At 32.5% G+C, this 54,934-nt stretch overlaps 2 protein-coding genes across 4 annotated transcripts; both read left to right on the plus strand.

Moving 5' to 3' along the window:
• The first annotated feature begins 670 nt into the window (after positions 1 to 670).
• On the plus strand, positions 671 to 33,801 carry LOC132757855 (uncharacterized). 2 transcript variants are annotated; one of them, XR_009629509.1, is made up of 9 exons: positions 671 to 783; positions 914 to 1,010; positions 6,748 to 8,717; positions 10,054 to 10,255; positions 10,998 to 11,207; positions 11,559 to 11,612; positions 14,967 to 15,034; positions 15,382 to 22,065; positions 33,776 to 33,801. XR_009629509.1 is itself a non-coding variant. In XM_060749298.1 (8 exons), the coding sequence occupies exons 3-8, from the start codon at positions 6,834 to 6,836 to the stop codon at positions 16,297 to 16,299; spliced, it is 3,336 nt and encodes a 1,111-aa protein (XP_060605281.1). In that variant the 5' UTR covers positions 671 to 783; positions 914 to 1,010; positions 6,748 to 6,833; the 3' UTR covers positions 16,300 to 24,737. The 2 variants fall into 2 exon arrangements, 1 of the variants encoding a protein (XP_060605281.1); XM_060749298.1 differs by lacking the exon at positions 33,776 to 33,801 and having other exon boundaries at positions 15,382 to 24,737.
• LOC132757856 (uncharacterized) lies at positions 26,242 to 47,173 on the plus strand. 2 transcript variants are annotated; one of them, XM_060749301.1, is made up of 5 exons: positions 26,242 to 26,358; positions 29,413 to 29,578; positions 29,960 to 30,116; positions 34,180 to 34,977; positions 46,639 to 47,173. In XM_060749301.1, exons 2-5 carry the CDS (start codon positions 29,489 to 29,491, stop codon positions 46,983 to 46,985), a joined length of 1,392 nt encoding a protein of 463 aa, XP_060605284.1. In that variant the 5' UTR covers positions 26,242 to 26,358; positions 29,413 to 29,488; the 3' UTR covers positions 46,986 to 47,173. The 2 variants fall into 2 exon arrangements, with proteins under 2 accessions (XP_060605284.1, XP_060605283.1); XM_060749300.1 differs by lacking the exon at positions 46,639 to 47,173 and adding an exon at positions 45,429 to 45,979.
• Positions 47,174 to 54,934: the final 7,761 nt, after the last annotated feature.

Here is a 54,934-nt window from a genome sequence, read left to right on the forward strand (position 1 = left end):
TTCAAATTTTAAACAGAGATTATTATTGCATGTATTTTCTTGAAACGTTACTTTGATTAATATCTTAAAACTTTAAATGTATGTCTGCAACATGTTTGGCTTTAGCTTTATCTAGTACTGCGTAACCAAAGTAACCATATTTAGTACTGCGTACTATATTCACGAATTCGAAAACCTCGCTAAACGCCGTTTTCCGGTACTTTCTGTACATAGCTCTGGGGAATTCACCTAATGGAGTGTAATAACAAACTCTATATGTTTTTGGCCTTTTTTAATCAAAGTGAAATAAAACAGTTATTTCTTTGTAAGAAAATAATTCAATATTAATGTATGAATAATTCCATACAAAAAATAAAGTAAATACACAAGTTTACGCAGAAAATGTCTCTATTTATTATGGAAGATTCAACTATGACTGTTTTAATTTAATTGATTTTCTTTATAAAAAAATATTTTTTTGATACAATTGTAATACTGCAGTAGATATCAATGGAATGTTCATAATTTTCAAACACATTAACTTTTTTCACCTTAAAAGGAAAAATAATAATACAAAAATAGAAATATCATGTAACTTTGTTATGTACTTCATTTGGCGTAATTCCTCCAGAGCTAAATCCGTAACGTACCGGAAAACGGTGTTTAGCTAATTTTTTCGAAAAGGTCAATAGTCGTGTTCAGCCTAAGGTATTTTGAAACGTGAAGAATGGGAAATAGTATGTCTGGAAAACAACAAAATCAATGACTGCGAAAAAAATACTTTTCTTATTTGCTTTCATGCGGGTATGTAAATTTTATTAAACAACACCACACTTTGATTTATTATTTTGTTACATACCCAACTATCCTCAATTTTCTCAGACGTGACATCATTTTGAAACAGAAAATATACCGATGACATTTCTATTTATAGATTTCAACAAAAGATGAAGAAATGACTGGATTGACGTCAGTACTGTTTATGTACGAGACGGGTACACACGTAACTTCTTTGTATTGACATTCAACAGGTGAGTTTAATTTAATTTTCTACACTAAATTTTTGTCAGTGACAGTACAGTTAGGCTACATGTAGTAATGAATAGAAATTTGGTTAGAAAGACATTTTTCATAGAAAAAATATCTACAAAAAATATTAGAAAGTGTTCAAAAGAGAGCAGTTAGATTTATAAAATCAAATTATAACTATGAACATGGTAGGCTACTATGTCAACACTTTTGAAAGAACTAAATTTACCATCCCTTAAGGATCAAAGACAACAAAATAGACTCATATTAATGAATAAAGGTGTAAACAAACAAGCACATATAAATATAAACATTTTACAACATAGTAAAAGATCTACCAAGAACCAACATAGTCAACATTTCCTACGTATCCAGTCGCGTACTGATGTGTTAAAGTATTGACCTTTTCCAAAACCTAGCTAAACACCGGTTTCCGGTACGTTACGGATTTAGCTCTGGGGAATTACACCAAATGAAGTACATAACACAGTTACATGATATTTCTATTTTTCGTGTATGAAAATCAATAAAATTTAAACAGACGTAGTGGAATCTTCCATAATAAATTAGGATATTTTCTGCGTAAACTTGTGTATTTACTTTATTTTTTGTATGGAATTATTCATACAATGATTTTTAATTATTTTCTTATAAAGAAATAACTGTTTTATTTCAATTTAATTTTAAAAAAAGGCCGAAATCATTGAGTTCGCTATTACACTCCATTCAATGAATTACCCAGAGCTATGTACAGAAAGTACCAGAAAACGGCGTTTAGCTAGGTTTTCGAATTCGTGAATAGTTTTTTCCCAAATACTGTGAAAGAATGGAACTCTTTACCTCCAGACATTTTAAATAATAATGAAAACACCCTTAAGGACACATCCAGTTCATTCCCAAAAATCATTAGAGAGGGTATCATGTTGCCCTAAGCCGCTTGATAATTGCAAAGGCCCGTGTAAACAATGTCTATGACGTCACACCTTATACAGATCAAGATCAAGCTAGAACTTGTTCAAACTATACTGGGAGTGGGATCCTTCATATTTACCGGACAATCAGTTTACCGGACAGAATCTATTCTGTCGTGAATAGTGCTTTATTTTTGTTCCAATACAAAAATCATTGCACACATACTTTCCCTTTCTAACTAAATAACAACAAAACCACTCTCATGTAAATAGATCTATTAATTCTTCATTTACTTACATGCCAGACTTTTGTTTACTATGTTATTGCATGACCTACATGTAGTCATGTTGGGGAATAATCATTTCTGGGCCTGCCCAAATATTGAGGCCCTAATGGGTTATTTTTTTAGATAGTTTCTCCTTTTACATTTCTCTGCATTATCTCAGCAGACAATCATTATATATTTTAATGATAAGACATATATTTAAATTTTGTCCAAATGGTATTTCTTTGTTGTCTTTCACAAAGATATGAAAATAGAAAAAAAACATTTATAAGGAAACTGATTTTTCAAACCAAGGAAGGAAACTCAACATGAAATGTAAATAAAATGAATTTTCTGGCATTTACAGGCTTCATGTTGACCAAAAGGAAAATGTATGACAAAGAACAGAAGTCCAATTGAAAATCAAAATGTTTTGATACATTGGATCAATAGGTTAATTGAGTTATAATGATAGTGTTATTTCCATTACACCCCATATATAGACCCTTTGTAACAAACATGTCTGCCGTGTGTATTTTTAGTGACATCTTGGGTTTTTGTACAATATCTTAACCTTGCCATTCAACAGTCGTAGTTCCCTTGCTGATTATTTAAAGATTAATTCAATTCAAAACTTCAAAATATTTTGAAATACAATGTCTAGTAAATTGAATTGTCTTAACGATTTTTGTCTCTTATAATGCCCTACTTTATTGAAGACACATTTTCAGGGTCAAAATGTTTAATTTTGTGTTTACAAAATTAAAAAATATCATCACAGTCTATCCTGCCATTACTAGGTACAGGTGAGTATGTTCTTATTTGTTGAAGATCAAAGTTAAAGCAATAATATTTATCAATTGTCGGGGGTCTATCTATGTGTCAGAGTTTTCTCTCAACCAGTTCTCTAATTTCTGTCTAACTATTACTTTATATGCATGAATTTTAACTTTTTATATTCATATGTAAGAATCAGAGAGACTGATTAGTTTTGTGTGAATGAACGTGTTTGTCCTGTTTCAGATCTTTTTGGAGGGTAATTATTCCTAAATTTTTTTGGTATGGTGAACATGTTCTAAAATGTGCTCTTGTAGCTTTAAGTTAAAATTTTGATGAGTTCTTTGTCTGTGTGATATTAATTTATTTATCTGGAAGAAAATACATTTGCCAGTTTTTCTCCAACCTACCAGTTGCCTTGAAATCAGCGTGGAGAAGTTCGATGTAATTGTTAGGCTATTTATTTCTCATATACGATGTAAACATGTATTATGCTGTCATCTGGAAAGGTGTAAACTTGTCCTTCTGTATATAATCTGAGAAATCATTTCTATAACATAAATAAGGAATAGTATAATACCCAAGACCTTGCCATGCGGGGCACCTGAGAGGTTGCATTTTTTTGATATCCTCAATATTTAACATCAGTCTGGGTTTTATGTTTAAGGAAGTCTTCTGTCAATTTTAGAACATAACATGTGATACCATAGTAATTTGACTTATATATTTTAAATGTTCATGTGATACCTTATCAAATGCTTTTAAGAAATCCATTTCATGTATAACATTTACATCTGTCTGAGTGTTTTGGTTATGAAACCTACCAATATTTTTGATATATTAAGATAATAGCTGAGTTTGACTTGAACAAGATCATTTAAAGCCATGTTGTAAATTATAATTCAAATAGAAGTAATTATTTTTAAGAAATGTTGCTAGAACTATTGATTTACAAGATTTTATGCCAGTATTAATGAGAGTATACGGACATTTTGAATGCCCCATTTTTAGCAAGGGCAGACAGATGGGTCTATAGTATAATGGTATCGTGATAATCACCCTGTATTAAAAACAGGGCATTTGCTGCCAAGATTCCAATCTGATGGTATTTTGCCTAAAGAAAAGTGAATTGCTTAAAATTATTAGAAGAATAGGAGAGATTAAATCTTTACATACATTTACTTTGAGAACCCTTCAAGACCTGAGGTGATGTGAAGATTTTGTCTGACAGTTGTTTTGTGATACCACTTTAAGTAATATTAAACAATTGTATGTCTTTGTGGATAGGGTCTTGCTCATTGGTCTCATATTTCCTTTGAGGTAATAGATGAAAATGCTTAATTAATTTGTTTTTTGGGGATATTTGCTTTAGCAGCAGAATCAGATTTTATCATTTATGGCAGACATATTGATAGTAAAGTCCCAACCAAATGCCCCACCTATCATCTCCTCCACCTCCATTCTTTTATTACCTATTGTTGATAGAAAAACATAGCATTGCACTTGTATATTACACACAATACAGACAACCTGTCTTTCTATAAAATGCAGTCTATGGATGTACTTATGAATGTTCTCTGGTCACTGAAAAGATGTGAACAACATTAATATTTTTTTAAATTTCTAATGGTTACAACAAGGAATGGCTTGTTTGATGAATATGATAATGACACTGATAGTTTGATAATTATAAGGAATGTCTTATTGTTTTGATAATTATGAGGAATGGCTCATGTTTTGATAATACTGTCAATAGTGTTTTTTTAGCTCACCGTGAGCTTTTGTGATCGCTTTTCGTCCGGCGTCCGTCCGTCGTCTGTCCGTAAACTTTTACTTTAAATGACATCTCCTCATAAACCACTAAGCCAATTTCATCCAAACTTCACAGGAATGTTCCTTTGGTGGTCGCCTTTAAAAATTGTTCAAAGAATTTAATTCCATGCAGAACTCTGGTTGCCATGGCAACCGAAAGAAAAAACTTTAAATATCCTCTTTTAAAAAACCATAAGAGCTAGAGCTTAGATATTTGGCATGAAACATCTTCTAGTGAGTGTCTACCAAGTTTGTTCAAGTAAAAGCCCTGGGGTCAAAATTGGCCCCGCCCCGGGGGGTCATTGATTTTCCCTATATGCATATAGTAAAAACTTAAAAAATCTTCTTTTAAAGAACCCAAAGAGCTAGAGCTAAGATATTTAGCATGAAACATGTTCTAATGGGTGTCTATCAAGTTTGTTCAAATAAAAGCCCTGGGGTCAAAATTGGCCCCGCCCCGGGGGTCATTGATTTTCCCTATATGCATATAGTAAAAACTTAAAAAATCTTCTTTAAAAGAACTCAAAGAGCTATGGCTAAGATGTTGAGCATCAAACATGTTCTAATAGGTGTCTACCAAGTTTGTTCAAATAAAAGCCCTGGGGTCAAAATTGGCCCCGCCCCGGGGGTCATTGATTTTCCCTATATGCATATAGTAAAAACTTAAAAAATCTTCTTTTAAAGAACCCAAAGAGCTAGAGCTAAGATATTTAGCCTGAGACATGTTCTAATGGGTGTCTACCAAGTATGTTCAAATAAAAGCCCTGGGGTCAAAACTGGCCCCGCCCGGGGGGTCATTGATTTTCCTTATATGTGTATAGCAAAAACTTAAAAATCTTCTTTGAAAAAACCCAAATAGCTTTAGTTTAGATATTAAGCATGAAACATCTATAAGTAAATATCTACAAATTAAAGCCCGGGGGTCAAAACTGGCCCTGCCCCAGGGGTGTCATTGTTTTTAACTATATGTGTATAGTAAAAACTTAAAAAATCTTCTTTTAAAAAACCCAATGAGCTAGAACTTAGATGTTTAGCATGAAACATCTTCTTATGGGTGTCTACCAAGTCTGTTCAAATAAACAAATAAAAGCCCTTGGGTAAAAATTGGCCCGGGGGTGGGGGGGGTATATACAGGTGAGCGACCTCAGGGCCATCATGGTCCTCTTGTTAACATGTTCCACCAGTATCCCTCTAATTAACAATGGACTGTTCTGAATTCAATGGGGGACGAAATCCATTACATAAATTGAGTATGTTATGTGTAACATAATTGTTTGACTCCACACTTGAAAACAGGATATAAACAGATGTGACATTGAGATAATAAAAGTATAAGTTATAATAAAGTTCCTGTTACTGTAGAGGAGTTGTAATCACCAAGGCTAGTTTATTTTATACAGTTATAACTAATATGCTTGTTACTTGATTTCCTGTGATGTATCTTGTGATCAAAGTGTCATAGCAGTCCAAATAATAAATGTCATCAAACAGTGTATAGACTGTTTACAAAATTATACATCTCTGTGTTAGTAAGTTATCCAAAAATGTTATAATATGACTGTTTGCTGAATTTATGAAAAAGGTGACCTGATTTTAGGTTCATTAGAGTTGGTGTGATTTATAACCAAACACAAAAAAATCTATTTTTTATGTTACTTGTTTGTTTGTTTGATTGGGTTTTACGTCACACTGACACAGTATAGGTCATATAGCGACAATCCAGCTTTACCGATGGAGGAAAAAAAACGAGTGGCTGAATATTTGATGGTTTTATATTGCAACTGCAAACCCAACAATTTTATGTCTTTAAAGTTACAATATATTGCAAAATTAATAATACATGTAGCTGTTATCCTTCTTACGGTTATTTTTGGTGTTAACAAAAATAAATTTGTGAAAATGAGTCATAATGTAAATGTTTAGTCATGTAAGGAAATATCACACATCTTACATAATTTGTTTTTCTATTCCAGGGTATGGAACTATTGCTATCAGAGTTGTATTGAAGGAAGTATATAAAAGATACAGGTGAGAGAGCTAAGTGATTGATAATTTTACCATGGAGAATGATAAACTTACCACGGAGAAACATAACTTTACCATGGAGAATGATAAAATAACCATGGAGAAAGATATACTTCAGACAGAGTTCAAAAAACTTACCATTGAGAAAGATAAACTTAACATGGAAAATAATAAACTTAACATGGATGAAGATAAACTTACAACGAAAAATGATGGGAATAGAGTTATAGATAAAGTGAATGGAGCCTTGACTGGAAACATGCAAAAGAAAGAAAAGGAAACCTCAGATGACCCATTTGTACATGAAGATAAAGAAAGTTTTGATGGCAGGAAAAAATCTAAAGAAAGAACTAACAATGAAAAAGCCAATGGGGCTTTGACAAAAACAGTGAAAGCAAAACATGTGAACATGGGGGATAAAACATCATCAGATCATGGTGAAATGACAGCACAGAAACAAGCACCCTCTTATAGTGAAGCAAATTATCTGAAAACTCTAGAGTGGATGGAAGCAAGTTCAAAAGAATCATTTGAAATCTACAGCCGAACAAAACGTAAGTTATATGATTTACACAATAAACCTCGGGCCAAGAATTACAGTAAACACAAAGAAATAGCTTATGATTTTTCAAAAAAGAAACCTGATGTTTATTTGTTGGATACATCAAAATTCAGAAGTGATGATATTGGAAGTAACACTGACAGTTGTGAAAATTTAAGGTCTGATTTGCAGACCAGTGATCTAGATGATAATGTCCCTCGGTTGACATTGTTACAACTGTCTAAATCAGCTGAAACTGGCAATGTAAATGAAGCACACAAAGCTGGTTTTAGAAATGAGAAACCGATTCCAGACAATGTTCCACCTCCCCCACCTCTGTTAAGTCTTGACAGATCATGCTCACTGCCACAGGCTCCATTACCTCTTGAAAGATCATGTTCACTGCCACCAAGATCCTTGACAACAAGTGAGTCGCAATCAATCCCTGTTCCACCGCCCCCACCATCCATTCAATGGCGACCACCTAATCAAAGAGGCATTGTAACAAGGAGTCCGATAGTCAGACCAAAAACAAAGCAGTCTGATCTGACTGACGCTGAAGAACAATCACCAGGAACAAGTAGTAATCAAGAGAGTGATGATGATATTGAGCTAGAGGTAGCTCGAGAAGTGTTTAGAACAATGATAGGCAATGTTCGGCCATTTATTCCGATGGGTGAAAACGAGCCAAATCCAGACAGAATGCAGTTGGAGGAGCTTCAAACAGCAATCATGGATTTAAGATACCTTGAACAGGCCATGTTTGAAGCAGATGAGTTCATGGATCTTGACTTTGATGAATTTGGTGGTTTTAATTTTGAGCTTCCGCACTTCAGTGAAAAGAGTGTTGAACCTTCTTTTGCAAGAGGCGATGAAGTCATTACTGAATGTTTGATATGTTACGATGAAGTGAAGTTGCATAAGCGACTTTGTTGTGATTACCCAGCCTGCGATAACTGTATGGAGCAGTACATAGAAACTAACGTTACACAAGGTGTCGTGAAAATCCCATGTCTCGGTCATGAGAGCTGTAATGCTTTTATATACAGAGATGAAATTCTCGGAAGACTTTCAGTTCCAATGAAAGATAAATACTATAAGTTTTTAGTCGACGCTAACAAAGATCCGAAGGTCAAGACTTGCCCGAGGTGTAGCAATATAACTCAAATAACAGACGAGCAATCAGAAAAGAAAACAAAGTATGGCCTGTTAATCACATGTTCAGAATGCCATTTTGATTGGTGTTTTGAATGTCAGGCACCATGGCACAATGGGATCAAATGTAAAGAGTTCAGAAAAGGGGACAAATTGGTGAAGTCATGGGCAAAAGAGAAGCACTATGGCAACACAAATGCACAGAAGTGTCCAAAGTGCAAAGTAAGTCTATATTTTTTTAATCTCTTAGACTATATGGTTTAATCTCTATTTACCAAATTGTTCCTAATATTTACTTTATTTGTGATTAAAGTAATACAAGAGGGTCCCTTGGCTTAGTGGTTAAGGTCAGTGCTATTCACTCCTACAGGCTAAAATCATGCCATTGACATTGGATTCTTTTATGTTAGTTATAGGCCTACAGCTAGTATTATCATAATGGCAACAATAATTGATTTATGATGTTCAAGTTATTGATCAGTTATGAAATTTTGGGCCACTTGCTAATGAGAAATAAAACAAAATTTACAACAAGTGAAGTACCAGAAATTTAACAGGTCACATGTGTGTATACACATATACACATAATTGTGAGCCTTATTCTCATCAGTGGAACATTATAATTTACCATACTGGGTATCTTTAATGGACTCGCCTTTCTTTCAAAAATTTAATTTGGACAAAACCATTCATCATTTTTAGGGGAAATTTCAAAATAAAATCTGTCAGACTGAAAAGAAAACATTGCAGGCATAGTTGTGCTGAAAAATCTTTGTCTAAACTTGTCACATGGGTATTTTCAGTAGCAGGGAGCAGCCAGAAGGGTTATTATCATAGATATTACTTTAATTCTAACAACAATAATATTATTTTAGTATCATAGATTTTAAAAGTGTAAAACGATGGGTTATATTTTAGCAATCTCTTTTAGTTATAGTGTGGAATGTGAAGTTGGGTTTATTAAAAAGTTTTGCATCTGAGGGATATATTGGATACGAAAAATAATTATTACTTGTCTAAGCCACCATGTTGTGACAGGCAAGCCTATGCATCACAAGTGTCTTCTGACAGACTCTCATTTTTAGCACACATATAAAGGCCGCACTGGCCTCCACATTAGCCCAAAAATTCAAGAAAATCAGATTTGAGAAAACTGACCTAAGATATTAAGAAAAGTAAAAATATTCACAATGCAGGTAATTATTTACATGTTATATGCAGTGAATGACTTATTTTGCAGTATTAATCACCATATTCTTACTGGGTGATTAACGAAGCACGAGCTATTTTTCCATGTTTTGACCTTTATAATGGTTATTTACTTGGATGGAGCGTGCCATTTGCAATGTTTAAATTACTTTCTTATTGTTCACTTGACAATATTTTATTTATTAATACATTTTCAAAATTTTCATGAAAGTTGGCATGAATCTGGATACATGCTGCTAACTTTAATAACATATTTAAAAACTTCCAAATTAATTAAAGTCCACAATACAGATTTAAAGGGGCCTAGGAGTAGAGTACAATAAAGACATGTTTTTATCTAATTTTACAGATTTTTATAGAACGCAAAGGGGGATGTGATCATATGGTATGCCTGAAATGTGACACAGGTTTCTGTTACAAGTGCGGAGGTCGGTACCTGGATATGAAGTTTTTCGGGAACCATCTGAGTCGTTACAGTCCACTGGGATGTAAATATAACTTTAAACCGGACAAGCCGGTGCTGAGGAAACTGATCAGAGGATCCGTGTTTGGTAAGATAGGTTATATGGAAATTTTAGAGTTGTTATGCAAGGGGGGTAGAGTATTTGTCAAAATGCATTCAGGACCGAGTCACACATGAGGTGATAAAGTTTCGGTTTCTTACTCATATCTATAATTTTTATGTACATGTGTACATCTGTTTTAATTTGGTTTTTGTCTTTTTATCTAAGTCTGAGGTTAGGGCAATGTTGATACAGTCTGAAGAAAATCCTTTAATATTCATTGGAAGCTATTAAAAGACCTCAAATAAGATTTCTGTAAGAACCTTAAAGTCTGCAATGGCATTTTAAGAATTTAAAGTTGATTGTTTTTTGTACTGTTACTTATAGTGATTTCTCTTTTATTCAGTTGCTGAAATAATTGCTTATCATCTTTTATAACTTTATAAAACAATGGCACTCTGCATGACTAAATGGGAGAAAGGAGTTGACATTTATGGAAACTCAGTATTTAATATGGAAAACAGAATAATGTTATACAATTACAAAATGTATATTGCTAAAATCAAAGATATAGAAAGGAGTAACTTGCAAGAATTTAAACCTACAATGTCAGAATAAGTTTCTGACTTTGTTTCCCTTGAACTGGCATACTTAAAGGGTATATAGCTATTTTTCATAAAATGTTTTTATAAAATTCATAAGTGGTAAAATTTTGATGCTTCCATAATGGTAGATCCTTGTATTGAAAGTCTGAAACATTAGTTTCATTGAAGTAAGGTTTATTTTTTAGGGGCCAAGCTTCTGGGTGGAGTGGTGTTGGTTGGGCTTGGAGTAGCTGCGGTAGGGGTCCTGTTAGGGGCCAGTGTTGTTATACTTCCAGCATTCGGAGCATACAAGTATCGTAGGCACAGAAAGTTCAAACGGCGACAAAAACGACAACAGGAACTAATAAAGAACCGGTCCAAGAATGCGATAATGGAGTTGCATCGTGAGCGTCCATGTATGTTAACCAATTTTTTTTGTTTGTCTATATTCAGCAATGTGAATGAAAGCTGAAGTTTTCTGGCTGGCAGCATTTTGTTTTTGTATACTGATTATTATGTGAATGCAAAAATACAATAGTGAACTTTATGTATAAGAAGTAGTAATTCAAAGTTAACTTAGATGAATTGTTTAAATACACATCTGTAAAATTAATGCTTGTTTATAATAAAATAAGGAAATAGATATTATATACATATAGATTTTTATTGAGTCTTTATCATTCTATTTATGCACATTATTGTTTTTGCTACAATAGACATAATTATATCAAACAATGTTGATTTACTTTCCTTAAACTCTGTTTCAGATATGCTTGACCCAAGGTCACTTCGAGAACGCGAGAGTCTTTGGGAAACTCTAGGTAAATAATATTATGTTATACCCTTGAGTAAAACAATGTGAAAAATAACAATTGAATATTTATGACTCAAAATGAAGTACATTTGTGTAAATGCTATTTTTGCAATGTTACTAATGTCTGAAAATAGATCAGTATGAAAATAGAACAGAAATTTGTCATGTCATGTGACTTCTAAAAGTAGAACAGAAATTTGTCATGTCATGTGACTTCTAAAAATAGATTAGAAATTTGTCATGGTATGTGATGGTAGTACTGATTTTAAAATGATAAATGTTGTATTATAATATATTAGTAAATAATATCATGTTAGCACACTTTAAAGAAATATAGCTTTAATACATTTAAAAAGTTATGGTAAACTTTAATGTTTGAATAAATAAATGGTGGGAGGTATATTTATAAACCTAGACTTTCTTTAGAAATACATAAAGGCTGTGCACTGATAATAAAGAAAATCAAATACTAGGATTGGTAAAGGGGAAGAACATAAATAGCAGGGAAAACCCCTATTAAGAATTCTTGTTAAAATGATTAGTACATGCAAAAATTACTGAAAGGATTCCAAACCAAACTTTCACAGAATGAATGTTATCAAATGGTCTTATGTGAATACTGGGGATTTTGTGATTTAAGATGTAAACCTGTTTTTGTGACAATACATGTTATCTCCAGAGTGGGGTTTTCCCCGTCTAATTCTAGAGTACAAACAAACTTTATATTGTTAAATCTTCAATGTGCACTACTGTTCATAAAAGAGTGATCAAACCATTGTGGTTATTATTGATATACATTTATTTACCAAGTTGTAACTGTACAAGTTTGTTTGTACTCCAGAATTATAATGTGAACAAAACATATTTACAGGTTTTTTTAGTATCTCAATTTAAAGTTTTGTTTTGATAATAGATATTGAGATTTTTTCCCTTAAATAATAATAATTTATGACTTAGATTCATGCAAAGAATATATATTGTCAGGGTTTACATCTATTGAAAACTGTGATTTACTGGCCTTGCAAAATTGTACCAAAAAAGAATAACATGGGTAAGAAATGTTGCCAATTTATGTTGTCTGATAGAGCCAAATTAATAAAACTTAAGCAAATGGCTAATATGGCCAGTGTTTTTTGTAAACACTTCCCTATCCTTGGTTTGTAAATTGTTATGTTTTGCCTATCCTTGGTTTGTCATGTTTTAAGATTTATTATTTTTTGTTGAAGAACTACATAGATTTTCACAAGTTACATTACGATAAGTCTAGAGGTGAGATGATCAATCCCTTTATTGGTTTTACAATCACCTGTCAGTGAAGAACTGTTAATTACTTTTCACAGCCTATATACATGTTTTTGGCAATGAGTTTAGGTCTTAAATTAACCTGTTCTACAATTTGTTTCTGATAAAATCTATTTATTTATTTATATGTTTATCAGTGAAGTACTTAGCAAATTTTTACACCTCTGACTCTCCAAGTGAGATTATAAATTTACATGTACATAATAAATGGAAAAATTTTGTGTGAAAACTTACAAGAAAACAAAAAAATATTGAAATATTATAATCTTGTAAACCTAAGGGGTATTAAATGAGGCTCAAAACATATTATTTATTTAGACAATTTGAATGAAATTAATTATAAAATCATAAAATTTAATTATTTACAAAGAAACAATATTGTTGTTTAAAGAAGTAGGTACCTAATGGGAAATTTTAGTTGTTTTTTTTTACAAAGGCAAAGAAAGAAACTTTAAGCTAGGATAGAGAATTTTCTTAAACTTAGCATGATTTAAGAGAATCGTGATTGAAACAAATGGAAGAAAATTTTTTTTGGGGGTTTCCATAAAACCAAACAAAAAATCTGCTAAGGTAAGAACATGTTACATCAGCATTTAGACGATAGACGTTTTCCGGAACTCGGCAAATGTCCCTAGCTAATCTGTAGTATAAACTAATTTTTACCGTTACAGCTTCACGTTGCACTAACCGTCACAATAGATAAGTCAACCTATTGCGCTTATTAACGAAGCTGTAACTGTAATAGTTTGTTTGTACCTACGTTATCAGTTGGGAAAACCCCGAATATTCTTAATTCCAGAGTAGGTCTAAATTTTGTAGTGTTCTAAAAATACTCTCTGGGTTTTAGAAATGAATCTTTTATAAATAGTTGGCAGTTAAATGTCAAGAAATTGCTAATATGAAAAAATATTAAAGGTCTGACTGAAAATGTTTCAGGATTGCTGTGATTGAACTTGTTCATGGCAAGCAGTTGTACTTTTTAACAGAGTTATGTCCCTTTTCTTACTATCAAGCAGTGAGAATAGTAGAGTGCACTGTTTACAGACAGCTCTTGTTATTCCCTAAATTTAAAGTCAAGCACCTGCTTTTCCACATTTGTCAAAACACACTGAAAATCCATAAAAAAAATGAGGAAAATTCACTATTCTTAAGACCAACTTGTGAAAAAATTGTTTTCTCCTTAAATCAAAGTAGAAACCCATAGAACTCAAGAGATACTTTGAAAATTTTTAGCTGACCGAAATTATAAATAACAAAGTGCCGATCACATCAATGCACATATAGAATACAGTTACTATACCAGGACAATATGCAGACAATCATGTCCATCAACTCAAGGCAAACCGGCTTTCCTGGATAAATAATTTGTAAATACTGATCTCTCTGTGTAAGTGACTGACATCTTTTCCCATATGATTTCTGAATCAACATGCAGAGACATAAGACTATTGTACATTCAATAATATGTGTTCAAGTTAAAGAAATACAAATATTTAGGGTTTGACCAAGTTCTATACCCAAAAAGCCCCATTTCATATACCATTTAAATATCGATTGTTCTCAATTTAGAAATATTTCACCTGAGATAAGGTTTGCTTTGCTAAAAGTTTTTTAAGAGTCTTTACTTAAAACTGTAAACAATACTTGCATGGTAATATATTATAATTGCACAAAATGCTTATGAAATATACGGAAGAATATCATATACCGTTCTTAATATAGAGACAAAAGAGGCATTCTGATTGGCTGATAAACATTGATGTTACAAGTCTGCAAAAACAACATGTAGACAGGCTAGAGACGGTTGATTATATTCTTTCAAAAAAACAAAAAACATATGCTTTATGACCATACACTGTATCTTATAAGAGTTGGCCATAGAAGAAAATAACGTAGAAGTCAAGGAAAATACTACTGAATTGATTTTAAAATCTAGATTCAGGTTTTAGAATTGATCTGTTGTAATAGTGGATCGTCATCATGAATGTGCAAGGGTATGCAGTAGAACTTTTACTCAATTTGTTTATATTGAAATGTTTGGTTTTTGCTCTTTTTTTAGTGAGAGAAGATGCTATAAGGAGGTCCTCTAGATTTGTGGGGAACGACACAGTACATATTGGAATACAGGTAATAATTTTACAATAGACAATATTAATAGACAATATTGTACCCTGGAATATAGGTAATAATTTTACACTTTGTGATGGCATTGTACACTGGAATAAAGATAATAATTTAACAATTTATATTTCATTTTGACAGAATTATGGCTATTTTTGAACTCTGAAAATTCTACATAATCCAGGCCTCTTGTTTAACTATCAGGCACTGAGAATAGTTGAGCACACTGTCCTAGTGACAGCTCTTGTTCATTTTGTATTATTTTTACATAAAGAACGAGTATTGATGAGTTTTTTATAATATGAATTTTTCTGTATGTCACTCTGATGTTCTTAACGCATTCAATATTACAGACTGGCAAGTCTCAACAGGTTGATGTTACTGTTCATAATCCATATCAGCCAGATGCATTGGTAGCTAAGGATGATCAGCAACAGAGTTCAGAAATAAGAATGAATATCACGGATGACCGCGGTCAAGTGACTGTTACAACTGCAGAAATTTCCCATAATTCCACTGCAGGAGACGGCTCCGAAGCGGAGATAGTGCTTCATGTCAAAACATCTTACCCAAAAAATGAGAAAGAGGCTAAGCCCCAAATAGTTGAAAAAAGTGAAGCAACTCTAAGTACTGAATCACACTTTGAAAATTCAGACGTTACTAAGTCTGATCTTGACACTAAGGTTGATGTCAATGATTCAAGTTGTTCTTCAAAACTTTCATCTACCCAAAATCCTTCAGAAGTCAGACCCACGTCTGCTCAGGTTCACAGGAGAGCTCACTCTACAGGAAGTGTGAGGAAGAATTTGAAGAAACAGGACTTTGGGTCTATTTCCAGAAAATGGAGATTGAAGTCCTTATCCAGTAGAAAAACAAGTGAAAGTGATTCCACAGAGTCTTCTGCACAACTTAGTCTAGATCAGCCAGAAAGCTTGAATATATTAGAGAATAACAAGCCTCCAGTTGATATTGATGAAAGTTCAGATCCTGAAAATCTGACACAGTCTGGGTGTTTTTTGAAGCTTCTAGGGAAAAAAATAAATACATACCAGATTCAGATTGAAAAAGAAAAGCAGCTTGCATCTAAATCAGACTCCAGTTTAGGTGATAGGTTGAATTGCCCAGATGTAGTGTCCTGTGCCTTAGAAGCAGAAAGGAAAAGTAAGGAGAATTTAGAAAATGTAGGTCAAGGTCAAACAAATGTTAAGGTTGGTCAGAAAGATACCACCGCTGGTGTTGTTCCCACTGAAACTGATTCAACTGCCTTGTAAGAAAAGGTTTTCAATCGAAGATATTATTTTTAACATGGTATTGTAGATATTTATAGTATTTATGTGTATATCTTAAGCTAGCTATAAATTGAGCTACATGTTTAATTACGCAGCATTGGTATCATATTAATATTAGTGTTGTTTTGTCTGCGTGCTTTTAACCAACATTGGTAATCACATCTCCATACCATGGCCAAGTGGATATGGTTGCTGACTTAGCTTACCACTTGCTCTTCACTGCTGTGGGTTCGAATCCCACCAGGAACTTTTTTGATTCTTAAACATGTGGAATCTATTTGGCTGGCTTATTGTGAGACTTTAAACCTATCCAAAGCAAACTACAAAAAACAACAACAAAGAAACATGCATATAAATATGACTGTACTTCAATAAGTAAATATAACTTAAATCTTTTGAAAAGTTGCGGGGTATGGGGGTTATAAGAAGATTTGGGTCAGGAGCCTCTTTGTTCTATAAATTATTCATTTACCTGAAGATGATTTTGTAAAAAATATTTTTTTTTTTGGATGTTTTTTTTATTTTGGAAAATAATCTTTGTTGTTTGAATTTATTACTTAATTAGTTATGTGATTTTTGCTTATTTTGTTGTTGTTGTTAGTTTTATTTAACAAAGAAAAAACAAGATGTGATTTATTTTGTGCAATTAACAATGGATATTTATTGTGCTTATTAACTTATTTAAAAACTTTATGTTAACTTAATAATCATGTTTTTTTTTGTTTTTTTTTTATTGAATTTTTCTTTTGAAATTAATTTATTTAGATGTTAAGATAAAGGAAGGATATTTTATTTATAGAAACAAGAAGGAATCTTGAAGACTTAAAATATCGGGAATCTGGACAATTCCCTTCCAAATTATTATTAACAACACAGACATTTTCACTCTCATTATTTTTGCAGGGTGGACAATTCCCTTCCCTTTGCTTTCTTTTGAGCCTGGACAACTCACTCTTTAATATTTTTATCAGAAAAAAAGTAAAGTAAAAGTTTAAAAAAAAAAAAATGTATTGATCTCAGTAAGTAATACCTTTATAAAACATGATTAATTTATGTTCTAAACATGCATATTTAATTAACTGGTAGGTGACAATTAAAGGTCTTAATTCATCCAAAAGAGACATGAAAATCTGCCACACTAGGTCAATAAGAATGTTAGTCTTAAAATCTACATTGGAGGGGAATTGTTGGAAATTCCAGTTGTCAGGGTAATCTAAATGTATTTCTAAATTTTGTAACATGTTAATTTTTTTTCAATATCTCCACTTACAATAGATCTATTCTGAAGAATATTGTGTCACCTTTTCTCAGGTGTGAAATGTTTATTCAGCCTCATTCCATTTGCATCTGTGTTCACTTTATTTCCTTGCTCTTTTTACATTTTGTGTTGTTGTTGTTTTGTTTTTTTCTAGAAAGTGTACCTGGTAAATTTTAATGCTGTAGCACTTGGTATTTTTTATAATGTTCATTTTAATGCTGTGTCAATTGCTGTGTTTCTTTTCAATATAATGGAAGCCAGTAGCCAAGTGCTTAATGTTGCCAACTTCAAATCACTTACCTCTAACTGTTATAGATTTGAATACCGTCACAAACTGTAGATTCTTTCATGTGCGGAAAGCTCTTGAACTACCTCACGGAAGGTCGGTGGTTCTACTTAGGTATCCGATTGTGCCTGAAATAATGCATGGAGTGGCACCTGAGGTCTTATTGACCATCAAAGGTGTATAAATTTACCACATGATCTTTACAAGCAAATTGATAAGATAGTGCACAGTTTAGTTTCTGTTCTTAGCTCTTTGGTAGATGGTGTGACTGGAATAATATAGTCATTTTCATTTTGTGCTTTTGTTATGTAGAAAATAACTAGTTAGAAAATAACTGGTTGAAGTTTTTCGATTTTAGTTGTATGAGTGGGCATTGATATTTTACTCATATCTGCCGTGTATGTTCATTTTTTTCCCATAATTTGAATCTCATAAAAAAAAAAAAACATTAAAAAATATAATTGAAGAAAAAAAATTAAAAGAAAATTTTTTATTGAAGAAGAAAATTTACCTTTTTTTAACAAAAGAATTCTTAAAAAATTTGCTCTATGTATATTATTATTAAATTTTGTTTTCATATTACTTGCGTTTTGTTTCCAATTTTAAAGCATTCCATACTATCTATATACAACATATAGGAAAGAAATGTATAAAATGATGTGATATTATAAAAGTCATTTCTAGTCTGGGGATTTAGGAATTAGTTTTTTTGTTTTTGTATTTAAGCTGATACCATCGACATAAAAACTGGCAAACGAAGGCCTTTATTACTATGTAACAAAACATGAGGGATATTCACCGATTTTTTAGGGTTTGTTTGATATTTTATAAGGGAGACCACTGAGACTGGACAGGAAATACAAAATGTAGTTTATTTACGATTCTTCTTTCATGTGATGCAGGTCTAGACCAATAATTTGTATTCAAAATTTCAGATCATTAGCTCACTCTTTTTTTCCCTTTTTTTCAGAATGATAATTTGAATTGTAAAAAATGTCTCAAAATTGAAAAACTTGGCAATGCTTTTTACTCGAAATCAGGCTAAGATTAACACAAAATTATAATTTTAATTGATTTCTGGGTATATTTCTTAATTATCTTTAATTTGCATATCATTTTGTTTATGTGCCCTAGTTGATATATGTGAGAAATTCAAATAGATCACAGTGGAGTTCCTTTAAGTATTTTATTTTTACATTTATAAAGGCTTAGTTATTGTTAGAATTATAGCTAGCTCATTGACAGAATATTCATTAATGTTGTTACTACTGTCTAGTGAAGTTGATTTGTGTGTGAAATTATGAAGAGTGTAAATATGTTTCTCAAAGTCAGTAGAACAGCAAGGTCAGAAAGGTTAGGAAAAGAAACTGTAAGAAATATGTTAAATTTGGATTTTCATAATTACAGCAAAATCATAATTACGCTTGGGGCACTAATTGTTGTGATTTTTGTCGATCCACAAATTTAAGATGTAACATGGTTTTATTTCATCTGTTATTATTTTTGCATAACATTAATTGCAGCTTACTATTTGAAATTGTAGTTGGTTAAAAGTGATTAATCTGTAAGCTGGTTTTTCTTGGAGTGAGAAAAAAAAACATCAATTAATTAATTAATTTCCTGGTTTCATGTATATGTACAAACCAATGTTGTAATTGTATTGATTGATGATGAAACAGAGGTTCAAACCACTCTGTGTAGGGTAGTAGGGTTAAATATTTGTTTTTTATAAAATCACAGTGAATTATATATTGTTTTAGATTTTAGAAAATTGTGAAATGTAAATTTAGGAGTCAGTCATTGGTGGAGAAAATGGTAAGTACTGGTTGTTTATCCAGGAAAGCCCACAGTATATAAACAAAATCACTGTACCCTGCCTTTTGAGCCTATATAATTCAATGTGTACCCTGTCTTGTGAGTAAAATCACATGCTACTTCTGATCTGTGTACCCTACTTTGGAGCCTATATATTTTAATTTGTGCGATAACAGGAAGTAGACTTGTTTATTTACTGTGAAATCGGTTAGATGGATCAGTTGACAAGATATGACCAAAAATGTGTTAGAATTGTTTCAAAAACAAGAGAAACCAACAAATCAAGTAACATTGACACTAAGTGTCCACGCATATTTTGCTTGTAAGGTATCAGTTTTCCCCTATATGTGTTTGTAGCATGGTAGAAATGGCAGAAATATGCTCTGTAAAAAAATTGAAAATTCCTTCATAGTTTGTGTAAAACACATGATGTTTATGTACAAAATAACAGATAATGGTACTGCATTGTATAATAGAGACGCCAAAAGACAGAGTTTTAAACTGTAATGAGTTTCCCATTTTTTTATATTTTTTCAAAAAAAGTATTTTCCTTGTATACATTTGTGTTAAATTGATTCTTGCAGTATATTTTTGTTTTTCTTTAAGAACAACAATACTCTGAACAATGAACTTCCTTGTGACAAGTTTTCTTTTATGAATATATCATTAGTGCTGTGACATTTGAATAAAACAGTGTATGTATTCATATTAAGCACAAAGGAAAAAAGAAAATAAAGAAGAATTTGTTTATAATATAACTATATACTACTGAAAATTGATGGAATAGAGGTACAAAATGCATTACTCATTTATCTTATATAATACTGTGATGTTTTTATTTTTTACTTGCAAAATGTTAAAGAAATGTGTGAATACTAATGGATGTATATTTGATTAGAAAAAACAGTGTCATTTGATAAAATAATGATTTTATTTGATATTTTTGCAGGACAACATTTATTATGAAGTGAACAAACAGAGTCACATTTCTTATGATTCATTATATGAAATGTATTAGATATGTAAGAGACTCTTAACAAATATGCTTTTAGATTGAATATATTCTACTACGTAATACGTTAATATGACATAACTATCAATTTTAAAATGTCAATATCATCGCTGTACTAGTAATATATTTTACTTTGTAACTTGTTAATATGACGTACCTGACAATTAAGAAATGTCAATAATGTCCAGTGGCTTGGATATATATGGTCTCCTACTTGGAATCATTTGTACTTTACCGATGTTTGTTCCGATTCCATCTTGTAGAAGGTTTTGGATGCCATTTTGCTTTAAGACCTTCTTTTGCTGAGTTAATTATTGAATTAATTGTACTTTGATATTTGTGATTAAATTGAAACATGCATTTGGTTATTTCCATTTAATGAATATTGATCTGTTGTTTTTTTAGCTTACATGTCACAAAGTGACAGGGTGAGCTTTTGTGATCGCTTTTCGTCCGGCGTCCGTCCGTAAACTTTTACTTTAAATGAAATCTCCTCATAAACCACTAAGCCAATTTCATCCAAACTTCACAGGAATGTTCCTTTGGTGGTCACCTTTAAAAATTGTTCAAAGAATTTAATTCCATTTAGAACTCTGGTTGCCATGGCAACCGAAAGAAAAAACTTGAAATATCTTCTCTTAAAAAACCCCAAGAGCTAGAGCTTAGATATTATGCATGAAACATCTTCTAATGTGTGTCTACAAAGTTTGTAAAAATAAAAGCCCTGGGGTCAAAATTGGCCCCGCCCCAGGGGGTCATTGATTTTCCCTATATGCATATAGTAAAAACTTAAAAAATCTTCTTTTAAAGAACTCAAAGAGCTAGAGCTAAGATATTTAGCATGAAACATGTTCTAATTGGTGTCTACCAAGTTTGTTCAAATAAAAGCCCTGGGGTCAAAATTTGCCCCGCCCCGGGGGTTATTGATTTTCCTTTTATGTATATAGCAAAAACTTAAAAAATCTTCTTTGAAAAAACCCAAATAGCTGGAGTTTAGATATTAAGCATGAAACATCTTCTAGTGAGTGTCTACAAAGTTTGTTCAAATAAAAGCCCTGGAGTCAAAATTGGCCCTGCCCCGGGTGTTATTGATTTTCCTTATATTTGTATAGCAAAAACTTAAAAATCTTCTTTGAAAAAACCCAAATAGCTAGAGTTAAGATATTAAGCATGAAACATCTTCTAGTAATTGTCTACAAAGTTTGTTCAAATAAAAGCCCTGGGGTCAAAATTGGCCCCGCCCCAGGGGTGTCATTGGTTTTAACTATATATTATATGTATAGTAAAAACTTAAAAAATCTCCTTTTAAAAAAACCCAATGAGCTAGAGCTTAGATGTTTAGCATGAAACATCTTCTTATGGGTGTCTACCAAGTTTGTTCAAAATAAAAGCCCTTGGGTTAAAATTGGCCCTGCCAAGGGGGGGGGGATGGAGGAGGGGGTAGATTGTTGTTTTTCATTATATGTGTGTAGTAAATTTTAACATCGTGAAATATCTTCTAATGGGTGTCTTCCAAGTTTGTTTAAATAAAAGCCCTGGGGTTTAAACTGGCCCCGCTCCGGGTGCCTTTATACAGGTGAGCGACCTCAGGCCCATCATGGCCCTCTTGTTTAAAGTTTTGTTTTGAAGAAATCATGCATTTGAATATTTTGATTTAAAGAAATTAAGCTTCTGGTAACTTGGATTTCATGATTGTGTTTTGAATAATTTAGTTTAATTGCTTTGTATTGAATAATTCAAACTTTTGATTTTGTTTTGTATTGAATAATTCTGGCTTTAGGTAAGATTATTATATTTTGAATGATTAAGGCTTTAGTTTGGATTATTTTGTTCTGAATAATTCAGGTTTTGATTTTTTATGTTGAAAAATTCAGGCTTTTGTTTGGATAATTTTGTTTTAAATATTTCTGGGTTTTGTTTATTTTTAGCTTTTTATAAATCATTTTTTGAAAAAAAGCTACATTGAATGTAGGCCAGATATTTTAAAAATATTTTGGGGTTTGTGACCTTAAAACTGCTTGAAGTGATGATATTGTAGACTTATGCCACCTGTTCGTTCCTGGTGAGAGCCTGCAGAGAAAGGTCAGTCTGCACTTCCATGTAGTCTGAACAAACATTATTCTGTTTGCAACTGGATTATTCAGGTTTTTTGACAATACTGCCTTACATGAGTGGATATTTACAGATACTTTAGGGTTTGTAATCCATTGGCGTTTAAAGTTACATTATTGATTGGAGTCTCTGTTTAACATTTTTTGTTACGTTTTTATTATCATCTCACATTTTTTTCTTGTGCCCTTTTAGGTATTGCTTGAAAATTTGTGTACTTGTTTTGACCTTGAACCACACTTTTAGGTAAGAAGCTATAACTCTGTAAAGAATTTTGATCAAATTAATGCCTAACTTTTGACTTATAATTAAATTTTTTTGTATTTCATCATTTATTACCTTTACCCTTTAAGTTAAAATTGACTCAAACTGTCACAAATTTAATACATAAACTGCCGTTGCCTTTCACTGTGTTATAACCTACAGTAATAGACATAGCTTTCATTGTTAGAACTGTAATTCTCTATAAGCTTTAACTCTTCACCTGCTGGAATCAGAAATGATTAGCCTCTATATAGAAGATATTGGATGAGTGTAAATTCAATATTGAATTTATTGAATGAGTTGAATCAATCCAGTTATGAACTAACACAAATATGATATTCTGTTTATCTCATACCCAAAATAAAGTCAGTTTTTCATTGACGTGCTTATAGTGTAATGCTAACATTCAGCATGTTTTTACGCTATATTTGTATAATCCAACTATTATGTAAAATCAAAATTTATGCACAGCCGTGCATTACCATTGTTACGGAGATGCAAATAGCGACATGGGCCTGTGATAAAACACTATACATGTATTAGCCTCTATATAGCATGTTGGTGCAGTCTGACCTGGCTTTCAGAACTTGTTGGCTGACTTACTTAACAAAGTTTCATCATGATATTTAGTCACTTCCGAGAATGGTAGATCGACAACATTGAGTCCATTAAAGAAATTCAGCAGGTAAAGGGTTTTAAGTGTGATATTTGTGATATGAATACATGTATTCTGTTGTGCAGTGACTGCAAAATATAAATGATTATACAATGTATATGTAAATCAATGAATCTCAATGTGTTAGTATCTTATAGGCCCATTATGCCTCGCTATTCCATATATATTAAATTGTTTAGAAATTTAAAAAACATGTGTTAAAGAATGTTTTTATAATGGATGTAGAGCATGTTAGATGTTTAACAGTTGAGGAAAGTCACATTGAATGTGCAGTTATGTGTCATAATGGTATCATTAGACTTATCCATACAAAATACTAATTCATTATAATTATACCATTTGCCAACAAAGCAAAAGGAGCAAAGATAATGTCATGTTATGAAAGACATCATGTTATTTATCATGTTGTAAATAAATCATGTTCTGAATATTATCATGTTTTCAAAGTATCATGTTTATCAATAAATCCATCATTGAAAGTATCATATTTCAAAACATGTTCTGAAAGCTTTTTGTTAATATATCTTTTTATGAATAAATCCAGTGAAAGTTTCATATTTTGAAAACATGTTTTGAAAGTTTCTTGTTATCTTGTTAATGAATAAATCCAGTTATCATGTTTATGAATACATGTTTATAAATATATCATGTTTATGAATTTATCCATTGATGAAAGAATCATTGTAATAAAAATTTAATGTTTTGAATATATTATGAATATACTGTATTTTGATAATACAATTTTATGAATAAATTATGCTGTTAATATGTTATGATATGAATGAATAATGTATAGAAAATATCAATCAATTTATATGAAAGTTATGTTTTGAAAATATCATGTTATGAATGAATAATTGTTTGAATATATTGGGTTTTTTTTTCCCATACATTATGTACTGTTATTGTACTTATTGTGATATTATAAATTATTTATTGTAGTCTCTGTGACAGTCTCATTTTCAGTGCAAAAAAATAAAAAATGTATTTTCCTTTGCAATATGTCTTACTTTGTTTATTGTTGTTTTTAAGCCCCTCTTTCCCCCGACCAAAAAGAAGCAAAAATCATATATTTGCAATCAATTGTATATCAACTGAGCATATTGTGGGCGGAGGCATGCTATTGTGCCCTTATAGGTACTATATACTGACCACAGTTGAGACTTTAGATAGTCCTGTCGGCTGTTCCTGTCTAAAACTTAAGAAGTACCAGTAATGCGAGTAAAAAAGAGATTAAAAAAATAAACATTTCACTTACATTTGACACATTGTTTGAAAAATTATTGTGTAAGGCACAATGCTTAGACATGGTAAGTCCAATCCTCGTGAATCATGAAGTGGCATGATGCTCACTTTTTCTTTGTTAAGCTGAATGGACCTATCAGGTCGTGAGTTATTTATCATTCATACAAAGTAATTTCAAAATAGAAAGAAATTATGGCAACATGTAAGCTTATTTTGACTTTCACCTGTTCACTCACTATATACCCATATATAAAGTGTAATTTGATTGGTAAATATCTTGTGTTGACAACTTAATTACTAGTATCTCACTCGCACCACATTGTAACTCGTGCCCACAACTTAATTATCTTGTGCACACAACTTAGTAACTCTTGGCTATGACATAGTATGCTGTGCACACCACTTAATTATCTTGTGTGCACCACTTAGTAACTAGTGGCCACAACATAGTATCTCATGCTCACCACTTAATTATCTGGTGAGCACAACTAAGTAAATCGTGGCCATGACATAGTATCTTGTGCGCAACGCTTGATTATCTCATGCGCACCACTTAGTATCTTGTGGCCAAGACATGGTATCTTGTGCGCAACGCTTGATTATCTCATGTGCACCACTTAGTATCTTGTGGCCATGACATAGTATCTTGTGCGCAACGCTTGATTATCTCATGTGCACCACTTAGTATCTTGTGGCCAAAACATAGTATCTTGTGCACATGAGATAAATAAAAAAGCACAAATGTCACCTCTGTGCCACTGTATGTAATACTTTAAGTTTAACAGGCAACTTTTTTAGCAATGTCATGATTAAGGATATTTGCTTGTTCTTCACATATATGTTTTGGATCATAATGGGAAGTTATTTTCCAAGGCCCATAAATCTAGCATGAAATTTGTCAGAATTATTGCCCTTGGTAAACTAAGCAAATTCTTTGTTAAAGTTTTGTATGCTGCATCAATCTTCAAAACAACTAAATATATTCACTTGAAACTTTATACATTTCATTGAGATCACTGTTCAAAGTTTATAATTGTGACATGGAATTCATTAATGTATGGTCCTTTGTGAAGTAAGCGAACTCTTGGTTAATGTTTTTTCATATAACTTAATCTATCAAAACTACTGAAGGTTTTCACTTGAAACTTTACACATGTCTTTTGTGATAAAATGAAGGTCACTATCCAAACCCAATAATTCTGACATGGATTTTGACTGAATTATGTCCATTGTGAACTTTACAAACATTTAGTACTATTCAACCGAATTTCTGTATACCGAATAACGGAGTTTAAACTTGATACAACAGCAGGATCTAATTAGCAAAACTTGCGTGTATAATATTTGAATTAACCAAACATTTTGTTCAGCTAGAGGTATGAAACTGTTAAATATATACCATTAATGACAGAAAAATTGTATGTAAAATCATTGAAAGTGATTTAATACCGTATGAGATCCTGTATTTTATCCGTATGATAGCTTTGTAGTCGGATATGCAAATAATTCGGCTAAAACAACTTGTTTTTATTATTTCCAATAAATTTTACAAATAAAAATAACATGAATTTACTATTTTACTGTTGCATCTTGACTTTGAAATACACTTCACTCACTTGTGTAAGTTAGAAACATCAATTTGTGTAAATTAGAAACCTCCATTTGTGTAAATTAGAAACATCAATTAGACATGTTTTGATTTTGAACAGGTACTTAAAGGGAGCGCAGGTGTTTGGAGCATTGGTTGGCCACTACACCCAATAAAAAAAGATACATATATATTTAGTAAAAGCATGCATCTCGCTGCTCAATTTTCAGCACTTAACATCATATATGGCACAAAAATACAATTATTTTTCACCCCCTCATGACATGGGATACAGGGTTACACAAGGTTACAGTGGGATACAGATTAATTTTTACACTTAATTTTCCTAAAGTTACAATTTCTGGTGAATAGTTATTTTTTTTTATTTATTTCACAAAAATATTGGTTTATATAATCTCAGAATGAAATTTTTTCTAAAATGAAATATATATATCTGTAATCAAAACAACATTACTAAGTCCGCGTCATTTTACTGTAATGGCATATTTTCATGTGACCAGTGTTAACATTTGTCAGAATTGACAAAGTTTATTCATACACCTAAACAACAAAGTTATTATGCAAAATACTTTTAATTTCTACAGCAACCTTTTACAAATTTCTGCAAATAGCAACTATTAAAAACTAGTCCATTAAATGTGTGCAATTACGTCTAAACTATTATCATTTTCTAAATGTTCTTATTTGTTGAAAAAATAAATTTTGAGTTACAAAGAAAAGATAGTGTTACAGGACGGACAAACGGACACGCAGTGATCACAATTAATGTCCGAGTTATTTACCCAGGTTCATTTAAGATTAAATTGAAAATTCAAATAAGAAGAACATAGGCATTTCAAAGTTCAACTGTTTTATTGCAAAATAGATTTTAGAGAAGTTGTTTCTACGTTAAATTACCAAGAAATGAAAATATAAGTTACAAAAAAACAAACAAACAAAAAACATCATAGGGAAAATAGAGAGAAATGACCAAGTCAGGTGATAATAGGTATACGCTACCTTTGGTATCTGTAGACAAGGCAATAAAATCACCTCTGCAATCACACAATTCATGAAAAATGCATGACTTGAAAATTAATAGCAAAAAGAGGAATGTTACAAAATATTGAGTAAACGATATAATGAATCAGTATTTTGCTGTTACATACAAATGTATTGAAGTGTATTAAGTTAAATTTAGTGAACAGCCCTCTATTGGATAAAAACCTTACATAAGAATTAAGATATGACTAGCAAGAATATCATGAAACAATGCATTAAGTTATGCTTACTGTTACTATAGATAGAAAAAATAGTGCCCGCTGAATGATTTTGAAAAGATACCAAATGTATTGACAATTTATAAATAAGGCTATTTAAGGAAAATATTCATTATGTAATAAACTACTACCTTAAAAAGGCAGTGTTCCCAATTGAAAATAGACATTAAAATTCCTAATTTCCAATGTTTAAATTTCGTGTTTCATTTTATTTCTTGAATGAATTTATTGTTGTATTTGCAGATCTAGCATTGATCATAATTTTGGACTGAAAGTCCTTAGATCCATACCTCAATCTTTTGAAATAGCACAATTTTATGCTTCATATAAAACTTCCCCGAGGCGGGGGACGTTGGTAACTCTGTTACAAATTCTTGTTAAATGATATGATGCAGTATAGATACATAAATATATTATATGCAGCGTTTTTTTCTCTGTACTTTGGGAATGGTGCCGGTACGAGACTGATTGGGGAAAAATGTGTTATTTTGACTTAAATTGGGAATTTTTTTATGCATTTTTCAGCTACATGTACAAATAAGATTAGTCATCCTGAATAAAGACAGCTGACAGCTTCCACTGTCCAGTTAGAACTACTGAGTGGTGATTTATTTGAATATGTTTGATTTAAACTATTTCATAGAAATCTCTTGGTCTTGTGGGAATTTTGAACAGCCATTTTGGGAATTTAAACATTGGAAATTGGGAATTTTAATGTCTATTTTCAATTGGGAACACTGCCTTTTTAGGTTAGTACTACACTAGTTATATAAAGAAAAAAACCACACTGAAATGCCAGGTAAAACAGGTCTCTATAGTCTGAATACATTTATTTCATTTCTAGGTATAAGAATGTAGACTTTAAAAAAAACAACAAATACCATCATAGTGTCCGAACTGATTTCTACATAAATTGTAATGACCGGAATTATGCCTGCCAAGTCTGATATATCATATAATGCTGGAGGAGTGTTCTGCCAATATAGAAACATTCTATCAATAAAACTAAGAGTTTTAACTGATATATGGATGGACTACATATCTGCAAACATCTTTTTACCTCATTATTTTTTCCCTGATCATCCAATCAAATTTTCTTTTACAACATCTTGTCCAAGTCGATTTGTCAAAAAGCGCCCGGATGTACCCAGAGCATAAATTATCATAAAATAATCAAATGAGCTGTGCACCCTGTGTCATGTGGTACCTTCCATTTATTATCATTCAGTAATCACCAAACATTGTCTCATTAAGTTTTGGTTGGAGATTCAAGTAATCTGATATAAAGGGATACATGTATAATATAGAAAAGATATTAGTTGAAAATTAATTAAGTTTGATGTAAGAAGGACACTGATTTTTGATGCTACTAAAGGTTGAAAAGTCAACGCCCTAATATACACAAATTTCATTTAATGAATTACAAATCGGCTGAAATTTCCACCATTCTGAAATTTAACACAGATTTTTAATTATCAAGCATAATGTTCACTTTTAATAACACACATCTTTGTTATTTGATGTTTGAATATTCTTTTTTTTTCTCTTATTGTTTCTGTCAGGTAATCCCTTTAGAGCCAAGCAGATTTGAGTTCTAGAAAATTGACTTTCTGTATAAGGTGAAATAACCTTACAAAGATGACATCACCAGACTATGACGTCATCAAGGATATACCTGGCTACAAGGTCATTCTCAAATCTGTCCTGAAAAGTCAAATACAACAGCTGGTATGTAATAGTTATAATTTAAATATGTAATTTCAGTTTTTTCTAAGGTGTTGATTGCATGAAATTGTTTTGTTTACTATCTATGTTTCAAACATATAACTAGTTTTTCTGTCTTATATGTGAAACACACAAATAAAACGGGGCAGGGAGATGGTTTACTCTCTTTTTCTATGTGATTTACAAATGTTAATAAAAGGGACAGTTTTAGCTAAAATTCCCTATCAGATATAACCATAAAAATCTGAAATCAATGAGATTGTACAGATTTTGAAATTGTTATGAATGTATACTGTACAACATAAAGTCATACAACCTGATGAACTTAAGAAAATTTAATATTTGACTTTAACCAAGGAAAGTATTTTGTTTTTTCTACACAAGGTTGAACAGCTGGCTACCAGTACAGAAGAAGAATCTGTGATTCTGACGGCCAGTGTGGCAGATGGAACACTCAGTCATTTAGGCTCCCAGCTTGGTAAAGGCTTCCTCGAAGATCACGAGGACATAAAATCTCAGTTCCTAGGCTTCTGTCTCAAAAGTAAGTGTATAAGCCCAGGGCTCATTAACACAGTTTGGGAAAGCAGCCCGCCCTTATTTTTTGGGGAATATTATACAGTTCTATGATATATTTGCAGTAGGGGAAGAAAAAAAAAATGGATGTAAATTCAACTTTTGGGATGATTTTAAAGAAATTTTCTTTCTGATAGCTTCCCTATAACTGCCCCTGCTAAAGAAGGAAATCTATAAAAGTGGAACAAACAATCAATACAGAATAAGTTTTAGGGTTTATTTATTGATGATAACCTACATTTTTACTCTCTTGAGTCTTCATCAGGGTTTAAAATATCAGAGAATAAAAAAAAGCCATTATTTGTTTAGTTTGATTTTTTTTCCAGAATTTCTCACAGTATAAAAAGGATAGGTGAAAAACATTACTCGGCAGCACATTTGCTTCAGTAGTTAGTTTGTTACAAGTATATGTTTATAAATTATCAGTTAACTCAGCAGTGTTTTCCTTATGAATCATTGATACCATATAATGAACCCAATCACAAACGCTCCTTCACAATTTTCAGAATGGGTCTGATGGACCACAAACTAAATCAGTTAAGCTTACAATTTCGTCTTTTTCCTTATCTTTTTCTAAAAATATATTCCAGTCAAGTTGCACATTGCAAACAAATCTGATATAAAAACAATGTATTAAATCCATTAATATTGTAACAGACGAAAATGCACTCAAAGAATGGTAGTCTTTGTGAAATACCTGAAAAAGAATCACTTGGGTAATCCAAATGAGTACTTGATGTTAGAAAGAAAAAGAACAGAAAAGATAAGAATCTTCAAATAGTATGTAAATTTTCATTTTTAAGAAAAATTTCACATTTTGCTATTGTTTTACACAATTTTCACAGTACTAGACCCATACACAATATAGGGAAAAATGTTGTAACTTATAATGTAAAGTGAGTTTGTGATCTAATGATTCTAAGTAGATAATTTGTAGATTTGAAACAAGTCTAAGAAAAATGATGATTTGTCGGGCTAATTCCCTTTGTAAGTTACATTTAGACATGTCCGACCAAGTGAAAGATAACTTGATTGAATAGTTATATGGTGAAAGTTAACACTTTTTTTTCCATAGCACATTGTGCTTTTTTAATTGTGGCCACAAAATGCCAAATCATGTTGAAAAAGATAATTTCATAAGATTTCATCATTTGTATATTTTTTCATAGTAAATGAATTTTTTCTCAAAATTTTGAGTTATGAAAATGACAGTATTTAGTGACTTTATTAATATCATGAAATTGATAAAGTGACATGTAACCAAGAACTATTATAACGAATTTAATTACATGTACATAAAATAATGAAATTCTTTTAAACGACCTTCGTCTTTTATTTTTTTGTTCGAAAATCAATTCTCTGTTGTTTCAAACTAATTATGCCCCCCTTCGAAGAAGAGGGGGTATATTGTTTTGCTAATGTCGGTCTGTCTGTCTGTCTGTCCGTCGGTAGACCACATGGTTTCCGCTGATTATCTTAAAAAGTATTTATCACAAAGTCTTCATATTTCACATAGTGATTGGTCATCACTACTAGATGACCCCTATTGATTTTGGGGTCACTAGGTCAAAGGTCAAGGTCACAGGGACCTTAAATGTCAAAATGCTTTCCGCTGATTATCTTGAAAAGTATGTATCACTAAGTCTTCATATTTCACACAGTGATTGGTCATAACTAGTAGATGACCCCTATTGATTTTGGGGTCACTAGGTCAAAGGTCAAGGTCACAGGGGCTTTAAATGTGAAAATGGTTTCCGCTGATTATCTTGAAAAGTATGTATCACAAAGTCTTCATATTTCACATAGTGATTGGTCATCACTAGTAGATGACCCCTATTGATTTTGGGGTCACTAGGTCAAAGGTCAAAGTCACAGGGGCCTTAAATGTCAAAAGGGTTTCCGCTGATTATCTTGAAAAGTATGTATCACAAAGTCTTCATATTTCACATAGTGATTGGTCATCACTAGTAGATGACCCCTATTGATTTTGGGGTCACTAGGTCAAAGGTCAAGGTCACAGAGACCTTAAAATGTCAAAAGGGTTTCCGCTGATTATCTTGAAAAGTATGTATCACAAAGTCTTCATATTTCACATAGTGATTGGTCATCACTAGTAGATGACCCCTATTGATTTTGGGGTCACTAGGTCAAAGGTCAAGGTCACAGGGACCTTAAAATGTCAAAATGGTTTCCGCTGATTATCTTGAAAAGTATTTATCACAAAGTCTTCATATTTCACATAGTGATTGGTCATAACTAGTAGATGACACCTATTTATTTTGGGGTCACTAGGTCAAAGGTCAAGGTCACAGGGGCCTTAAATGTCAAAATGGTTTCCGCTGATTATCTTGAAAAGTATTTATCACAAAGTCTTCATATTTCACATAGTGATTGGTCATAACTAGTAGATGACACCTATTTATTTTGGGGTCACTAGGTCAAAGGTCAAGGTCACAGGGGCCTTAAATGTCAAAAGGGTTTCCGCTGATTATCTTGAAAAGTATTCATCACAAAGTCTTCATATTTCACCTAGTTATTGGTCATAAGTAGTAGATGACCTCTAACGATTTAGGGGTCATTAGGTCAAAGGTCAATGTCACATGGGCCTTAAATGTCAAAATGGTTTCTGTTGATTTTTCAATGATTGAACATTTCCATGTACCCATTTTTGGCAAGTTTCTGTGATAAAATTACCAATTATGTGAGTCAATTGCTAGAAAGGGGGTATATGTGTCGTTCGACATTCTTGTTATTTTAGTAATTTTATCATGGAAAAGTGCATCATATCCCTGTTAAACCTTCTTCAAAACAGCATCCAGAGAGTTATTTATAGCATGCTAATGACATTCCTTTCTAAAAATAGAAGATCGGGAAACAAATCATCCTATTTGCTAATTTTCATATAGAGAGTGGTCTGGTAGATTTTATGTATCAAGGGGTTGCCTTATTGTTCGTTAGCACAAAGTGACAGGGTGAGCTTTTGTGACCGCTTTTCGTCCGGCGTCCGTCTGTCCGGCATCCATCCGTCCTTCTGTCTGTAAGTTTTTACTTTAAATGACACCTCCTTATAAACCACTAAGCCAATTTCATCCAAACTTCACAGGAATGTTCCTTTGGTGGTCACCTTTAAAAATTGTTCAAAGAATTTAATTCCATGCAGAACTCTGGTTGCCATGGCAACCGGAAGAAAAAACTTAAAAAATCTTCTATTAAAGAACCCAAAGAGCTAGAGCTAAGATATGTAGCATGAAACATCTTCTAGTGAGTGTCTACCAAGTTTGTTTAAATAAAAGCCCTGGGGTCAAAATTGATCCCGCCCCAGGGGGTCATTGATTTTCCCTATATGCATATAGTAAAAACTTAAAATATCTTCTTTGAAAAAACCCAAATAGCTAGAGTTTAGATATGAAGCATGAAACATCTTCTAGTGAGTGTCTACAAAGTTTGTTCAAATAAAAGCCCTGGGGTCAAAATTGGCCCCGCCCCAGGGGTGTCATTGTTTTTAACTATATGTGTATAGTAAAAACTTAAAAAAATCTTCTTTTAAAAAACCCAATGAGCTACAGCTTAGATGTTAAGCATGAAACATCTTCTTATGGGTGTCTACCAAGTTTGTTCAAATAAAAGCCCTTGGGTTAAAATTGGCCCTGCCGGGGGGGGGGGGGCAGAGATCATTGTTTTTCATTATAATTATGTGTGTAGTAAAAACTTAACATCATGAAACATCTTCTAATGGGTGTCTTCCAGGTTTGTTCAAGTAAAAGCCCTGGGGTTTAAACTGGCCGGTGAGCGACCTCAGGGCCATCATGGCCCTCTTGTTTATTTTATTGGGGGCAAATTTCATTTTTCACCTTTATTGTTTTGATTTGAGAATTATGTGTAACAATTCATAGTAAAATAACATATTTAAACTTTAGAAAAGCTGAAGGTTGCTTTAAATTGTAATGAAAATTATGATTTAAACAACTTTAAGAGCCCAGAAATTTGATGTATTTTAATTGAAATGATCAGAAGTTTGACTTTGATTTCAGACCATCATAACAGAAAACAGGAAGAAGAGAAACTGAAGGCTGCAGAAGCGTTACAACAAAGTATGCAAGCACACCAAAATGTTTACACCAGGTCACCTGAAAAATATCTCTCCAAAATGATGACTTTTCAATCTCCTAGAGGTCAAGGTCCTCCTCCAGTGCACCCAGTGGCGATGCTTAGGTCATCTGCAATAAGATCCACTGGTGTCAGGTATGAGCCTTACCGTCAAACTAGACCGCCAAAGAGACCGTCTATAAACAGTGGCAGAAATCCGGTTCTTGATTCAAGTTTCAGTCCTGTGAAGGATGATGATAAAATTGTAGAACAGATAATTAAAATAGAACCTACTAGTGATAATGAATCTAATGAACAAAGTGAAGTTGATGTGTTAAATAGCAAAACTATTGACAATTCAAAAGTATCAGCATCCCATGAAACGGATGCCACACAAAATATGAGCTCTCACTGTGCGGATAAAGAGGATGATGCTACATCTGAAACTTCTAACTCTAATTTACATCACGAACAAACTTCGGAAGGACTTGGATTTGATTCCGATTTAACAAACGTGATCTCAGGATCTGATCAAACTCCGGGAAGTGAGAATGATCAGTCTGATTATGTTAAGATGGAAGCAATAAGTGAAAGTGAACTTGAGTTAGAGATTACAGGTGTAGAGCCAGGTAGACCAGCTGTTTCACAGGAGAGCTGGGATCCAAATATATCGATTGGAATGAATTATGACAATACTCAAGGTGCTGCAGGGAACCAGGCTGACCTCTCATCTCAAGGTTACAGTAAGTGAACTTTTGTAATAACTTTAAAGGCCATCTTTCTCTGCATTTCTGGCATATTAATTGTTAAAAAATTCCCTCAGATTTCAACTTCAACAATACATACAACAAGGTGTATTGTTTATCCGTCATTATAGGAGTCACCCGGTGGTCGGTCGGTTGGTCGGTCGGTCCAGCGGTCTTGCATTTTTCTTGTCCGGAACATAACTTGAAAACTACTGGTTGGAATTGAAAACAACTTCATACAATTGTCAAGCACAATAAGGGGAAGTGCAGTGCACAGGAACCATAACTCCATCTTGACTAATTACAGAGTTATTGCCCTTTGTTACTTTTCCATTGCTTTTTTTGTCCGGAGCATAACTTGAAGACTAATGGTTGGAATTCAATATAACTTCATGGTTAAGCACATTGAGAGGAAGTTCAGTGCACACAAACCATAACTCTATTTTGACAAATTACAGAGTTATTGCCCTTTGATACTTTTCCTTGTCCGGAGCATAACTTAAAACATACTAGTTGGAATTCAAAACAACTTCATACAATGGTCAAGCACAATAGGAGGAAGTGCAGTGCACAAGAACTATAACTCTGTCTAGAGTAATTATAGAGTTCTTGCCCTTTGTTACTTTTCCATTGCTTTTTTCTTGTCCAGAGCATAACTTGAAAACTGCTAGTTGGAATTCAAAACTATTTCATACAATGGTCCAGTATATTGAGAGGAAGCGCAGTGCACAGAAACCATAACTCTTTCTCAGGGTTTCTACTAGGAATTTTTATTTAAGAGTCCCAGGGACTCATGCTGACATAAAATATGAGGGTCCCAGAGAAAAATATGAGGGTGACCTAATCATTTATTACTTTAAAGTAAGGTATTACTTATATATATTGTCTAGGTTTAATTCTTTACATTTATATACATTGTTCAACTACATATGCTTTTTTAAGGTTGACTAAATCCTAGTGTGCGCCGTTTTATTCCGTATTTAACTGTAATTAATTGAAAGAAAGATATCTCTGCTGTATTCAATATTAGAACCCGTCTACCAAATTACATCATTTCCTTTAAAGAAGCGGCAGGAATTTCCAAATGACATTTACGGAGGAAAATTTAATTTGCGTCCTTAGAGTAATTGAGGGTCCTAGGTAACTATTTTTGCGTCAAGGATGCAGGAAATGTGCGTCGATAGAAACCCTGCTTTCTTGACTCATTTAAAAGTTTTTGCCCTTTGTTACTTTTTATTGTCCAGTGCATAACTTGAAAATTAATGGTTGGAATTCAATGAAACTTTATACATTGGTCAAGGGCAGTGAGATGAAGTGCAGTGCACAAGAACCATAACTCTATTTGGACTAATTACAGTTATTGCCCTTTGTTGCTTTTTTGTCCAATGCATAACTTGAAAATTAGTAGTTGGAATTCAGTACAACTTCATACAATGGTCAAGCACAATAAGAGGAAGTGCAGTGTACAATAACCATAACTCCATCTTCAGTATTTATAGAGTAATTGCCCTTTGTTTCTTTTCCTTGTCTTTCTGGACTAAATATAACAGAGTAATTCAATAAAACTTCACCAATGGCCAACAACATGGAAAGGAAATGCAACATACAAGAGCCACAAATATCTTTAATTGCCCACAACCATAACTGTATTTCAATTCTTTAACAAGGTATTCTGCTACTAGTAACATCCTCATGTCTGAAGCAGTCTTGCGGGGGTATTAATCACGTTTAGTGATAGTTCTAGTTTAATATGTTGGCTCAAAAAAGGTTGTTTTTTTTCTTTTTTAAATGAAATATTTTTACAAATTTAAAAATCAAATTAAACTCAGAATGGATTGAAAGGTGGTCTTTAAGATTTTATGAGAAGAAAATCAACATGGAGATTTATAAAAATGCAAAACTGTTTTATAACTTCACTTGCAATTGATGTAGTTGTTGTCAATGACTAGGGTCACCATTAACATGGTATGATGGAAGAAAAGAAAGCATTCATGCTTAGTATATGTTTATAGTTTAAAACCAAACTTTCAAAATTTTGATTTGCAAAAACATGAAACAGATGTTATTATCATTGGCTGACTGCTTCTTTGATTTTTGTGGTTGTTAACTTAGTTAGCGGGAACAGAAAAGCAAATAAAATATTTTAGGCCTCATAGGGTCTTTCATACTCTAATCTATGTTGATTTTCTTCTACAATATGCAGAATCTGTTTCTTTAGATGGTTTGAAATTCTCGACTGTTTATCATTGTTTAAGCAGCATTCCTCCAGATTCATAGTAATTTTTGTGAAATTTAGATGTCAAAAAAAAATTGTTCAAAATGTGTAAAAGTGTTCTCAAATATGTAGCCTAAAGTAATTACTTTCTGCAACTATTATTTTCATGTAAAAATATCTATCTGTTAGAAAATGGTTGCATATATTTCGATAAATAAATAATGAAGTTTATCATATTTTGCCTAAAAAAATCACTTTGAGTATTTTAACTTTTTTTATGCCCCCACAATGTGGGAGCATATAGCGTTGCACTTGTCCGTCCGTCTGTCCGTCCGTCAGTCCGTCCGTCAGTCCGTACGTCCCGAAATCTTGTGAACGCAACTCCTCTTAAACCGGATGGCAGATTTTGCTTAAACTTACAGGGATGAACAACCTTAATGTGTAGATGGTAGTAAAGGAAGGAATTTTTGCTGCGACCAAATTTAACAGAATTATGGCCCTTTGTTGATTTTTTCACTATATACTATGTAGAAATTTTGTGAACGCAACTCCTCTTAAACCGGATGGCAGATTTTGCTTAAACTTACAGAGATGAACAACCTTAATGTGTAGATGGTAGTAAAGGAAGGAATTTTTGCTGCGACCAAATTTAACAGAATTATGGCCCTTTGTTGATTTTTTCACTATATACTATGTAGAAATTTTGTAAACGCAACTCCTCTTAAACCTGATGGCAGATTTTGCTTAAACTTACAGGGATGAACAACCTTAATGTGTAGATGGTAGTAAAGGAAGGAATTTTTGCTGCGACCAAATTTAACAGAATTATGGCCCTTTGTTGATTTTTTCACTATATACTATGTAGAAATTTTGTGAACGCAACTCCTCTTAAACCGGATGGCAGATTTTGCTTAAACTTACAGGGATGAACAACCTTAATGTGTAGATGGTAGTAAAGGAAGGAATTTTTGCTGCGACCAAATTTAACAGAATTATGGCCCTTTGTTGATTTTTTCACTATATACTATGTAAATTTTGTGAACGCAACTCCTCTTAAACCTGATGGCAGATTTTGCTTAAACTTACAGGGATGAACAACCTTAATGTGTAGATGGTTGTAAAGGAAGGTATTTTTGCTGCGACCAAATTTAACAGAATTATGGCCATTTGTTGATTTTTTCACTATATACTATGTAGAAATTTTGTGAACGCAAACTCCTCTTAAAACCGGATGGCAGATTTTGCTTAAACTTCCAGGGATGAACAACCTTAATGTGTAGATGGCAGTAAAGGAAGGAATTTTTGCAGCAACCAAATTTAACAGAATTATGGCCCTTTGTTGATTTTTCATTATATACTCTGTAGAAATTTTTGTGAACGCAACTCCCTCTTAACCTGATGGCAGATTTTACTTAAACTTCCAGGGATTAACATCCTTAATGTGTAGATGGTAGTAAAGGAAGGAATTTTTGCTGCGACCAAATTTAACAGAATTATGGCCCTTTGTTGATTTTTAGTTTTCAACTTGTGGCACATGTAGTCCAAAAAATATTTGACCTAGAGTCATAAGATTGACAGAACAGTGGCGTGTGGGGGCATCCGTGTCCTATGGACACATTTCTAGTTTTTTTTACTGTTAATATATTTTTCTTAAAATCATTGTTTTAGAGAATATTTGTTTGGACCTCTGGAGGCATGCTACTTGAAATATGTTTTATTTTTTATAATGAAAATAATGTTGTTGCATGTTTTAAGATGACTGCTATTTCACTCTTATGTAAGGTTATACCCAAATAAAGAAACTAAGAGGCATTTAACCCATAGCCTGCTAGTGGCGACCAACTTTACCCCATGCTGACCTAGATCAATCAAAAGCTATACTTACATGTAGCGTATGATAAAATATGACAGATATATTAATTTACAGCCATATAACCTGTCAAGAATCTTTATAATATTAGTTTATAATACTGCAAACTTGCTATATAAGAGAAAAAATGAAATTACTTCATAAATTGACCGCAGTGGTGTATATAGGATATATAAACACCTTGATTATCCAATGAAAAACAACGATACAAATGAGAGTATTATAAAAAATTCAACTGGAAATGAATATTGCCTTAAAATCGTCTGGTTAGCTCAATAGGTAGAGCATTAAAATTTTGATTGTGATTCGAAGGCCCAGGTTCGATTCCCTGACGGTGCTGTTCATTTTCAAGTTTTAGTTGTGATTGATCTTAAATCCTTTCTACAGTCATTCGCACTATACCCTCTGCTCTGGTATGTACAGAAATTTCAATTCTATGCCAAAGTGAAGGCAACTTGTACTGGTAACGTAGCTTGACAGCCTACCAGAGCTAACTGTGCTCTGGTAAATTCAATGTGGCTTACTGCCCGTGATCCGCAGAGAAACTACACCACCATGAACCTAATCAGTGGTACATTTGAACTAAACTAATCTAATTTTGTCTACACTGTTTTACAATTCACTTCCGTACATTATGCTTAAATTGATTGAGATCTTGTCTTTTCCCCGATTTTTAAAGCGAGGACAAGTCCTAGTATAAAGATATTTAGTTGGTTAAAGGGTTTATTTTGCAATAACACTGAGCTATTTTTTTCTATATTTGTCCCTCAGATAAAATGTCCTGTCAAATAACTTTAGCATAATACTTTAGGGCCAGGTATTGAAATATATTGTTGCTTAATATAGATTATTATGTGTTGTGTGTAGAATTGTAGTTTGAAAATTCAAATTTGTTTTCACATTATAATGATGATTGTTAAATTTTATGAAGAGAAAATAAATAAATATGAGAGACATAGAAACCTGTACATTTTGTTAAGTAAAAAATAAAAACAGACAATTTTTGCCATGGCTGTGACTCATATAGAAAGATGTGTGAAATAAATCAGCCAGATCTATTTTGAGACGGCTGCTGCCGAAATTTCCACTTGAAAAAATACATCAGAATTATAGTCATGCTTATTATCCCCCGCCGAAAAATTTCGGCGGAGGATATAGAAATAGTCTCCGTCCGTCCGACCTTCCGTCCGTCCGACCTTCTGTCCGTCCGCACTCACAGGAGAGTAATTATGTGGCTAGAGGGACAATAGGTTCTCTTTGATGTCATTCATTCCGTAATGCTTTTATGTGGCTATTTTTCTTTTGCGTGGCTAAAAGAACAATAGAGAGAACAATAGAGTAGCCACATAATTACTGTCCTGTGAGAATGTCCGTCTGTCCGTCCCTTCCGTCCGACATTTTTGTCCGGAGCATATCTCTAAAAGTATTTGAGTTATCAACTTGAAACTTCATAGGTGGATAGACCTCATTGAGGAGGAGTGCAGTGCAGGAAGAATGATAACTCTACCTTGCATGATTTTTGAGTTATTGCCTTTTTTATTTTTCAAAATTGATTTTTGTCCAGAGCATAACTCCAAAAGCCTATGAGATATTAACATGAAACTTCATAGGTGCATAGATCTCACTCAGGAGGTGTAAGTGCACAAGAATGATAACTCTACCTTTCATAATTTTTGAGTTATTGCCACCTTTGTTATTTTTCATACCTAATTTTTCACCTGAGTGGAGCATAACTCAAAAAGTGTTTGAGATATCAACATGAAATGTCATAGGTGGATAGATCTTATTGAGGAGGAATGTTGTGTGCAAGAATGATAACTCTTCCCTATACAATTTTTGAGTTATTGCCCTTTGTTTTTTTCATGCTATTTTGTCCAGAGCTTATCTGAAAAAGTATTTGAGGTATCAACTTGAAACTTCAAAGGTGGATGGATCTCATTGAGGAGGAGTGCAGTGCTTAAGAATGATAACTCTACCCTGCATTATTTTTGAGTTATTGCTTTTTGTTATTTTTCAAAATTAATATTTGTCCAGAGCATAACTCAAAAAAGCCTTTGAGATATCAAAATGAAACTTCATAGGTGCATAGATCTCACTCAGGAGGTGTGCACTGCAGGAAGAATGATAACTCTACCTTTTATAAATTTGATTATTGCCCTTTGTTCTTTTTCATACTTAATTTTTCAATTCAATTTTTTTTCTCAAAAGTATTTGAGGTATCAACTTTAAACTTCATAGGTGGATAGATTTTACTGAGGAGGGATGCAGCACACAAGAATGATAACCTACCCTGCATTATTTTTCAGTAATTGCCCTTTGTTATTTTCAGCCATCAGTATTCACATAGGTTTCAAATCTGTAAATCACTATAGGCCATCAGTTTTCATTACCAAAAGACCTCTTAAAATGGAATTATTCCGCTCTACAACACATACTTTCTTCCAATGAGCAAACACATTTTCGGCGGGGGGATGGCATGTTGACATGGCTCTTGTTTGTCTTTTTCAATTTTTTACAGAATTTTGTAACATATTTTTAGAGCGATTCTGTGATGAAATTCATTTCCGTGAGTAGTAATTCCCTTCTTTACTGTATAAGCAAACTCATTTTTCAGAAAAATTTCCAGAAATTTTATAAATTTATTTTGTCTCAGTAGTAAGTTTTGCTGTTTAAATGAACTATTTTCGCTCTCACCTAATTTCACCACACCAATGTTCCGGTTGGATAGACTGAAGACCTGTTTCCCCTGAAGGCCCTGACAGTGTCAATGAAATACTAGGCTTCTAGATTGGTATATGTATTAAGAAGTGTGTATTTATTAATTTAATTACGGTATATGAATTGCCAAGCATAGAAATGAATATATTGTGATATGTTTATGTGGAAAAAATTTTAAATACCTTTCACTATTAGGTAAGTCCTACAACCAGTAAATGATCCTGTAAAAAATGCATGAAAAAGTACAGGGTAAATAAACTGTTTAAACATGTGTGAATGCTGGAAAAGTTAATAATAACTGCCCCATGATAATGTTTCAGCTTCTGTGAGCAACAGTTTTTTACTGTTACATGTTTAACATTTCATGTTTTCTCTTCGTCACAAGTTGAAAAAAAATCCCATGATTTTTTTATGCCTGACTTAGCGGGTGGGGGTATTTAGATTTGAGCTTGTCTCTTGTCCTGCTGTCATATGCTGTTACACTGTGCTTAACAAACAAACAAAACAAGTGAAAAATTGTGCAGGCATGTGTATCTTATGTTTGAGCTACTTTAAGAGGGGGTTGGGCTTAACCTGCTATGTTTGTTGTTTTGTAGATTTTGCATTTTCGCTAACATTACATGTATAATAATGTATGTATTATAAAGCTTATTATGTCTAGGACATGTTTGATGTAATTTTGAATGAATTTTTCAAATACCGTCAGTAAGTAAATATTAACACACATAGCATAAATTTTATGTTAATTCTTTGAATAACATAAGAATGGCGTATCAGCCACAATTTTAAGTTGTTTTGGAATTTAAACTACGGAGAAAAAACTGATAATTTTTAAGACAGTTGAGACAGTTGAGTGGTTCTGAATTCTTAGAGTTACTTAGAAGATTTAGAAGATGTCAAAGCCTGAGACTACTTAATTGGACAGAAAAAAAAGGTAATTAAATAGGCTTTATGATGTTTTAAACATTGGATTTGATAATGATCTTATATTTGTCTAACCAAATGTCAGTTATGCAGTAGGTACTGCTTTGAATGAATTATATAAATGAAAGAAAAAGATCATAATTTGTCTTATCACTTATGTTTAGAGTCAGTTTTCAACTGAAACTTCTGCTGTGGAAATTATCTTGCAAAAATGCACATATATCAATATTCTTGCATTGTTGTTTTTTGACTGGCCCAATTGAACTAAAAGTAGACCATTATGAGCTAAAAATAGATCCTTATTGAGCTTGAAATAGAAAATAATAACAACTTAAAAGCTTATTATTGTTAATGGATATTCTTCAAATTAAGGAAAGATAACTTTTTTGAAATACCAAAAAGTGATATTTTATTCTTAATTAAGTGTCCTGTCAGACCAAAAATTGAGCCAAGAAGCAGCCCCAAACGAAAATCCAGCCACTCTAGACCAAATATTATAAAGCAATTATTCTTTTCGTGATTAAAAATTCAGTTGTCCAAAACAAAAGCACAACTCTTTATGTCTTGGCTGGACATGACCAACAATAATAGAAATGTTACACATTTAATAATGATACCTACAGTACACTTCTGTTACAGGCTATAGGAATTCATACACCTGACCACAACTCTGCAAAATTAATGTGGATTGGTAACTTTTACACTTACAAAGTTAAAATATATCAGTAATAAAATTTAGTGCATGGCATTGACAGCTTTATTGAGAACAATAAATTATTATAACCTTCAATATTGGCAAAGATTATTTGTACCCTTGGATTAGATAATGGAAAAACCCACAGTTGCTAAGATCCAGATTAAGTCTATTATCCATAGTGAGAGATCTGAGAATTACTCACCTGTACTTGTGTAAGGCCCATCTTCTGCATTGTTTTTGGATCAGTTTTGACAGTAGTTACAGGATCTTTAGTATTTAGTTAAGTACAGTAGAACTTTGGTAAGTAGTCTCAAGTTGAAAGGATTTTTGTTAAAAATCGACACATCGGGACTTTGACTAATGGACTGGTCTCAGTTTAAGCCTTTGATGTTTACAAGCGAGTTACAAAACGTGTGACAAAAGGAAAGGGTGATAACTTTACCAGCTTATATTAAATACTCATATATCACGCGTAATTATCACATGACATCTGGTCATGGAAGTTAGCAAACAAAACTTTTTTTTACAGTTTATTTTTATAATTATACAAGTACGGCAATTTACATGATGACAATTAGAGAATTTTATCATTTTATCACTCGTGAAGGCACAACGTAAGTTTGTCAAGAACTTCTCTTGTTGGTGTAACATTCGGAACTGCCTCGGCTATTATCTATAATAACCTCGGAAACAATACGGAGTGAAAGTAGATCTACCATGTGGTTTCAGATGTAAACTAAAGAGAGAGATGTAAAACGAATGTTCATATAATTAACATTCAAAAGAAAATTAAGTCTGTTTCGGTACAATTATGATTGAAAATATATATGACAACCAATTTTAATTTAAATATGCCCACTGATGTACAATTTTAAACAAATGTGACTGCATGTCAACAGGTTGGCATTTTGCTCTTTCGGTTTCTACAACCATAATAATAAATATATAAATAATGTATTGTTTGCATTTGTATCTATGAATTCACTTATTTTAGGTGGGCATTTACTTGATATATATTGGAAATAAACTTGTCATCAACTCCCAGCATTAAATTACCATTGGTTTACATGTTTAGTTTCTTAGCGTAGGTTAGACCGAAATACCGTATCCGTTCTGTGTTAATTCATACTATTGTGTCCTAGGTCCTTATCCGAATACTGACAGAAAGGACGGAGTAGTTGCGATTGGTTGATGTGACTCATTAATACTATGCCATTATATATATGTTACAATTGTGTTGAGGACCATGAGGGAACCATGCATGAAGATCATTTTTCTAATTTTTAATGTTTATTTGATACAACTGCAGAAATCTAAAATAAAAACGTGGATATATATGGCAAAGCATATTTTGATATCGCTGCACTTTATTCCTTATTTTAGCAAGAAAACCTGTTTTAATATCAAAATGATAAAAATGAACCTTGCAGCTCATTTGAAGTTTTTACTGTTAAACACTCAGTTTCATTTTATGAAGAAAACATTCTGATTTAAACATTTTTAGCCCCAAGAAAAAGTCTTTGTGTGGGTGACTGTGAGACATTTAAATGAGCAGGCTCTATACTTTATCCCATGAAAAATAAGAAAATATCAAAAGATTATTATAGAAAAACTACCTGAACTTGTTGGTTTGTTTTCATTTACCATAGATGTCAAAAAAGTCACTTGGCTCTCTGTGTGTGTGTATCTATCTGTCCTTTGTTTATATAACTTGATAAATCCCTTCTGAAAAATAATCTTAAAATTTACTTCCAAGTTTGATTTGTGCATGAACTCTGTTATATCAATAAAAAGGTCAAGTTCATTTTTACATATACATTAGCCAAAGAATTGTGTCTCCGTTACAGACATAGATATCTTTTGTGCCAAGAGTTTCAGTCCTTCTTTCTTCAAACTTTTATTTTTGTCTGATATATTGAAAAGATGGAGTGGGATTGGAATAGCTGGTGTAGACAATTTGTATCTTAATGTTTGAGCCTTGATTTCTGACTGAACACATAAAAATTAGCTGTTATCTTTTTCAGATATGTGCTTTGATGGTGATTTAAATACAATGCAATCTATAATCCACGAGGAAACGTTAGACCATGCAAAGTCTGGTAAACTGACAAATGCGCAGATTCTTCAACAAAACTTTTCTAATTATTATACTATTTCAAAGATTGATGGATTGTCGGTGTACATATGTAGCGTGATTGGCTGTAGAAAAGTGTTCCGGTGCGGCCGGGCCATGCTCAGACATGTCCGGACACATACTAAAGAAAAACCATTTGCGTGCCGCTTCTGTAATTACAAATCATCTAGAAAAGATAATCTGAAAGTGCATGAATATAAACATATTTCACAAATAGGAAACAGTGACAATTCCACAGCAACAGACCAGAGTAGTTTTACAGAAATATGATGTCAGGAAGTGAAACTTACAGATTTGTTAGACCTGAAAAATTCTGATTTTTATACCCAAGAAAAAGTCTTTGTGTGACTGACTGTGAGACATTTAAATGAGCAGGCTCTATACTTTATCCCATGAAAAATAAGAAAATATCAAAAGATTATTATAGAAAAACTACCTGAACTTGTTGGTTTGTTTTCATTTACCATAGATGTCAAAAAAGTCACTTGGCTCTGTGTGTGTGTATCTATCTGTCCTTTGCTGATGTAACTTGTGAATAATCACTTTAGAAAATCTAGCTTGAAATTTACTTTGATTTGTGCAACAGTACTTTAGAAAATGTTATATCAACAAAAAGGTTGACTACAGTGTTACATAAAAATTATATGTTAGCCAAAGAATTGTTATGTGTTCATATTATGACAGACGTAACAACCTTTTGTGCCAAGAGTGACATGTTGTTTCGTTGCACTCTTATTGGTTTATACAGAATTTATTTTAGTTTGATTGTGCAGGAAGCTATAAGCTTATAAACACACTTTCGTATCTTTTCCTGGAACTAACTCAGGTACTCAGCAATGAGTGTAAAGTTTCTTGCGCAAGAAAACAACAACTTGCCCCTGTCAGGGTTTGAACCCTTGCAGCTAGCGATCATTAGATTACTAGTCTGAAGCGTTTAAACCACTCGGCCATGTCGCCACTTGCACCCTTATTATTGTATGATATGATATACTGAAAAGATGGAGTGGGATTGGAATAGTTGATGTAGACAATTTGTATCTTAATGTTTGAGCCTTGATTCTTTATGGAACATATAGAAATAAGCTGTTTTTTTTTTCCAGATATGTACTTTGATGGTGATTTAAATACAACACAGTCCATTATCCATGAGGAAACGTTAGACCATGCAAAGTCTGCAGGTAAACTGACAAATGCGCAGATTCTTCAACAAAACTTTTCTAATTATTATACTCTTTCAAAGATAGACGGATTGTCGGTGTACATATGTAGCGTGATTGGCTGTAGAAAAAAGTTCCAGTGTGGCCGGGCCATGCTCAGACATGTTCGGACACATACTAAAGAAAAACCGTTTGCTTGCAGCTTCTGTAATTACAAATCATCTAGAAAAGATCATCTGAAAGTGCATGAATATAAACATATTTCACAAATAGGAAACAGTGACAATTGAAGAGCAACAGACCAGAGTAGTTTTACAGAAATATGATGTCAGGAAGTGAAACTTACAGATTTGTTAGACCTGAAAAATTCTGATTTTTACCCCCAAGAGAAAGTCTTTGTGTGGCTGACTGTGAGACATTTGAATGAGCAGGCTCTAGACTTTATTCCATGAAAAATAAGGAATTATCAAAAAATTATTAAAGAAAAACTACCTAAACTTGTTGGTTTGTTTTCATTTACCATAGGGTTTGTTTTCATTTACCATAGATTTCAAAAAGTCACTTGGCTCTGTGTGTGTGTATCTGTCCTTTGCTGATGTAACTTGTGAATAATCACTTTAGAAAATCTAGCTTGAAGTTTACTTGGATTTGTGCAAGTACTTTAGAAAATGTTATATCAATTAAATAGAGGATATTTGTTTAGTTCAGTGTAAGATCGAAATATATTTCACTGAGTGAGCAGCAAAAGGTATATTTCACGAGTGGCGCAGCCACGAGTGAAATATGAACTTTTGGTGTTCACAAGGTGAAATATATTTCGATCTTACATTAAACTAAACAAATTTTCTTTTTATTATATGCATTGAAACGTTTTAAAAAGACATTATACCTAATACTGAATGAAAAGCGCGCCAAATAATAATAGGACGTGACGTCATTTACAACGTCACGTCATTAAGTTGGTACCCAGTACTGTGCACGCTGGTATTTCACCGAAACAACGTAAGGGGCTTAAATTCAAAACAGTGAAATTATCAAAGTGGTAATTTCACTGTTTCAAACAGTGAAATTACCAGTTTTATATCACTGATATATTTCTATAAACCACCGAAAAGCATGTAATAAAAGGTCAGGTTCAATGTTACATAAAAATTATATGTTAGCCAAAGAATTGTTATGTGTTCTTATGACAGATGTAAAAACTTTTTGTGCCAAGAGTGACACGTTGTTTCGTTGCACTCTTATTGGTTTATACAGAATTTATTTTAGTTTGATTGTGCTGGAAACTATAAGCTTATAAACGCACTTTAGAATCTTTTCCTGTAACCAACCAGTACTGAACAATGAGTGTAAAGTTTCTTGCTCAAGGAAACAATGACTTTACCCTTGTCAGGGTTTGAACCCTTGCGGCTAGGGATCATTAGATTACTAGTCTGAAGCGTTAACTGATTGGCCATACCGCTTCTTGCACTTTTATTTTTGTCTGATATATTGAAAAGATGAAGTGAGATTGATATAGTTGGTGCAGACAATTTGTATCTTAATGTTTGAGCCTTGATTCTTTACTGAACATATACTCTGAGTAGCTGTTTTCTTTTTCAGATATGTGTTTTGATGCTGATTTAAATACAACACAGTCCATTATCCACAAGGAAATGGTAGACCATGCAAAGTCTGGTAAACTGACAAATACACAGATTCTTCAACAAAAACTTTTTTTAATTATTATACCCATATCAAAGATAGATGGATTGTCGGTGTACATATGTAGCGTGATTGGCTGTAAAAAAAAAGTTCCGTTGCAGCTGGGCCATGCTCAGACATGTTCGGACACATACCAAAGAAAAACTGTTTACGTGCCGCTTCTGTAATTACAAATCGTCTAGAAAAGATAATCTGAAAGTGCATGAATATAAACATATTCACAAATAGGAAACAGTGACAATTGAACAGCAACAGACCAGAGTAGTTTCACAGAAAATATGATGTCAGGAAGTGAAACTTACAGATTTGTTAGGCCTGAAAAATTCTGATTTTTTACCCCCAAGAGAAAGTCTTTGTATGTCTGACTGTGAGACATTTTAAATGAGCAGGCTCTATCTAGACTTTATTCCATGAAAAATAAAGAAAATATCAAAAAGATTATTAAGAGAAAAACTACTTGAACTTGCTGGTTTGTTTTCATTTTACCATAGATTTCAAAAAGTCATTTGTCGCTATGTGTTTGTATCTATCTGTCCTTTGCTGATGTAACTTGTGAATGAATCACTTTAAAAAATCTAGCTTGAAAATTTACTTTGATTTGTGCAAGTACTATCAATTAAAAGGTCGGGTTTTCAATGTTTACATAAAAATTATATGTTAGCCCAAGAATTGTTTTTGTGTTTATGCTATGACAGACGTTACAACCTTTTGTGCCAAGAGTGACAACTTTTCGTTGCACTCTTTTATTGGTTTATTACAGAATTTTATTTTAGGAAACAAGCCACTTTGCCCCTGTCAGGGTTTGAACCCTTGCGGCTAGTGATCATTATTAGATTACTTAGTATTTGAAGCTTAAACCACTTGGCCATACACCACTTCTTGCACTTTTATTGTTGGCATGATATATTGAAAAGATGGAGTGGGATTGGAATACAATGTAGGTTTTGATGTAGACAATTTGTTATCTTAAATGTTTGAGCCTTGGATTCCTTACTGAACATATAGAAATTAGCTGTTTTTTTTTTTTTCAGAATATGTGCTTTGATGGTGATTTAAAAATACAACACAGTCCATTATGCATGAGGAAACATTTAGACCATGCAAAGTCTGGTAAACTGACAAAAAATGCGCAAGATTCTTCAACAAAACTTTTCCAATCATTATAATAATTCAAAGATAGATGGATTTGGTCGGTGTGACGACATCAGACATATGTAGCGTGATTGGCTCCTGTAGAAAAAAGTTCCGGTACAGCCGGGCCATGCTCAGAAACATGTCCGGACACATACTAAAAGAAAAAACCGTTTGCTTGCAGCTTTTGTAATTACCAAATCATTCTAGAAAAGATCATTGAAAGTGCATGAATATAACATATTTCACAAATAGGAAACAGTGACAATTGAAGAGCAACAGACCAGAGTAGTTTTACCAGAAATATGATGTAAGGAACTTACAGATTTGTTAAAGACCTGAAAAATTCTGATTTTTACCCCCAAGAGAAAGTCTTTGTGTGGGGCTGACTGTGAGACATTTCAAATGAGCAGGCATGAAAAATAAGAAAATATCAAAAGGTTTTATTAAAGAAAAACTTAACCTGAACTTGTTAGTTTTTTTTTCATTTAGCGCCCAATGCAGATTTCGTTGCACTCTTAATGTTTGTTAACTATGTCGGTTATAATTGAAAAGATGGAGTAAGATTGGACTAGTTTGGTGTAGAACAATTTATATCTTAATGTTTGAGCCTTGATTCCTTACTGAACATTAATTAAGAAATTTTAGCTGTTTCTTTTTCAGATTATGTGCTTTGAATTGGTGATTTAAATACAACACAGTCCATTATGCATGAGGGGAAACATTAGACCAATGCAAAAGTCGGTAAACTGACAAATGCGCAGATTCTTGAAACAAAACTTTTCTAATTATTATAACTATATCAAAGATAGATGGATTGTCGGTGTAACCATATGTAGCGTTGATTGGCTGTTAGAAAAGTTTGTTCCGGTTTGCGGCCCCCGGGAAAAATGCTCAGACAATGTCCGGACACATACTAAAAGAAAAAACCGTTTTGCAATGCCGCTTCTGTAATTACAAAATTCGTCTAGAAAAGATTCTGAAAGTGCATGAATATAAACATATTTCACAAATAGGGAAACAAGTGACAATTTTGAACAGCAACAGACCAGAGTAGTTTTTACAGAAATTATGAATGTCCAGGGAAGTGAAACTTACAGATTTGTTAGGTGTGTTTTTAAATTTACTAAGTTAACATTTATGTGACTTCAGTCATGTGTATAATCGTGAACATTTTGTGAGTTTCTTGTAAGAGACCGTTTTTTACATATCACTCTTTTACAAAGTTAAGCTTAGGATAAAGGGAAAAACATACGATTTCTTTTTGTACGTCTGAATCAGGACTTTAGATTTTATGTTTGCATTAAAACATAAAGTTATATAGGAGCTTTAGATCTTAATCAGGTTAGTTTTTTGTTAATTAGTCTGAAAAATTAATTTTGCATAAATGGTGAAAATAAAACTCTCCAAAAAAGAGATATGGTACTCATCACTTTAGATTTACATCCATGTCATTTGACAAATCTGTTTCAATATTCCTTATGATAGTTGTATTTATGATTAACATGCCATTATATATTATTGTTATTTGATATTGAGCTTTACAGAGTGGAACCATTTCTAAAGAACTTTTCCTTTAGTTTTGGCTTAGGATCAAATCAAAATCAAAATTTATATATTGTCGGTATATATATATAACATTTTACAAAACATTAGCTGTGTATAGGCTTTTGACTGACAAAAGTTGTTTTGTTAATCTTTTATCCTTTAGAAAGGCCTGCAAAATATTTCTTTTCAGACTTGAAATATTTGGTAACTGTAGTCTATGTGATATTCACAATTTCAAAAGGGGATGTAACCCTGTGATATGTATTTTGAAACAATTTACTCCACTCAATACTACTTCTGTTTTGTTTTATGTTTAAGTCCTTGCACTTCCCTAAACAGTTAAAGGGTCTTTTTTCTATAAACTTATAAAGTTAAAAAAATACTTGAAATATTATTAAATCAAAATGTGAAACAATTTAAAAAGGGGAGCAAACCCAAAAAAACGTTTTTTTTGAACAGTTGAAGTCCTCTATTTTTCAGCTTAAATGTTTTTTTTATTGTCCTAAAGTTTCATTTGAGGTCAGTTCTAATGTACCATATACAGTATTTCTTCAAATTTAGAAAAAACTTTTACTTTCAAGGATGGTCAGACAACAAATTGAAATATGTTTTATTATTGCACTTGGCCCAAACTTAAAAACAAGGCACTTGTTCCCAATTTTGTTTTTCTGGTATAGTGTTGTTGGTATATAGTTATTTCCATTCCAATAACTGTGAATTATGTCATTTTCTAGTAATGTTTTTCAGGCACGAACTGAGATTACAAAGTCAGATGTTGTTAGCTCAGATGTTGCTGGTAAGATGTCACTAGCTTATTTTCAAAAGTAGAGATGTAGCAGTGATAAATATAAATTGATTCTTTTCAGAATTTTTTTGGTGAACAAGCTTCAGAAGCGCTGCCATTTCTGTCAGACATTCCTGGCAAATTTTCAAACAGATCCCAGTTAAACTTTCATGACTAGCTTAAAAATAGTTGAATCTTACAAAATGATTGATTAGGAGAACTTTTCTAGGCTTTACTGAGAGGTTTTGCTCCTGCCTACAAGGCTCAGTGTTTAAGGTTGCTGACTGAACTACTTGCCTCTCTGTCAAAGGTATGGTACTCACCCAGGTACTGGATTCCTTTGTGTGAGGAAAGCTTAGACTTGCCCTAGCTTGCTTCCGAAAAAGCTGGTTTGTTCCACTTATTTGCTTCACTGTGAGATTGTTGCCTAAATAATGCACTGAGGGGCACATATGTCTTTCTCCACCAATAAAACTTTAAAGTCACCTTATCACTTCAACAGTGACTGTAACACTGAATTAAAACAATTTTCAGATATTGATGAATAAATTAATTTGAGCTGAAAGCAGCAATGTCTCCAAATTCAAGTCTAATTTTCATGAAAAAATTTTTAAATTGTATTTAAAATAAAAATTTTTGAAGTGAACAAAGAATATACTTTGCATATTGCAATATTCACTTTATATATTTTCAAAAAAGAGCTCAAAATAAAGTAAAGTCAGCTCTTACTGCGTTAAAAATACCAGTAAATATATGGTGATAAATACTGCAAATTTTCTTTAAAAAGAATGACTGCATGAATTTCAAATGGAACTACTTACTTGTTCTCGAATCCAGAGAATGAAATTTCTTGAAAACAACTCGATAATAATTATTCTTGAATTTACTTTCAACTGTTTACAAGTTAACATTTTTGGGGCTGAGAAAAAAAACTGTTCTCTTTTCTTTTAAATAGATAAATCTATTTTATAACCATGCAACTGGATATACTGTCTGGATTTTCTTTTTTTTAACAATTTGACAACAAGGTCAGAGTCTGCTATCACACAAATATAAAAACTAACTTTATTTTTTTTGAAATATCTGAATTAAAAAGATACAATTAAAGTTGAACCAACATGAGAAGTTCTTCATACAACATTTCTCCATCAACTTAATTTTCTGATACACCATTGTCTATATTGTATTAATATAAGATGATGACTTTGAAAAAATACTGTTTTATAGGTAGTCTTTTACTGTGATGTTTTCCCCGCAAAAAATTCTAACATCCCCGGCCAAAAATATCATTGATAAATAAGTTTTTTCCTGGAAGTTTATTTTTTCAAAAAATCTTTGGGCATTAGATTATTTTACCATCACTATTCCCTTTATCCTACTTGTGTACTAAATTTAGGGCTTAAAAATGGGTTAATAAATATTGAATACCGAAAAATCATGAAAAAATAATTTGTCCCGTAAATGAAACCTTTAATTATTATGATTATTGGGCAAGATATTAGATTTTTTTTTGGCCGGGAAAACCCATAACAAGAAAAAGACAAACTTAATTGAAAGAGTCAAGATAATTTATCTTGCTCAATGACCGTTGTAAGGCTAGAAGCCATTCCCATTTTTTTAAAATACCCCCCGGTATTAAGGGTTTACTTGGGCTGACCTAAAAACTACCTCTTTGAAATTTTATCTCCAGACTGGATAAGTTATTTTCCCATATTCCAGGTTTATTGTGAACAGATATTTGACAAACATACAATAATTTTAAACTGATTAATGGAATATTATTTCACAACAGTGCCTTTTGTCAATGTGTTGTCCACATGTTTCCCAAGAAGTTGAAAGGCAGTCTAGAAAAATTGTACAATTGTTACCAAATCAGGGATTATTTTTTCTTGGGAAGTCAATATCCCTATTATAGTCCTCAGTGTATTTTAATATTGTCCAAATGTTTTTCAGCTTTGTTGACAGCTAGCTTTACAGTGTTTTTGTTAATTCTTGCCAGAACTAAAGTTTTTGTAAGGGTGTGGGACAATTAATATATGGTGTTAAAAAATTGGCATTGAAAGCCAAAGAAATTAACTTTAACATTAATTTTACTAGAATGGATGACTCATCTATTTCTTTAATATTTTCAGATTCCATGAAAGACATGCCGTATTTAGAAGCAAACCATGTATGTTTGTAAACGTTGCCAGAAAAGTGTTCCCTTTAGCCTCCTGTCTTCAGAGAACATCATGACCCAAAACATTTACAGGAGAAAAACCGTTTTCAAGTGTGACATCTGTAATGCCCTTGGTTCTCTAAGAAAAGATTCTATGATAGAGGCACCAAAATAATAAAAACATTTTAAAATTGTTTTGGAAAAAAATGATATCTAAAATAGATCAGGAAAGGAAAAGGATTAACTTTATTGGGAGTAATGATATAAATTGTTTGTTAACTGGACAGGATTTACTTTTCACTTAAAAGCATTAAGCTAAGAATAGTTTTCTTTTTTCCTTTACCACATTTTTATGTGATTATTAAAAGCTACAGGGTTTGGAAAGCTGACCAGAACCTTCTTAAAGAGACATCATACAATGTATTTGTGTGCAAATTATTTGCAATAGAACTTTCCATGTACCGTATAAGTGGTTTTTTCTGCGGTGACTTTATTTCTGCGTTTTCTGCGGGTCAGTTTCAGCACGGCAGAAAAAAAAACCGCAGAATATTTCCTCCCAATGTTTTTTTTTTTCACCCTGGTACTATATTTTTACTGCATTATTGAACCTTTTCATCTAAAAAGTTAATAACGGCTAAAGGAAATTAATAAACGGCAAGGCGGTTTTTCAAGTTGAATTAAACTGCTGTCTGCTAAATATGTATTTTGGGTTTGTAAGGATGTACTTTATTGTTAATTATTGCTTTAACTTAAGAAAAATATTTAAACAACATATATAGTGTTTGCCCTAAAGGTTTTTTTACTAAAATCATTCAAAAACCATTTCAACCCTTTTACTGCTAAATAATCGGTGGTATACTTTTATTGTCATCTGAATTTTAACCCGGTATTAAAATTGGGGTTATATTTTTAAA

The sequence above is a fragment of the Ruditapes philippinarum genome, unplaced genomic scaffold, assembly GCF_026571515.1.
Source record: "Ruditapes philippinarum isolate M1 unplaced genomic scaffold, ASM2657151v2 ctg4914_1_1_1_1, whole genome shotgun sequence".
NCBI lineage: Eukaryota > Metazoa > Mollusca > Bivalvia > Venerida > Veneridae > Ruditapes > Ruditapes philippinarum.

Bases quoted from the DNA above. Each gene is read 5' to 3' on its own strand.
- LOC132757855 (XM_060749298.1), top strand. From the start codon at position 6,834: ATGGAGAATGATAAACTTACCACGGAGAAACATAACTTTACCATGGAG. The intron at 11,208-11,558 runs GTATGTTAACCA...ACTCTGTTTCAG, and splicing joins GTTGCATCGTGAGCGTCCAT to ATATGCTTGACCCAAGGTCA. The intron at 15,035-15,381 runs GTAATAATTTTA...TCAATATTACAG, and splicing joins CAGTACATATTGGAATACAG to ACTGGCAAGTCTCAACAGGT.
- LOC132757856 (XM_060749300.1), top strand. From the start codon at position 29,489: ATGACATCACCAGACTATGACGTCATCAAGGATATACCTGGCTACAAG. The intron at 29,579-29,959 runs GTATGTAATAGT...TTTCTACACAAG, and splicing joins AAAGTCAAATACAACAGCTG to GTTGAACAGCTGGCTACCAG. The intron at 34,978-45,428 runs GTAAGTGAACTT...TATCTTTTTCAG, and splicing joins CCTCTCATCTCAAGGTTACA to ATATGTGCTTTGATGGTGAT.